We start from the raw sequence: 72,089 nt of genomic DNA on the forward strand, positions 1-72,089 counted from the left end.
CGGTTCCACAAAAGTGATATCTTCCATATGCATTTACTGGGTCAGTACCATGTTCTTGAACCTCAAAAAATATCTAAGTCTCTTTTCCTTAAAAGGACTCCAGTCTCAGATATTCCATTACAATAGGAAACCAATGCAGGTCTGCATGTTCAAGCTAAAGAGCTATAAAATCTCAATAGGGCTTTACTAGGAATGTTCATTTCTGTATGTTGCATGCTATCACATGCTGATGTTATACAAGCAAGAGCCTGCTTTTAGGTCCCAAACTCCAAAAGGCAGTGCACATGACATGGATTGCTGGCAGATCAAAGTTCACACTCATTGTTCCTCAGGAACCTGTGAAATGGGTTTCTGTAGGCCAGGAAAAGCAACTTTCCCTATTGACTTGTAGCAAAGCCCTTGGTAACCTCCAGGCTCCTCAGGTCACTACTGCCATGTATCTACGGTGTATACCAAAGCCACTGGGCTCTTCTGACCAGAAACCCCCAACCCCTACCCTAATCTTCCAGGCTACTGCGGTTCACAGGATTCCCTTTCCCAACCCTGCAGCTACCAGTTTGTCTCGTTGGTTTTGGTTGTTTGTTTTCTTCTTTTACAATCTACATGTTTTTTCTCTGTTCCTGCTCTTCTCTCTGCTTCTAAGCGAGATAGCCCTGGCCCTTTGCCAGTCTGTCCTTCTTTCTGCCCTAGAAAGGTAGCCCTGGTTGTTTTGGACTTCCCCAAAGGCTTCTGGCTAATCTCTCTCATATCTATAGTAGAAACCTTCTTCTCATTCATGAAAGTTTGGTGATTTCTCTGCACTCTTGCTTATACACTCTACGAGGCCATTCTGGTGCTGGAACATTACTTCAGTTGCAAATTAACTGTACAGCATCAGCCCTGCACACAGGTGGGACCTCAAGTGCCTAGAGTCTCACAAACTCAGCCTCCATCCTTGGTATTTCCACATCTTTGGTCAAACCCTTCATGCTTTCCCAAGCTTAGCATCTGCATTTGCAAAATAAAGATAAGAAAACTTCTTTTATGGAGCCCTTGGAAGGTGAATATTGAATAGCTCACATTTGCCAAGTGTTTGTTAGTAACTGTCCCAAGTATGGTATCTTCATCCATGCACTTAAATTTCCTATGATTCTGGTATACAGGGACCAAGGAGGAGATGGCTCAGTCAGTAAAGTGCTTACTGTCCAAACATGAGGATCTGAGCTCCAATCTCCAGCACCTATGTCGAGAGCTGATCATGGTAGAGTGTGCCCACATTCTTAATTCCAGGGAGACAGAGACAAGAAGATCCCTGGATCCTCCTGGCCAGATAAATCTTGCTGAATCCATGAGCTCCAGGTTCAATAAGAGATCCTGACTCACAAAGTAGAGAATGACTTAGGAAGCAAATAAATCATGTAAAAGATTTAACACTGAATTAAAAGAAGAAAACCTGAATAGGAAATGATTGAGTGGCGATGTTAACAGAAGTTGGTAGAAAATCAAATTGATGTACCATTCCAGTTGATCTTGGAAGATGAGCAGACACTTGGTGGATGAAGACAAAGGAAGAGAAATATTTAGATGGAGATAGTGTTTACAGAAGTTGAGACATGCAAAATAGCCAGAATGGAGTCACAGTTGGGGCAGAAGCCTAACATAGTTACTGTGTTACCGAGACTGCTGAATAAGGAGAGAAACCCAGGCAGTATTATCTCACACACTCACCCTGAATTATGAGCATCCTTGTGCTGCTGCACAAGCAATGAGTGCACAATGGATTCTTTGAACACAGGAGAGACATGGATGCATTTTAAGTAGATAGTTAATAAAAATTCGGAGACGAGCAGATGGATGGAGACACTAACAGTGAGAATAAAGACAGTTTAAGAGATGGCTGCAACCATAAAATGTCTTTACAATGATGTCCCCAGTCCACCACGCCATGATGGCATACAAAGGAAGCATGGTATAAAGTATATTGTTAAGATAGAATCGGTAACAGTACTCCATTCTTCTGTGGTCTGAGTGTGTCCCTCAAAGCATCATGTGTTTGAATACTTAGCTCCCAGATGATGGAACATTTTGGTAATCTACATAAATTTTATGGAGAGTCGAGCTGAACCAAGTGAGGCACTTGTGGTGGGCTGTTGAGGAGTGCTTTGCCGCTGGCTTCCTCCCATCACACTTTCTCTAGTGTCTAATCTTAAAAATATGAGAAGCCTCTGTCACACACTCGTGCCACCATGAACTGTCTTTGGTCTTTCCTGCCATGATGACCCAAAACTGTGAGCAATTTTTTTTTCCTCCTTTAAGCTGCTCTGTCAGGTATTTGCTCAAAACAGTAAGAAACATCACCAATAAATTTATTCATTTAGTCAACTAATAGCCAATGGAAACTCCTTACACCTATTTATGGCCATGCACCATAAATTCACTATGGAGCAGGAGAGAAACAAATGCAGACGATACCAGATAACAGAAAGGAATCTAGTCTTCTGGCAAGGGAAATTATACTAACCCCCTCAGGAAAGAATGTTCAATACTAAAGGAAAGCTAAGTTTGGGAAAGAAAATCTTGTATGAGTGTACACTGAGCATATCAGATTGAGCCAAGACTATAAATATGAAAGGCTTCAAGGCCAGTATTATAGACTGGAATTTTAATTGAGGACATCATTTGACTTTAGCATCCATCTGGCAACTTAGATTAAGCTGTGGTTTGACATCTCCTTGTCACAGGACACAGAGACCTTCGGAGGCAAAGAATAATTTAATCATTGACATTCTTGAAATGGTAAGGCCTATATTATTCAACATGGAAAGATGCTACCACAGGTAGACCCAGAATCTCATTTTCAACTTTCTGCATCCTTGATGATCTCTGAAATCAGACAATCAGAAATGATTGTATACTTAAAACCATATGCAGTCCCCACTTAACAATTGTTGCTTTTACTGTGGGGTTTAACACTTCTGAATTGTTTACTGGGGCATCCTTAAACACCAGGTGTAGACAGAACTTTTCTTTCTTTTTTTTTTTGTTTGTTTTTTTTTGTTTTGTTTTTCAAGACAGGGTTTCTCTGTGTAGCCCTGGCTGTCCTGGAACTCATTCTGTAGACCAGGCTGGCCTCAAATTCAGAAATCTGCCTGCCTCTGCCTCCCAAGTGCTGGGATTAAAGGCGTGTGCCACCACTGCCCGGTGACAGAACTTTTCTTATTACAAGGGTTTTCTCTCATAAGATGCACTGCACACCTTTGTCTGCCAGAATCTTTCCTGATGGAAGCTGAGCCTGGTAAAGAGCAGCTGGTAGGTTTCCAACAAAATCAAATGACATTTATACCCACAGCTAAGCTGTGTGTTCCAGTCCTGCTCCTTCTCATGGTACCTACCTAGTCATTCATTTGACTTGAAAAAATGTATTTTCTTGTCAAATATTCCCAGAGCCATCTCTGGGAATAGACAATGCATTTATAAAAATGTTTACTCGCCCAATCATTTCTTTAAGACCTAAAATATTTATGTCAACATCTTGGCACATATTTTGGGTACCACTAAAGGGTCCTTCAATCATACAGGGAAGCTGGATGAATATCAAATACCTCCATGGTATTCTTCTATGCATTGGGAAGAATGCTGACAATCTTCGATACATATCAAGTACATGCTTCTGTGTGCCACGCATTATACTACATGGCTTTCCGATATTATGGAACTCTGTGATGGTTAAAGTGAGAAACATTCCCCATAGGCTGAGCATTGAATCCTTGGACTCCATTTGGGAGATGTGGCCTTGCTAGAGGAAGCATATCACTGAGGGCAGGCTTTGAGAATATATAGCAAACTTTCAGTTTGCTCTTTGTTTCTCTGTTTCAGTCTTAGAGTAGAGATGTGAGCTCTGTTCTGGCCACCATGCCTACCACTTCCTGCCACACTGCTCCAACATGAAACACTCCTATCTTTATGGAAGGCTAAGCCCAAATGCACTCTTCTTTTGGCAAATGGCTTTGGTTATGATGCTTTCTCAGGAAATGAACTGACACAAACTTGTAACATCACCAAGTAGCTTTTCTGTTCCAGTGTTGAATAGCTTCGTGGACATGTACACTTTGTATACACTATTCATAAATTATTTTGAAGTAAAGTGAGAGAATTCAACAAGCAGAGAGTGGCCATTTTGTGATGGTGTGTTTATCGGTTGATAGCATTTATTGTTTGCCCACAAAAAATGGTTCTCATCAGTGACTCTAAACTAAGCATCAGTAAGGTTGTGGAGAGGAAACATACAAAGCGATGGAGAAAGTAAGTGTAGATTCAAAGGGCAAGTGAGTTATCTAAGTGTCTGGGAAAGCAGGATGGGAGGGGAGCTAGGAGCCTGATAAGGATAAAGTTGCCCAGAGGAATTTTTAAAACAGCCAGATTTGTATAAAGCTTCCTGGAAGAGGGAAAAATTACCAGTGACCACAGTTGTCTTGTTTCTTGGCTAATACTGCCTTCCATGTGCCAGCACGCACTCTGGAGATCGATAACTCCTTAACTGTTGTTCTCACATAATTGAAAAACTATAGAGGAACTTTTGGCCCACCTTTAAGGACGAGTCATGACTTGACAGCTCTATAGAGGGAGGACTTGAATTTCCTCCAAAAAGTGCTAGCGCTGACACCCAGTTGCACAGAGTAAAGCCTCTCAGTAAAAACTCAATAACCTCTTTGCTATACTTCATGAAAGAGGAAAGTGCACACACTCTCTGACAGTTACTTAACCTCTTCAGGCAGAGTTGCCTCATCAGTAAAACAGGAATGTCCTCTGTCTCTCAGAGGTGTTGTGAGGAGAAACTAAAGTAATCTAAGCTCCAGGGCTTGCAGGTGAGGAGGATTTCTGACTCCACATTATCGGTTTGCAGAGAGATATAGGTGATTTCTGAGATTAAAATGTGAGATTCTGTCCAACCCAGAATTATCAAAATCTGTATTGTGATTTCTCAACCTTTGCATCACTGATATTTTAGGCTAGATGATTCCTTGCTGTAGGTAAGCTGAGTTGGCTATGAGAAAAGCTTCTTGTGTACTGCTGAATGTTCAGCAACCTCCTTCCATTCCACACACTACTTTGTTGGTGACAATCTGGTGTGTCCGGTCATTTCTGAGTGTTCCCTGAGGGCGGGAGATATCACTAAAATTGTCCCCACTTATCTAAGTTACCATAGAATGAGAAGTCTTATGGCTTTCAATTCACATGTTAACACATAACATTTTGTGAAATCTCAGTGACTAGCAGCTAAATGTGCACAGTATTAAATGAATGAATGTACAGATAGTATTTAAAGTGTATAGACTGCCTTATCAAAACCAACTAAAAGTGAAATTAAGGCACATATCTTGAAAAGCTAAAACTTGTCTTCCTTCTGAAAGAAAGAAGTAAACTTTTTCAGAAGATACAGACATTTCCAGGGCAACCAGAGCCAAAGCTAACTGTGATGGCGAGAGGGAAATAATTAGTCTAATTAGAATGTGTTCTCGTCAAAGAACACTTAGAGAACATTTATCATTTTCACACTCAGTACCAATGAACATGTATTAGAATAAATGGCTTATCCTAATGAAGAAATACCAGGAAAGTTGTACAAGAGGTCCATTTTAATATTAGAAAAGAGGATGGAGTCATAAGGGATGTTCCAGTCAGAATGATGTTCACTGAGGTGGAAGTGGGGGATGTTTACATTCTTAAATTTGCCTGCATAATCCCATAGAATCTATAGCCCAGGTACCATGTCAATAAAGCTGCTGAATAACACTGAGGATTCTGTTTTCAAATGTATTTAATACTCAAAGATATTAATTCCCCATCAAGAAGATAATCAACACAACCATGTAGAACTGTTTGTTCTGTCTGTTTCTTTTAATATATTAGATGAAAACATGAACTCTAGAATAAGGGATTGTGCTCTAAGCACAAGAGTCACTTAGCAGGCAGTAAACCGACATTTTTCCCTCATACACTAAGGGGAACAAAGGATAAAACTGTAAATAAAGGCCATCAGTTTAAGATTAGCACAGCTACTGACAGGATAGTGGTGTCACTGTGATCAAGATTTGAACCTCACTCTAGTTACTATACACGCAACTGTCCTTAAGAAAGTCACCCTCTCCCTCTTTGATGGCTTTCTCTTGTGTGTCTGAGGGAGTAGTTCTACCTTCCATATCTCCATTAAACATTGCTTAGAGAAAAGGGAGGAGGAAGGAAAAGTGGCAGAAAAAAAAGATGAGAAAAAAGAGGAAGAGAATTGCTTGAAGAATCATAGCTGCCAGTGATTTTTTTGTGTGCTGAGCTCTTGGTTCCTTTGGAGAAGAAGCCACTCCTTCCTGTCCAAGTAGAAACCCTTGCCTGTGTATCTTTTGCATCTCTTTACCACTTCACTGCCCTCCATCTTTAGAATGGGTGTGTATCCATAATTCAACCAATTATGAGACTGGACATCTTATTACTGTAAAGATATGACCTGCTACTGTAAACAGGGGTCAAAAACGTACACTTCTTATTACAATAACTTAAAAGATACTGAGGACAGCATTTATCTATGAATACTCTAGGAAAATGCCCATACCAACACAGCAGCTTTCAGTGTGTCTGGTATTGTATCCACTTTTTCAATACTTCTTATGGAGCCAGAAACAGAATAAGAAGCTGTTAACACCTATTTCACAAATAAGAAAAGTGAGAAGCAAACAGTGCGTTAATTCCCCCTGTGCCATCAGCTGCTGAGTGTAAAGTAGGGATTCAGTCTTGTGCTTGTAGGTAGGTAACAGCAGAACTATTGAATCCTTTCAGAATAAGATGCAAGTATTTTCCCATTTACTCCTAAGTATCCTGCTGTGTGTTCCTTCAGATTGCAAAGGCGTATTCTTATGCAACCATGGTATAAGCAAGAGTATTTACCACTGTCAGAATTCTAATACCAATTTCATCAAGTATGCTAATAACATATTTTATAAGAGGAATTTGGAGGCAGGAGAGACTCACCAGTTAATAGCTCTTATTGCCTTTAGAGGATCCACATTCAGTTCCCTGCACTTATGGCAGCTCACCATCTGTAACTCCAGTTCCTTAGGTTCTGATTCCCTCTTCTGGCCTCTGTGGGCACTCCATGCACTTAGTGCACAGACAAAACACCCATACGCATAAAGTTAATAAACCTTAAAAATATTTCCCAGAATATAAAGTAAAGTTGAATAGAAAATTTAATGATTATGTCTTTTCATCTGTTTCTTACATGTTTTTAAATAGATGCATCTAAGGCTAGCAGTGTAGTGGAAGTATGCTGGGTCCATGAAATGGGTACACTTTTAGGCCCAGGGTTAACTAGCACAATGGCTGAGTCCATACTTTCAGCATGGCCCTGTCCTTTTGTTTTCAAAGTGGAGAAAAATCTATAATCTCCCTTTAAGTGGGACCTTGTAGATTTTATATGATTATGCCAGGGAGTAAGAAAATGGTTACTTAAAAAGACAGTCTCCTGAGGTACTGGCTAGTATAGTTTGAGAGGCTGAAAGACACATAGGGCTGAGTGAACAAGTAAATACATTGAGAACATTTGTCTTACGTTTGGGTTTCTATTGCTGTGATAAAATACCATGACCAAAAACAGCTTGGGAAGGAAAGGATTTACTATTATTATCTTGTACTTTCAGGTAATAATCTATTCCTGAGGGATGTCTGGGCAGGAACTCAAGACAGAAAGAAACCTGGAGGCTGGAACTGAAGCAGAGGCCATGGAGGAATACTGCTTACTGGCTTGCTCCACATGGCTTGCTCAACCTGCTTTCATATACAGCCCAGGCCACTTGCCCAGTGAAAGTACCACCCAGAGTGAGCTGGGCCTTTCAACTCAAATCATTAATAAAAAAAAAAAATATTCCACAGACTTATGGAGGCATATTCTCAGTTAAGAACCTCACTTCCCAGAAATATCCAGGCTTGTGTCAAGTAGATAGAGATCAATCAACACAACATGGGTTCAGGTTTCGACTGAGAAAGGAGTACAAATATGAAACTGGAAAAAATAGAACAAACATATATTTCCCACTAGATATGCTGCTATAACCTAGAACCTATGACACCCCAATGACAACGAGCACACCATGTCCAAAATCATGACTTCCAAGTATTATTGTCCACTGAAAGGAACTAAAACTCTTTAGAAATGAATGATTTTTGAGGCTGAGATGATGGAAACAGAAAATAGATCTAAGACCACTAGGTCTGCACCATAGAGGGAAGAAAGGTCAAATGAGCAGCGTCAATGGGCACACATGAAAAATTCTTATGTGAGTGAACACGTACGTGTGTGTGTGTGTGTGTGTGTGTGTACATTATGACAGAGGGAGAAATTGCCATAACAAATGCTACAAATAATTAAAAATTTGAAAGGAGAATTTGTAAGAGTAAAATGCTAATTTTGAAGTTTTATTAAAATACTAATATTAATTTTTTTAAACTACCATCAAATGAAAGACGGTGACATCTTTTCTGAGATAAGGTTAATCTGCGGGGTTCTGTGGTTCTTACTATAGACATCACATTTATATATTAATTATAAAAAGAGGTTTGAATTATTTCAAGAAGTTATATTTTTAATAATAATAAAAAGGTAGAGAACATAATGACTTTTAAAGTTTCTATATGAAAAAGCATGAACGTTATAAACATTGAAACTATGGAAAAAGTGTAAGAATATTAAAGTCATTTTTAAAACTAAGACTTATTTGTTTTTATTTTATGTGTATGTTTGTACATCATACACAAGTAGGATATCACAGAGGCCGGAAGAGGGTCTCAGATCCCTGGGAACTGGAGTTATAGGTAGTTGTAACCCACCTGATATATATGCTGGGAATTAAAGTAAGGTCCTTGCAGAAGCAGCAAGAGCTCTCTAACCACTGAGCAATCCCTCCAGGCCTGAAGTCATTTCTTTCTAACAATCTGTAACATTTTTATAATAATTAATCTTCTCATTTTCAACCTGATTTGATTTGAAATCGCTTATGTGATGGGGGGGAGGGCAGTGTCACACTTGTAGATACATCTATCTATAAAGGCCTCTCTAGAAAGAATTAAAAAGAGGCTAAGAAATGATTTTGAATGTAGATAGCACCATTCCATGGATTGGCAGCCCAGAAAAATAATTCCCCTTTCTCTGTTTTCTATTTAGCAGTGAATCAAACAGCTTTCTCCCCATCATGCTACAAACTCCTTTACCATGTTGAACTAAGCCTTCTGAAACCACAAGCCCAAATAAATCAGTTCCACCCTTACATTGGCGACATCGTGGATTTTGGTCACAGATACAAAAACATAAATAACATGAGAAGCCTGACTTGAGAGTCGGGGTGTTGATAGAACTAACTCTGGCTATGGGATTCTTAAGCCTTTGGAACTGATTTGTGGGAGGAATTTGACAGGATTTCATCATTAGACTGAAGAAGCCCTAGACTGCTCTTTACAGAACTTGCTGGGCGATTCTAAGGGAATACTTGGAAGATCACAATTCTGAACACAGACAGTAAGAATGTGTTTATGAGGGTTCAGAGTGATACAGGTATCCGATTGGAAGTTAAGCTCAACCTGTTTGTGTTCCACCCAGAAAAAGAATTTGTCTACCTTATATCCATATTCTGAAATTATGTGAGATGCTGAGTTCAAAGATAAGAAACTAACAAAACTGGTAGAGGCAAGTTCAAGACAGCGTACAATTGCTACTAATTTCATTTGGTCCAACATAAAGTAAGAAGCAGAAGCAAAAAGCAGAGTAGAAAGATTGGAAATTGGCCAGGGAAGGGAACAACATGAAAATGAATTAAAAGGAAGCTATAATTGTTGGTAAGATTAGCACCTTAAGAGAAGTTAAGCATCTTATACCCAAACACGGGGAATTAGTTATGTACTCTACCTACTGTGAATTCCAAAGTATAAAACCATGGATTCATTTGAAAGGCTTTCCCTAAAAAAGAGAGGGCCATGGTAGCATTCTATCTTCAATTAGGGAAATATTTCCCTGAAGCTGCTGCAGCCATGGCCCAAAGGGATCCCTTTATTGACAAAGTTAGTGTCAACTCTTCATGTTGTCAGTATTATTCTGTTTTTTGAAGGCATTCAAGATGCAAGAGCTACAGGGTCAAGCAGGCTTGCTTTCATCAATGCTTTTAAAGAAAGTGTAGGAGACTGGGGAATAGGTCACGTGGTCTGATTCCCTGTAAGGAGCTCCTAAAAAAAAAAAAAGGTATATGAAGCTGTTAAGGGTGAAGCCAAAGCTGCAATATGTTGGAGATGCCAGGGATATGGACTGCAATCTGAGAAAAACTTCAGCAGATGGAATCATCCCAGGGAAGTTGCTATGTGCGCAATGAGTGATAAGTTCATTGTGTTGGGACTTTCCTAGATCTGTTGAGCTCACATGCCCCAGATCCCAAGAGTAAAGCTACAGGGTTTAGTGTTTGAAGTTTTGTGTACCTCCCTTGCTTTAGTCATATTCATTTCTCTCTTTCTCCCTTTTAAAATGGTGATGCTTCCTCTGATCCATTGTACCCTGGAAACACACGCCTTAATTTTGACTGATAGGTCCCCAGTTTGCAGAGAGTTACCTTGATTTTCTGTGGACTTCAACATTTGGAACTGTTAAGACTTTGGGGACTCATGGGGATGAATTGAGCATGTTTTGCATGATGAGATAGACATAAGCCTTTTCAGGGGCCAGAGATAGAATACATATTTGAAAAATATGTTTGAGTGTCAAATTGACAAGAGATGGATTTGTGATGGTTAATCTTCATTTTCACCCCGACTGAAACTAGAATCATACTTTAGTGTATGTAGGATAATTTCCAGAGATTAATTTAGTTGGTTAGACCTCCTGCCCTAAATGTGGGTGGCAACATCCCATGGGCCATGAGCCTAAACAAGACTAAAACAAGAAAGGAGAAAGAGAAGTTCTACCATTCCCTTCCTTTCCTTCCTGGTTCACCATGAACTCTACAGTTCTCCTCCACCACACCTTCCCATCACTGTTATCCAAGGATCCCTGGTACAATAGATTGAACCCCCTAACACTGTGAGTCAAAATAAATCCCCTCATCCTTTAGGTAGCTTTGCTTAGGTATCTTGCTCATAGCAACAAACAGGTAAATAACAAATTTTTTAAGCATGATAATGGCCAGAAATATGCTTGTCAATAGTAACACCTGATCTAGACTAGCATTTTATTAAAAGCTAGGCATTACATAGCAATGGTAGGAAATCAGGGATACGACAGAAATGTGGTTACAGTCCCTTCTTTTCATCAGTCTGACACAGGGCAGACCTGGTGGGATGTCCAGCAAGGAGAATCCTTCCTATAAAGCTATTCTTCAACCTCAACACTACTGAGACTTTGCAACAGGAAATAATTTGTCACAGGAGCTGTGCCGCACACTGTGGGATGTCTAGCCTCACCTGTAGCCATTTTAAATTCTCTTAACATTCAATAGATGATGAGACATCTCTGTAAATGTTGCTGAATATGACCTGGTTGGCATGGAGAATGTGAGATGTTGTTCAATGTGACAGAAGTAAATCTTTCCCCGCTGCTTTACTCTTTCTAAGGGATTTATCCATGCTCATATTCTACAATGTTGTCCTCTGAGTTTCTAGAGCACCTTAAATGCAATGTATGTAAAACAACTCATACAAAAGTAAAAGGCCTTGAACCTTCGGTTAGAGCTATTACTGATAAGTTCTTCTTATGAGAAACCCAACTGGAGAGAGTGGAGGGTAATAAATACCAACAAAATCTACCTGTGCTTGAAAAGCACTGGACATTTGAAAAAGTGTGCCTTTCTGCAAGTTATACAGTCATCCTAGAGACAAAATTCTACACCCCCATTTAGTAGCTCAAGGATGTAAGGTTTCCTACATTTAAGATTAATAGGCAACAAGAATCAAAACAAACATTTGACTAGGTCTTTGATACCAATTTCAGTATCATTTCCACAGTACTGAGATGCCACGTGTACCCACTATGGGTGGTTATCTTTGTAGCAGGCAAGAAAAATCTTACTCTCATTCACTCCAGTAGTATCACTGACAGAAAGCCTAGAAGTGTTGCTTTAGGGCCTTATCCTGGTAGCCTAATTCCTTCCCTCATCAGAGAAGAAACCAGGCCAGAAAGAGACAACTTACAACTTTACAGAAAATGATGCTTTGCCTATTCTTCCAAATGACTATCACTTCATATTCTAGCTTTTAATTACATCCACAATCTCATGTGCCCACCTGTACACACACACACACACACACACACACACACACACACACACACATACCAATTACAAATAGCTCACAGTGTGCTTATTTAGCCTCACATCAAACCCTGCTTTGGCTTCTCACTCATCAGTAAAGCTTACAGATCTAAAAGCTAGTGTGTACCAATAGCAAGTATTAAATCATGTGGCCCCACCTCTTTCATGACTTCATCTCTGCCTTTGGTTTGCCTCTGTTGGGTTTCTAGGTTACCCTATAAAAATAACTTGTCAGCACGAGTGAGTTGGTGCAAGGCTAAACTTACACTGGCAGCTCTCTGGTTACCAGTTATAAAGGGAAGAATATACGTGTGTGTGTGTGTGTGTGTGTGAGAGAGAGAGAGAGAGAGAGAGAGAGAGAGAGAGAGAGAGGTTTGAGTTTGCTGAAGTGTGATAGAGGTTCTGCAAGGCTTGGACAGGAGCCTCATTCATGCTTTATTCCTGCTACGTAGTGGTATTTGGAAAGTCTGTTTGGCTAACAGGTTTATCCTTCTGCAATGGTATTTGAGTCACACTGGCTGAGCTATCATTGCCTGTCAAACCTCCTACCTTACTCCCTCTACCTCCCAGTAAATCAAGTGATGTGATAAGCAAACCGAGTGCTAACTGAGTTCTCTACTACAAATGTCCTGGTGAAAAATGGCAGGCAGGTTTCCCCAGTGTAGACAATCATGTGATGGCTGTAAGAACAGATTTCGCACAAATATGCAGACTTTCAGAATGTTACATGGACAAGCAATTCTTATCTGGGAGAATGTTTGGTGGATTAGCTCTTTTCAGTTCCTTAGAAGAGTATGTGGTGGACAAAACAAAGCCCATTTGACAAAATAGGATGTAATTCAATAGTGACTCAAAGCAAACCTGGCTAGAGTAATATACAGAATAATCAGAGAACCAGTTAGGAAGCAGTACCTCCAGGGGAGCTAAGATTTACTGTGTGACACAAGTCTCTAACACACACAACATTATGAAGATGAACAATGGCACCATGACCTTGTGTTAAAAGATAAAAAATATAACTCCTACTATTGTTCCAGAGGCATAGCAACCAGTTCTCTTCATTACCCCCTTACCTTCCCTCCCCTTCCTTGGAAAACAGCCTTTGATCAAGAGGAGACTCATTTAATTCAATCCTGACCAGATCCTTAGAGTGATTGGTTCAAGTGTGAGCATATGAATCAGGGTCAGCCAATCAGAACTCTTTACACAAAATTTGTAGATTAAATATAAGGGGAGGTGTCTTGAGTTCTTTAGAGCTAGAAAGAAACTGGAATTATTAACAAAAGTAATTATCATATGGAAAAGCTTCTCAGTCACTGCTCACATTTCTTTGATTTTATCCTATTCTATAATTTTTTTTTTCAAACACAGCTTCCAATTATCAATTTTGCGGAGCTACTTGTTGTTTTCTGTCATATACTTTGAAAAGAGAGATCTGATCCTTAAAAATGATTCTCTTGCTGCACTCGACTCCAGGCGGTGAGTCAATGTTGTTCACACTGATGCAAAGGGGATGACAGAAAGGCCCCGAAATGGATGAGGAGTAGGATCACACAGCCACACAAGGAGGCTCTACAGGAATGACATCCTTTAATCTAGAAAAGAGAGAACAGAGATGCAGGGCGAGTTGTGTGTGACTTGGAAGATAATGTAATACTGCTTCCTTTGTTACTGACATCTAAAGGGTATAAGATTTTAGGGAATAAACACGGTTCTGTTTTGATACCTGTTTGTGTGAGAAATCTAAAGCATGTCTTTAGGTCATTTTAGTGCTTACCTGATACTAGTGACCATGCTGAATCCTATATTATGTACAAACACACACATGAGAGAAAGAGAGAGAGAGAGAGACAGAGACAGAGAGAGACAGAGAGAGAGAGAGAGAGACAGAGAGAGAGAGACAGAGAGAGAGAGACAGAGAGAGAGAGAGACAGAGAGAGACAGAGAGACAGAGAGAGAGAGACAGAGAGAGAGACAGAGAGAGACAGAGAGACAGAGAGAGACAGAGAGAGAGAGACAGAGAGGCAGAGAGAGAGACAGAGAGAGACAGAGAGACAGAGAGAGACAGAGAGAGAGAGACAGAGAGGCAGAGAGAGAGACAGAAAGAGAGAGACAGAGAGACAGTGAGACAGAGATAGAGTCAAGGAGAGTTTCCTTTGTGCTTCAAACTCTATGGCTTTAGCTTTGAAGTTCAAAGGCACAAAGTTAAATAGGAAAAGAACGACAAGAATCTACAAAACATTAAGGAAATGAAGCAAATTTTCATAAGTAAAACGCAAATATAAAAACTGATAACGTGACTTTGCTGGTATATTGCCTATAGCACTATAAAGCCCCGAGTTCAGTCTTCAACACTGCATCAACCAGATATGGTAGCACACACTTGCAATCACACTACTCCAAAGGTCAAACCAGGGGGATCAGGGTTCGACCATCATTCTCAACTACATGGCAAATTTGAGGCCCGCAAGTTTGAGTCCTTGTCTCAGAATTAGAAAGAGAATAGAGTTTTCTGAGAAAATGATTTAGTGAGTAAAGTGTTTATGGTACAGACACAAGGACCTGCCCCTGCTTAAAAGTAGAATGCAGAGGCACACCTTTGAAATCCTAGTTCTCGGGGCAGGGATGAAGACAAGTGGATCCCTAACCAGACAGTCTAACCTAAAAGATGAGCTCTACACTCAGTGAGCGAACCTATCTCTAAAACAAAGGTGGAGAACAAAAGTAGACGATACTAGAGACCTTGTCTCTATACATGCCTTCAAGGCTGAGCGTCCATCCACACAAGTCCACACACACACACACACACACACACACACACACCCCTACCGTAATCAACCATATACTAGAGATTCAGAGTTATCAATCACACTTGGAAGGTAATCTCTTGGAAGTCTAGACTAATCTAAAACAGCTGCAAGTGCTGCAAAGCATGCAAGGAGAGGCTTGACATAAAGACAAGTACAACAGCATACACACTTGTCAGTAGCCTGTTTCCCTGTGGCAAACACTACAGGAACTGCAGCTAGAAGATTGTCTGTGCCCATTTTTTGCTCCCTTCAAACCGTCCTAAGCACGCCACTGCAAGTATCCTGGAGGGGAAGATGTCACAGTACAACAGTGTCACTTGATCACAGGATATGTTCTGAGAAATGTCTATTTTTAGGCAATACTGTCATTGTTCAAACATCAGCGTGCACTTAATACAAATCTATGTGGTGTAGCCCCAAGGCACGCCGAGGCTTTATGATGGATGTGTGGATGTGAGCGTCTCTTGTATAGCCTATTGTACCTCATGCCATAATAAACAAAACTATATAAGATTGAAGGAACCACGAAGGAGAAATGATGCAATGTAGAAACAGAGCAAACAAGGAGAAGGCTGCTGTAGATAACAACACAGTCTTCACACTGTGTGTAGAGGGGATGGAGTTAAATTGGCAGCGTGCTCACTTAGCATGGAGCACGACCCCAGCACTGTGCGAACCATGAACTAGCTCTTGTCTTAGAATTTCAGAGATAGAAGCAAAATCAGGAGTTCACGGTCATCTCTGGCTACTTACTGAGTTTTAGGCTAGCCTAGGCTAATATAAACCTATATCAAAAAGAAATCATTAAAACAGAAACACAAAAAGCTTGATATAGGTGCACATGATGGCTCATGTTATAATGCCAGTACTGGCTCAGGATAACATAGAAGGATTGTGTTGAATTTGAAACCAGCCTGGATAGGCTACAGACTAAGATCCAGGAAAACCTGGGCTAAAGTGAGATTTTTCTCAAAAGAGCTAAAGAAATAAAATAATGTTTTTTTATGTAAAGTGGTACACAGAGAAGCAGTAAATACATTTCCTGCACGGCAACTAATTCTTAGTTACTTTTCTTATTTTGTTTCAAGGGCACGGTCCATCATCACGGGAGAGTTAAGGCAGTAATAACTGGATGTAGCTTGTTTCATTGCTTCCACTATAAGAAAGCAGAAAGTGAACAAAGCCTGCTACCGTTCAGCTTCCTCTCTCTGCTTATACACTCCAGGGTCACAGCCAGGGAACAATGACAGCCACGGTAGGCACGAATCACCACCTCAACTCATGCAATGAAACAGTATCTCATAGTCATGCTCAGAATTCTGTCTCCCAGATGGTTCTCGATTCTGCCAAGTTGACCATTAACACTAACTGTGGCACCCTTTTTAAGAACTTTGCTGCGTGCACTATGTTTTCACGGGGATACTACTCACTTGTGTACACTAGTGTTGTCATATATGTAAGACGTTGCACAGTTGTGTTACAGGGGCTACACTATCAGTAAGTGATGGGAATTTGTCACGCCAGGGATCTTACGGAGATATAGTTGTATAAAATATGTGTATATTTATCGTTGACTAACATGGTGTTGTGTGATGCACTTCCATGTAAAGACGCATGCCAATGAAGACTGTTCTGGGAAATTGGTCCTTTGGGTTATGTACTAACATTGTGATGACTACAAAAAATAAATAAATAAACAGTGCACAGTGTAAAACTGCAGTTATGTAACTTCCTCCATCAGAGATAGCCACGACCTCTCTCGGAGACTACGGATGATAGGTAAACCTCAGGAACTCAGAGAAGCCAACATGTATACAATGTATTACAGTGCACGAAGCAGGGACCATCGTTTAACACAGGAGAGGGAAAGCACACATGGAATAGAGTTCTAGAAATGGCTCACCATCAGAGATGAAGAAAGGGGGTGGTGGTAGTGGAAGGGGTCTGCCTGGAGCCTGAGAAAGCATAGCAGAGAGAAAACAACAAAAAAGATGTTAAACAGAGACAAAAAAATGGAGACATAGCCATAAAGGAAGAATTGGTAAACACCGGCATGAGTTCAGGTAAAAATCAAAGATCGGAAAGCAATTTCTTTGGAATTACTATCCGCGTCAACTCAAACAGATATATAGATTTTACCCTCAGAGCTTTGCTAATCAGCCCCTAGATTCATAATCATGGCCTTCGTTAAATGATAAGCTGTGCACATTGATCAACATCCGACCTCCGTTATTTCATTGACCTGCTCAAGTTGCAGCCCCCGTGTTTATTCAGCCTAACCCTCCTTAAGTAAGAGCCCCGCCTGGACGCGATTCCAGAGAGCCCTGCCGCCCGGAGTCTGAGAGTATTGAGATAAGCCATAGGTTAGTCCTAAACGCCTTCCAGCAGCCAGGACAGACGAAGTGGAGGGCTTTTGGGGAAGGAGCCAGCTGGGGAAATGAAGCAGCCTGTAGCCATTCCAGAGACAGGTCTGTCTCTCTGGAGCATTTGCTGTGAAATACATTCCCCAAATATCAGACTGCCTGGTATTCACACATAAGCGCAGTAACACCTTCACAAGACAGCCCTGGTGGGTGAATTAACTGTTCCACTTCAGATCGGCTCCCACGTGTACAAATTACCGAGACAGACGCTTGCATGAAAACCACCTTACCTTAGGTTCCCTGTTCTACGGTGAAGTAGAGGTGTCTGCCTCCCAGCTGATAGACTTCCTAATCACTAACCTCACAATGGAGAACAAAGCTGTCCTGAAATTTGACAAGATTGCCAAACAGAAAAAAAAATCCATTCTCCCCAAACATTTTGAGACCTACTTACACATGTTAAACACCAAGTAAATATAACAAGAAAAAAATGTGTCCGAACTCATTGACTGACTTCCAAATCCCTACATCTCTACCCACTTCTTCAAACCAGATCATCACCTCGTCCTTCTCTCCCCGTAACTACTTTCTCTAAAATAATTTCCAGTTTTATTACTCTCATCCAGGTTTTCTTTTTAAAGAGTGCATAAACATAAGAATTTAACTAAATCAAATACGTTCCTTTAAATAAAGCCATCTCACCCTGTAAAAGTCGGCACAAGGTGAACCCCTAAGTCTAGCTCTCACCCTCGGGGTTAAAGTGCCTGCTATTCAATAGTGGTGTCATTGGAGGCTCCCCCAGAAGGGAACTTCTGGAAGGTATTTTGGCGTGCTACATGCAAACGCAGCAGCCAACAGAGCTCATCATTTCTAAATGTCAGGCTTCGCATAATCCCTCTGACCCATTCCAAAGCTTATAGGTCATGGAACGTTTTATCTGGCACTACCTTTATATATATATATTCTTTTTTCAGGTTTAAAGTGTTATCCATTTTCTCTTCCATCCCCCTCTGAAGGAGATCTGGCTCTCCTATACACACGGTGAGTAAGGTATCGAGGAATTCAAGATAATGATAAAAATATGTCCGTGGGGAAATGAATTTCTTTTTTTCTGAAATCAATCATGCGCTATTCACATAAGCAAAAGGAAGTCTGAAATATCCCTTATCTCACTGTCTCATTGCTCTAGGGTGCCCTGTCCAAACACTTAAGGGCCGGCAGCTTTCTCTCCCAGCCTCCATTATCCCACTAGGGAAGGGAAGGGAGACTGAAATATGTGGATAGCTGGGCAGGTGGGGCATGATTTTGCTGAAATGACTGGCTGGCTGTTACAGGGATATATAGCCAGGATAGATCCATTATTCTTCAGATAGTGTGCATTGCAGTGACTGCAGCCGAGGGCAGAAGCCGACTCGACTCTACAGCTCAAACAGAATTGGGAACTTATGAGTGTCACCTGTCCATACTATGGCATCTTGATTGTGATTGCTAGTGGCCTCTTGCTTTGTGGAGACCAAGGATATTACTTTAAAAGGCATTTTAAAGGCATTTTACCCATCTAATAATAGAGGACTATCATCTGGCCAGACTACGGTTCTTAAATACATTGTGGTTGGGGCTGGGGGTTTAATGTTGGTGTTTCCTCCTATGATCCTGTGCTAAAGAACACTTAAGAATGTTAGAGAACAGAAAAGGCTCCCAAGGTTACAACTTCAATGCCACTTACTGACTCTGTAACTACAAGGAAGAGCCAATGCCTCTTTAGCCTCAGTGATCACAGCATTATTGGTTGGAATGAATGACCTGTGGATGGAAGTATATACCTCCACCCTTAGAACATGGGAGAAGGTGCTAGAAGTGCCAGTGAGGAAGGAGATCGAATCTAACAAAGTTTGGATTGCTTGAAACATGCATTTACAATCAGGAAGACATGACCTTTTATGATGCATCCTAGTACAAATTGATGTCTCCAAGGACTTTGCAAATGTATCAGAGACTGAAAGGCTCATGTGTGACATCCTTGGGTGATACTGAAAAGGTAAAATGCAGAAGCCAGGGCAGGATAAGTTATTGTAGACTTAATGGTCACCCAAGGACTAGACAAAGCATCAGCATTGCCCAGAATCTGGCAACTTATCTGAAATTGCTTCAAAACCTTTTAACTCTAATTCTGTCTGCCTGTTTTGAGACAGGGTCTCAAATAGCTCAGACTATCCTGGAGCTAGCTATGTAATCTAGGCTGTACTTCAACTCCTCATCTTCCCACCTCCAATGCCCTGCCTAATTCTATTATTATATGTCTGTTTTCTACTGATGTCTAAGAAGACAATGTTTGCTTAAAATAATTAGATTGAGAGAAACAATAAAGTTTGCAATTCTTTGTACTCCCAGCACAAGCATGATATTTTCATTTCTATAAAAGTATTAAATGAGAAGCATTTAAAGCTAAGAACAAAATACAGACAGGCTGGAAGTAATATCACCCCCTTTTTTTTTCTTGTATTATCTAATCTATTAAAATGAGGATAATCATCATTTACTGAGTGCTTATTGTAAGCTGAGATTGTACTTAGAGTGTACACTGTTGAATCCTCACACGTGACATAGGTAGTAGGTTGACTGTAGAGTAGGATACCTCGGAGAAGTTGGCTGGGAGCTGATACATAATGTATAATTGTAATAGCCTCAAGACTGGTGCTTCACACAAATGCACTTGACCTTGAGGACTTGAGAGTTTACGGCTGATTGGGAGAAATGAAGCTTTAGGCACAGATGCTTGGTCAAGGTCTGGATCAGTGCACAGGAGCCTATTTTGCAGGCTTGGGTTCTCATCACCCACCATCCCTCTCTCTATCTGTTTACCCATGGTGAGATGAAGGGCAGGCAAGGCCTGGGCATCTCACAGATCTTCCTTTAGTTTACTCTCCCCAGTTCTATCCACTATTATGCCACATACTATGCTGATTGCCTTCTTCATTGTCTGAATGATTCTCTATTTATTTCAAATGAGTATTTTTTTTCCTAACCTTGCATCCATTTAATAGCTTTGACAATCCCCAGTGCTTCCTGGACCCGTTTTACTTGAATGCTACTCTGATCTCTTCTGAGCTCACTCTTAGATTCCTTCCACTCTCTATAACAACTGGATCTTGAGCCTTGCCTTTGTCTCTAGCAAGGGGATAGTTTCAAACAAAACTCCACCAACCAAGTTAAGAGCTTTCTTTTAGTGTCAAATCTTAGTCAGCTTTCTCTCTCTCTCTCTCTCTCTCTCTCTCTCTCTCTCTCTCTCTCTCTCTCTCTCTCTCTCTGTATGTGTGTGTACATGTGTGTGTGTATGTGTGTGTGTGTTTGTGTGTGTGTGATTTGTATTTGCAGATGACTTTGTGTAGCTGGAGCTGCAGGCGGGTGTGAGCCATCTAACGTGGATGCTGAGACTCCAAGTCTGGCCAGCTGCAAGCTTTTTAACAATTGAGCCATCTCATCACTCTTCCAGACGTGAGCTCTGGGCATTGAAATCAGGTGCCTGGGCTTGCAAGACATGGAAGCTGTTGACCGAACATCTCTCCAACTTCTGTGCACATTTAAAAGCACATTTGGCCTGTTTTCTGGGTGGCTCTAAGAAGCTAGCAGAAAGGTTCACCTAGTGTTTCCCAAGGTCACTCTTGTTGTGTTTATAAAAAGATAAAGATGAAGAGAATATGTTCTATCTCTGTGTGTTGAGGTATGGGGGAATGGGATGTCTCAGCAGGCCCATGCTGAGGCATCCCTACCCCCTGAGGGACCAGCCACAGGCATAGTATAAAATAGAGTTTATTCAGGGCATGGGGAGGGGAGTTAAGAGAGTAGTAGAGGCAGAGGGAGGTGGAGAGAGAGAGAGAGAAAGAGAGAGAGAGAGAGAGAGAGAGAGAGAGAGAGAGAGAGAGAGAGAATAGAGTAGTAGAGGATGACCATGAGCACATGGAGAGAGGGGAAGGGAAGGGAGAAGGGGTGAGGGGACAGAGGGATCAAGAGATCAAGAGAAAGCAAGAGTGCAAGGGAGAGAGGAGGGACAAGCAGCCCCTTTTACATTGGGCCAGGCCTACCTGGCTGTTGCCAGGCAACTGTGGGGGTGGAGTTTAAACAGAATGCTAACAACTATTACCTAAAAAATGCCCTTTGGGAGTTTGCATGGCTTAATCAAGAGCCTTTACTATGCTTTGGTATCTGAGTTCCTTTGTCAATGCCAAGTTATAAAGAGTAAAGAAAGAATGCCTATTGGGAAATTACAACCAAGGAGAGCCTTGATGCACATAGGTCACCTTTGTACACAGTCATCATGTGATATCCCTCTACCTAGTCCATTCAAATATATTTTCATGAGTAAGAAGTGAATGGTCACTTGAACAGGGGATATCATTGTGGGACTCACGATATTAACCCATGAGCTGTGTGCATGAGGAGAAAGTTCACTGCCCTCAGACTATCATTTACTTCTTCAACTGATAGGTTGAAGTCCCCATGGAACAGGCAGTCTGTAGGTGACTTTATTTCTCACTGGTACAGAATGCCTGGCAGACATAACTTCAGGGAAGAGCTTTACTTTGTCTCTGGGCTGCAACAGATTTCAGTATCACCATGGTAAGCAGCTTGGTTTATGGTGGCAGGAGCCTGTATCAGAGGATTCCCACAGCTCAGCAGACCAGGAAGTAGGGTAGACCTCAAACCCCATGTCTTCCAGCTAGGTCTTACCTCCAGAGGTTCCTCAGCTTCTGAAAATAACTATTCCAGCTGGGGGACCAAGTGTTCAAAACATGATTAGATTCGAGCCATAACAGAACCACGCTCAGCATAGGATTCTATATTTATTATGGGTCTATGAGCTCCTTGCTATTACTGCTTTCTCAGGTTTATCCTCTGCAATGGGGATTGCAGCCATGGCAACCATCAGTACCATTGTCCCTGGCAGGAGGTTCTGGGTTTCTCAAAGGTTAGATGCCAGAAGATACATGAAGGACTTTTAGAATTAGTAAGTTGCAAATCTGATGAGCCAAAGTATTATAATGATAAAAATGTCAGTAGCATCCAACACTTTCCTAGGGCATACTCTGCAACCAGGCCCTGCACAGAGGCTGAGTCTCGTGCAAGGGACCAACCAACGAACCAAACATTCCACAGGTGATACAGTTAGGTTTATGGCTAGAGAGCAAAATTCGTTTGCCTGTTATGGTACACAGGGACCATCTAGGGTAATTGAACGAAGAGGGGATCAATCTAGGCACAGCTCACTGACTCCTACCTTAATGTCCAGTTCAAAACTTAGCAAAATCATGAGAATGTCAGTCTTTCATCTAAAATCCTATCCTCTCCCTAGGACACACCTTTGAACCATATGTCACGTTTTAGATCCATGGGAAGAAATTGAAGAATTTAAGATAATTGCCTTGGCTCTAAGAGGAAAGACATTTCTTTCTCTTCCTAAGGAGTCTGGGCAGAGAAAGAGCCTTTACAGCAGCTGGCTACTTGTCTCCAAGCTGTGCCAGAGACCTGGAGACCGGCTGATTCTGAGGCAGAGCATGTGAGTAGGGGGCAGGCCCCTTCAGCTGGCTGGAACATGGTGGCAGCTGTAGGGATTCATGGGTAGGAGATAGAGGTCACAACCTTTTTTTCAATTAGATCATCCCAGCCCTGCCAGCTCCAGGTACTTTTGCAGTTAAGACAGACGGTGCCTGCTCATGGGCAGGATGCTTAGCACAGCCATACCACACGCTCCTATCAACCTGTCCAGGGAGAGGCCAGAGAGTCATCCCCTAAACACCCTGCCACCTCAGCAGGGTGAAGGGATGAGTCACTGTACAGCTGCTGCCAACCTGAATTTGGAGCAACCAGACTCAGGCAGGGGGATCTCTGAGCCCACAATTAATACCCCCACAGTTCTAATCTGATGGAGAAGCTGACAGCTACTGAGGTCTACATTTCACGAAAAATAATGTCCTATTACACTGGTTAAAGTAGATGTCAGTTCCCCAACCAAGAAGTACAAGAAGTGTGGCTTTAACAGAAAGGCTTTTCTTCTGATACACAAGACTTCACACACAGCAGCTTGGGGCCGTATAGGGCTCTCCGTTGGCAGTGATGCAGGCACCTGTTTTCCTTAGCACTTTGGTATATATATATTACGAAGATCATAGCTCTTGGTCCATGATGGCTACCTCAGCCCCTTCCATCCTCATTATATGTCAGACAGAATGGAGAGGTAAGCCAGGTAAAGAAAACACTATGTCTATTCATTTTAATGTCTCAACAAAGATTAGCACTCATACTGCCCAACCATGTGCAGAATTTAGTCAAGAAGTAGAACTGGCTACCTGGAAGGCTTGGACATGTTGTCTTCAGCTAAGAAGCCATAAGCTCGAGGAAATGTGAGGCATTTCTACCACTAAAGGAGAAATATAACAAGTGTTGGAGAAGTATAGCATTCTTCCACTGACTTGCTTTTTTTTAACCAAACACTGATACAAACTCCTCTTTCTAGTCAAAAAACATCATTGTTCCCACATGATAAATTGTGCCCAGCTTCTGCTTGCAGCTCAAATGCCATGACTTGAGGTGTTGCAGTTTGCTCTATCAGGATGATCTGGAGGCTCAATTTCTGAGCTCTCTACAAGCCTCTGCTCTCAGTTACACAGTTTCAGGGAATCCTCAGACTGCAGTAAGGATTGTGGGACTGCATAAGGGTATCCTGGATCATGGTGGATCAGGTGTCTAGAACCCCGAGACTCTGTAGATTCTGGGTGAGATTCTACATGAGAACCGGCAGGAGTTCGACACCCCCAGAACCCAGGATCCTGAAAAAGCGGTCACAGTCTCCATAGAATTACTACATAGGCCAGGCTATAGGCCTCAGGCCCTAGAGATTTACATACTAATGAAGGCCAGAGGGCAGAACAAATTAAACATGCCTCCCCCAGATCCTCCCCCAATCCTCCCCCTTTCTCCCTCCCTATATAACTCCGGACTGCCCTGAGTTTTGGGGGGATACGCCTAGATTCATCTATTATCCGCCATGACAATAAACCTTTTTGGAACCAAGGACTTCCTCGTGTTACTGGGGCCTGCCACCGCCAAGGCCCCCAGGCCACTGGAACCATAGGGAACCATAGGATTCTCCCCCGAATGTGGGACCCGCCACAGCAGCGGAAGCCCCTCCGGGGCTTGCACCGCTGTGGTGGCCTTCTTAAATTTTCCCCACAAGGATTCCTATCCAACCAAACACATGGCAGTCTCTGCCTATGTCTCCATCTCTGTTGTGATCTTACCTCCCTGCTGGAAGCAAAACAAGTTAGAGGATCTTCTCTGGCTGGTGCTGATTTTCAGGGAGAAGCATTTTGTCTTTCATCCTCCACAAACTCATATGAAATGGATACCGAACTGTGTTCATCTCTCAGGGCTGCACAGATTTTCTATATAGACTTTTCTGCTGTGCAGTAGGGGACTCTAAGATTCTTTAGGGAAATAGCTGAAGACATTCACTGGCCATTTTGCAGTTTTCCTTGGACACACTGTTACCTCAAAATAAATATGTATTTACTTCCACATCCTTTCAGCCCTACAAAATCACACTCACAAGACTCATCTGATCTTGTTTTGGTGACTGAAAGCCCACATGATAATTTATTGGCCTCTGTGGTCTTTCCAACAAGCGCTGCTTCTATGTGGTAACTCCTTTGAGATCATGTGAAACACAACTCTGGAACACAACTTCACTGCTTGGGATCTGACTTTGAATTTAGAATGGCTCCCATTATCTGGACAAAAATACTTATGTAGGACCATGACGGGGGCCAAGGGATGGCTCAGTAGGTAAGGTACATATTTCCAGGCCTGATGGCCTAAGTTCAATCCCCAAAGCTCACATGGTTGAAAGGATAGAACCAACTCCTGAAGGTTATCCTTTGCCTTCCATATGATTACCATGGATCCTGTTCCCCCTCACATATAAATAATAGACAGACCGACAGACAGACAGTCAGTCAGTAGGTCAGACAGACAGACAGACAGATGAAAGTACCTGACAAAGGTTAAGGCTTATGTACAGTTCACTATAGCTATTTCATTGTTCATCTGAGCTTATCATCTCAAATATCTTTGAAACAGCTAGAAAAATCATCTTGCACATACCAACAACAAAAGTATTTTCCTCTGCTGGGGTGACATGTTCTGAGAAGTTGGAGGTGATGATTTTACTAAGTATTTTGCCATATTCTAGCAGTTCAGCATCAACTTTTTAGTCTATAAAATAGATGTCAGTCTCCATAGCCAACTGTGAAGTAAACACATTCTACTCTGTCTTACTATGGTCATACCCCGTGTCTAATGAGGATTCCTGTTCAGTTACTCTTTCAAGAGCCAAAAGAACTGTGAGCTAAACAAAATGAATTTTCTTCTTTCTGGGATGTCTAAGCTTAAATAGTTGGGGCTGTTTGATCAGGTCTGTGTGATATCTATGGGCATTCCTAAATTATGGCCATGAACAAGGAAATTAGTCACAGCAATTGCTAAGAGCTTTATAAGGATGCTAGCCTCCCTTGTCTTCCAAAAGTGCTTTTGCCCAGATAATGGAAGCCATCCCAGCTTCAAAATCAAACCCCAAGCACTATAGCCTCACCCTAGTCATATGTCTGGGAAAGCCTTTAGGGGTCCTCATAAAGGAAAGCAAATGTTGGGAAGGGTGTGGGGACCAATAAATAATGATATTGACATCACTGTATGGCAGGAGTGTCTCATGGGCACACCCAAGTTTTGAAGGATGCTAGGAAATCAGAATCATTATCTACATAAACATGGACTCTGGGTTTTATCAAAGAATAAATGGGAAAGGTTCCCAGGGACATCTAGACCAGTAGTTCTCAACCTGTGGGTCACATCCTCTTTGAAGGTTGAACAACCCTTTCACTAGGGTCACATATCAGATATCCTGCATATCTGATATTTACAGTAAGATTCATAAAAGTAGCAAAATTACAGGCGTCAAGTAGCATTGAAAATAATTGTATGGTTGGGGGTCATCACAACATGAGGAACTGGATTAAAGGGTCGCGCCATTAGGAAGGTTGGGAACCACTTCCTAGACTCGCTAGAAGAAAGATTGATTGTAAGCTGGATACATATTTTAAGAAAGGGTTTAACCCACTATCCAGCTAAGACTGGGCTAAGAAAAGGTCAAAACATGAGGGCGATTAAATGTAGAATTCAGAATTTACAGTTCATCCTTTTCTGTGCAAGTGGATTGGCTATGAGCTGAATTTTGTGCAAGGAATGCCACATTCTACAGCCAAACAAAGATAAAATTTCTTAGAATCATATTGATTCTCAAACACCAATAAATTCAGAAGGTGGATATGTTAATTCCAGGATAGAGACAGGGTGAATGTACATTGAAGGTATTTTTAAGATATGGGGATCAGGCCAAATTTTGCTTCAATAAAAGTGAGGTTATCTTTATCAGAGGTGACAGAGATCATTAAAAACTGAAAGAAGGAACCTAATATATTGATGGCACCTCTTGAATTTGGCCTCTCAGCCATAAGCTGCCTTCAGTTAAGTATGTTTTTTCCTGTCTTGTACACTGAAATCCAATCTCATATAAGTTTTTATTTGGTCAGAGTGATAGATAAGCCTCTTCCACAGTGGTGCAAATCAATAGTCTATTCTCCAAGTAAAGTGAAACTGCTGGTTCATTTAATGAACAGACATACATGCAACTTTATAAACTTATGGCCATAATTTCATTTTTCATTCATGGGGAGGGGATACCCAAAACATGACTTTACTGTGCATGACAATTTTTTATTGAGTTTCTAATGCTGAAATAAATGACATGCAAACATATCTACATTACCTAATAAAACATTTTACCGCATCTGTTAGCAGAAGAGTTTTATGATCTAGCAAAGAAATTAAAGAGCCATGCATACTGAAATCATATTTATTCAAATAATAGCAACATTTGATAGTAACCAAGTAATTAAAAGGTATCAGATTTTGTCCTAAGTTACATGTATGATCTGCAGCTCTGTTGATTCTAACAATAATCATAGTTGTCTGAAACTATTATTTATCCTATTATTATTATTACTTTTAAAAGAAAAGGAAACACAGTATTAGGTTGTAAAAAGCAAGCTTCAGTTCTTTTTAATTAACATCTTGAATGTGTTTCAACTGGATGAATTCATTATGGTACTATCATACTGTAAGGACTGGTCTTTCCTTTACTGGGACTTTACAGCATATTAGGAAAATGGCATTTAGAAAATCTTTGACTCCTTCCAGGTAAAGAGGGCCTTTCCTCTCTCACCCCTTCAAGAATTTCTCTGTGCTGTAGAACTTTATCTCTGTACAAAATGACAACTTTTCTATAAAGGGCCTCAAGGCAGCCCCCCCCAAGTTTATGCCATTAATCCATTTCTCAAAAATGGTGGTTATTGGAATTAACAACAGTGTTTTAACCCCTGAAACATGACTGGTACCAGCCAAACTAGCTGGCACACTCTGGCATACTCCTTAAAGATGAAGGTAAATCTGGGTGAAGAAAACACATACTAAATAAACCCCACTGATTTATTTAACATACTATTAAAATATACTTCTGTTTTCTTGAATTTAAGATACCAAATCATAACCAAACTTCACATGAGCACAAGGTACCAAACAAATGATATGGTCCTAACAGCACAAGAAATAACTAGCAAACATTCCAGACGCTGAAGGCCACATAGCTTTAGGAGACGCTGTTCAAATTGGCCAATGAAGCACAAAATTAACTGGAGGTAAATATAAAATGACTGACAGTAGCCTCACTCCATAAACAACTTTACAGAAATCAAGCACTGAGCTAGATGTGGACCCCAGGCTAGTAGTTTGTGCATTCCTGGGCAAGACATTCACTAAAATCCTTCAGAGACACAATGGTCATATGATCTGTTGGAAAAATGAGTTTATAAATGGCCTTAGGATTTCCATTTCACTCTAGATTGGTTGTACCCTCAGGTAGGTAGAGAGAAAGAAGGAAAGAAAGAAAGAAAGAAAGAAAGAAAGAAAGAAAGAAAGAAAGAAAGAAAGAAAGAAAGAAAGGAAGGAAGGAAGGAAGGAAGGAAGGAAGGAAGGAAGGAAGGAAGGAAGGAAGGAAGGAAAAGAAAGAAAGAAAGAAAGAAAGAAAGAAAGAAAGAAAGAAAGAAAGAAAGAAAGAAAGAAAGAAAGACGATATCTGAATATGCTCAGTTCTGTCAAAAGAATCCCAGGTTATAGTTGAGAAAATACATTGGACACACTATCAGTAAGCAATACTATGCAGAATACATTACTATTATGGTATTTAATCCATAAACAAGAAGGATTTGCTGTATCCAAGATCTATCAGAGAAAGATTACTTTCCTGTAAAGGAGTTGTAGAGTATCCAACTCATGGAAACACATGTATCCATTAAGTTCATGCATGGTTGACCTGCATAGAGATTCATTTGAATGAACTGAATACCTCCCTCTATAGGACATGGATCCCATCGACAAAGACAAAAGTAAACACAGCCCTATGATTCCTGTTTGGAACAAAAGGAAAGACAAAGAGTGAGTGTGGGAAAGAACTCATGTGGGGCCCTGCCCATGGGGCCCTGCTCTTGGCATCCAGGGACCGAGGCAGAGGCGGAGTCCTGGGAGTTTTTACTGCCAGGCTGGTACCACATACACAAGAAAGTCTAAAGTTCCAAAAGGCTGGAAGCCTGGCGGTGTCAGGCCCCAAGAAGACACGTGGAGTGGATTTTCAAGGAGTAGTTTATTGTTCATGTTGTGATAGTTGGATCTGAATGTGTGCCATCCCCAAAAGCCAGGGGGAACTGGTTTAAATAGGGAGTGGGAAAAGGGGAGGAGCTGGGGAGGGGAAATAACTTAATTAGCTACCCCCCCAGGTAACTCATGAATATGGAAATCTGTTAGTCATACCCTCTACCTGGATGACACAAACCTCTCTGGGAGGGGCTATTCTGAGCCAAACGTGTCTTCAAGGTGTAAGTTAATGGAGATATAGTAGGCCACATGTGGGGGTGTGGAATTCGGGAGCGTGGGGAGACAAGTGCAGTCCCTGACAGGCATGTCCCTGTTGGGTCTCCGGCTATCTCAGACCCAGTGCTCTACCGGAGAGACCAAACCATCCCTTTGCAGCCCCACAAGTGAGAAAGCATCTGTCAACACAGGCATGGATGGAAGAGGGCTTCAGAATTCTCACTGCTGACCTATTAGCTCATGATAGATTCAAGGAGAGGGAGAACAGATGTTTTTAAGCTATGTACCCACTGACGACTCCACCAACCTCCAGTGGCTGCTTTCAACTTAATGGTCACACAGTTGGTCCTGGGTAAACTCCTTGGGTTACAAAACTAAACCCAAAGTATTGAATCTTGGAAAGAGATGGTAGATTGGGGGAGGGGTCATTATTGATAGAATAAGAAAAAATGAGGGAAGAGATATTATCTATCTATTAGATAGAATGACACATACATATACACATGCTCCACACATATATGAAATTGTCAAATGGAGAAACTAATCAATAAAAAGAAAGCATTCTCTGCTGTGTGGGTGAACTTCTTGTGAGGCTTTCCCTGAAAGTCCCCAAAGCAATGCACTCCACCTACAGTTTATTTTCATAAGCAAGAGAGGTTGAAAAATGCCATCCTAAAGTTGAGCCCACTGCCTCACTAAATAAAAGCAAAATATTCTAAGGAAGAATTGAGAATAGAGATGTCTGAACAAATAATCACAGCTTCTATGTAAGCTTGCAAAAAAATTAGTTGTTTTTCCTCCTCTTATTTTTTTTTTAATTTCACGTACTTCCAAAAATTAATCAATCAGTTGAATCCAATAAGAGTGTTCTTGTAGGTTAGAATTCACACACATATTCACAGACATGAGCATGTGTGCAGGCCCGCATGCTTGCTCATGCGCACGTGCATGCACACACACACACACACACACACACACACACACACACACTGTTTTAGTTAGGATTTCCATTGCTATGAAGAAATATCATGACCAAGGCAACTCTTTTTATTATTATTGGATATTTTCTTCATTTATATTTCAAATGTTATCCTTTTTCCCAGTCCCCCTACCCCCCAGAAATCCCCATCTCATCCCTGCTCCCCCTGCTTCTACGAGGGTGCTCCCCCACCCATCCACCCACTCCCCCCTCCCAGGCCTTGCATTCTCCTATACTGGGGCATCAAGCCTTCACAAGACCAAGAGCCTCTTTTCCCACTGACACCTGACAAGGCCATCCTCTGCTACATACGCAGTTGGAGCTGAACCATGGGTCCCTTCATGTGTACTCCTTGGTCAGTGGTTAGTCCCTGGGAGATCTGGGGGGTCTGGTTGGCTGATATTGCTGTTCTTCCTATGGGGTTGTAAACCCCTTCAGCTCCCTCAGTCTTTTCTCTAACTTCTCCATTGGAGACCTCATGCTTAGTCCAATGGTTGGCTGCAGGCATCAGCCTCTGTGTTTGTCAGGCTCTGGAGCCTCTCAGGAGACAACTATATCAGGCTCTTTTGTCAGCATGCACTTCTTGGCATCCACAATAGGTGTCTGGGTTTGGTGGCTGTATATGGGATGGATCCCCAAGTGGGCAGTCTCTGGATGGCAGGGCAACTGTTTTAAGGGAAACATTCCATTCAGGCTGGCTTAGAAAGTCAGAGGTTTAGTCCATTATTTTCATAGTAGCAAGCACTGCAGCATGCAGGCAGACATGGTTCTGGAGAAGGAGCTGAGAGTTCTGCATCTTGATCTGACGGCAACCATGAAAGGACTGGCTTCCAGGCAGCTAGGAGGAGAGTCTCAAAGCCCACCCCAACATTGACTCCACACCTCCTAAAAGTGCCATCCCCTGGGCCAAGCACTACACACATAGACACACACACATATATACACACATGTACACACAACTTTATTTCCTCCAGTCATTTTTACACTAATTTTGCTCTTACACATTACAAATGGGAATTCTCTTCGGAGGCAAATTTGACTGTAGAACTTTACTTTTGGAAGAAGCTCTTTAGATTTTCATGGTTTTTATTCCTTCTTTCCTGACCTTGCCAGAGGATTTTTCTTTTGTCCCACTTGACTACACTGTACCCTGGAAAGTTGATTTCTCGTGTTTCATGGAACATCTCCTTTGTTTGCTAACTTCTGGTTGGGTTTGGCCACATTAATGCACAAAGGAGATTAGAAACCAAGGAATGAAAGAAATGGGACACAAAGAGCCCTTGTTACCACTGTTCTTGCTCTGGGGACTATGCTTTGACATCAGTGTTGGGAAGCCATCTGTCTATGTTCCCTCCTCTTGATGGACTCTGATGGTCTCCTCTGAGGTAGAGTGATAAGAACTGTCCACCACTGTTGGAGCTGGATCACACATCACTGTCTTTTGGTGGCCCTCAACCTTATTTTTCCCACTACAAATATTCTCTCTATTAAAATGTCTCTGAGAAATGTCCATTTCCTAAAAAACAAACAAACAAACAAACCTTGATGCATGGTATGTATTAGTCACCTTCCTATTTGCGTGATAACATACTTAACAAAAACAAAGGAAGCTTAAAGGAGTTAAAGGTTTTGGTCCATGATACCTTGTATCTACTATTTCTCCATCTGTGGTGAGCCAAAGAATCATGGCAGGGAAGTCAACAGCTCATTTCACAGCAGCCAGACAGCAGGAAAAAGAGAAGCAGAGGAAGGGGCAGGGACACGATAAACTCTCCCAGGGCATGCTAATGGCCTGCTTCTTTCAACACAGCCACATCCCCTACATTTTCACCCCTTCCCTATAACCTTTAAGTTCTGTATTCCTAAATGGATCAATCTACTGATGATATTATAACTTTCATGAGCCAACCTCCTCCCAACAGCTCCACTTCTGTTCGGTATTTTATCAGATACCATGTCTTTTATGCATGAGCTTCTGAGAGATGGCTATAATGCAACCCTAGTATCTCACAACTGCCATATGACTTGTATTAGGCTCAAAGGTGAAGAAATTAAGATTGTCTTTCCTATGTTCCCAATGTTCAAGGCGTGTAAGCTACAGACATAATTGGAAGTGGAAAGGTTTTGGCTATCGATACAGAACCCAATGGAAAATACAAGGTACTTAGCACTGGCTCCTGCAGCATCCTGTCATTCCCAACATTAACCATTGGCTCACTTCCCTCATTCTTCCGTATGAACCTCGATGTGGCTCCATCTCTGAAGCTACCCTTCATATTCCTACCCTCAGATGGCCTTTTCTGTTCTCTATACATGAAGTGCAGGCATATTGCGTTATAGCTACCTATCAATAGCTTTCTACTCCTGTTCTGACTTTGATTGAGGGAGGTGAAACGTGTATCTTACAACACACAAGTGAGAGTTGTATTCTCTCCACCCTCTGAAAACAGTAAGAAACAGTGTCAGGATGCAACCAGGAATGGGCAAAAAACAAAACCATCACAGCCTGGAACAAGCCATCTTAATGGTAAGATTTGGAGTCTGGATCATGGAGGAGATGATGGGAGAAATGACAATTGAGATATCTCAAGAGGAAGAAACAAAGAACAGTAGATGAGATAACTCGTGGCTTGTTGATTCGGAAGCACAGAATGTTCAGACACACTCTTCAACTGCTGTGGGAAACCCAGAAGCTGACATTCAGAAGGACAGGAGTGAAGATACAGATTGCCGAGTCACCTATCTGTAGGCAGTAATTAGAAAAAGCCAGAACAAGAGGAATGTTTCCAAGGACAAGAGTGGAGAGCAAGCATCGGCACTTAGGTCCCTCACCTTTCTCCTGGGGTCAGTGTTCTGTTTAATGCAGGGTTAAATCCACAGCCCTCATCAGCATCAGCTCCATTAGATCAAAGCCTAATCTAATTTGCCAACTCCGTTAAATACATAAAGCCATCAGAAGTAATTTAATGCTTATCAGATATGCTTACTCCCTAATAAACCCTCACCTACCCCTTATTTCAGCCTAATGAGCAAAGTGGATTCAGAAAATGAATATGTAATGAAGAATCCTTCCCCATTTATTTTCATGGAAGAATTAGAAGGGGGTTTAGAGTGAAAAGGGGGACTGGCATTTAAGGGGGCATTTAGCTGCTTCATTGATTTCTATTTCATTTCAGAGTGTGCGACGCACGGCTGAGGTTTGTCAACCTTTCGTTAGCCTGGGTAATCCATCATAGTTAAATATCACATATTTAAGCTACAAATGCATTCCCACCATTTAGCATGCATTGAATTTTCTTTAATTTACAAAGAGAATCACTGAGCACTAGACAAATAAAGGAGCCAGACTCCTGTTATTGAGAGCCCTGTAGAGAGGAAGATCTGCTTGGGGGTGGGGGTGGGGTGTTACACATCTGCCAGAGATGACCACTATCTCCTGGAACAAGCAAGGTGATCACTCTTCCTCACACTTGCCCTCAGCCTCCCCCCAACCCCCTCAAAAAAAAACTTCCTCTCACCTATGCTTACTTCTCTGCATTATCTCCAATCTATCTGAGAGAATCATGTGGCTGAAAAAGACATCCACAATTCCTGGTTTACAACCAAGGTATTCGCTTTTTAAATGTAAATCTTTGTGAGGTTCTTGTTTTGTCTTCCATTGGATGTGTCCAGTTCTCCCAGGATACTGGGGTAACCTTGTCTCCACACTATTTAGAGCAAACGGGCAAGTTCCTCTGTGGGTTGGCACTACTGGTCTCCATGGATTCTACCAGCTCCCTGAAAACATTCATTTCTCCTCCCATACGTCCATTGTCTCTCCTTATATCATTGAAGATACAGGTTCTTTTCTGTGATTGGTAAAGAGTCTCTAACCTGCTTACATAGTTGTTGATTCACCAAAAGCCAACCTGGCTTTCTGCAGTGTTATCTGACCGAGCTAGGGGCCAGGTGTATCCAAGGCTAAGTACTACAGGAGGGGTAGCCAAAATGACTGTAACCTGAAAGGGGTTGGGGGTAGAGGTGTCAGGGGGCACATGTCACAGACAAGAATATAAGAAAGCCAGGACTTGAGATGACTGTTTTTTTATAAACTTATGTAGGAATTGGATGGATGCTTGTACATGTATGTGTATGAAAACTGTGTCATTGACTTTTACCTAAGGTTTGACTCATTTTAGGATGTGTGAACCAAGAGAAAAACAAACCTTTGGTTCATATGCTTTATGAATGAAATGCCCTTCAGCCTCTCTAAGGATCACATCGACTCCATGACTGGTTGTTATATAGGTCACTCTCCATGTTTTCTTCTCTGCAGCTAACTTCGAAATCTCAGAATCACCCTCTCCCATTTTGTTTTAGGTACAGAAAGATTCAGCCTTCTTACCTCCTTCGAGCCCTACCTTTTGTGTAGAAGTACACTCAACTTCTATATTCTGGTAAGTCCATTAAAGTTTTGCCTAAATAAAGCATAGATTCTGAATAGAAATGGGCCACAAATCTCACTGACAAAGAGCTGTCACCTAATGGGTTTAACTGCTCAGGATTGTGGCTCATGTTATCAGGATTGCTCATGCTTCTGGTGGCTCAATGATAGCCCCTTCTAGGATAAGGAGACATGACTCTATGTCTCTCCTCCCTTTCTTGAGATCAGCAACACATCCTAGCTACAGAGATGACACAGGGCAAGAATAAGCAGAAACGTGTGAGCATTTCTTCCAACCTCTTCTTGTACCAGACCTACTAATGTCACACTGATGCCAGCAGAGAAGGAATGTCTACAGAAACAGCTCAGAAGAGGATCAGAAGAAGTAAGAATGAGGCCATCTTAATATAACCAATCTAACATGTTTTCATGTAGGCAGAATAAAGCATGATAAGTTTTAGGTTCTATTTCATTATTCTTCTATAAATGGACCCTAAGGCATCCATGTGATCTGGCCCAGAGCATGCAACTGGGCAGGGACAGCTACAGGTCAGTATTTAGATCCTTGGATCTCCAGTGATTTATCTATTTCACTGAGCCACCTCCTTAAAAAGCCACCAATCACAAAGGGCCTCATTTCCTTGTATCTCTAGGAAGCCTGGCATAAAATGATGTAAATTCCTGGAGTTTGGACCAGAGACTCATACTACATAGTTATGAGTAACTTTATATCTGAGCCACCACCTTGTCAGAATATTTGAAATAGCTCAATAATTAGAAACTGAAATCCTTTTCCTAATTTTACTTCTCTGAGAAATCATGGTGCAGAATTGAAAACCTAAAGTTGTAAGACCTGCCCAGAGGCTCAATATGAATAACACTTTGGCGTATTCTATTACTGCGCATACATCACTCCGATTTGTGCTTAACAAGTCAATGTAAGCTTGCTTCTCTGCATATCATTCTGAAAACAGCCTGCTTCTCCCCAGTTGATCTAGATGTATACACTTGTGTGCAGTGGGAACTTGATGCAAGCTCCTTACAAATGTGCTCATTATAATGTTCTCATTGGTTTGGGAAAAGGAAGGTTTTCCTTATTATTCTTCCTCTCTTGATTTACCTCTGTTTTAAATTAGTGGCTCTCAATGTCTGGAGGTGTGTGTGTGTGTGTGTGTGTGTGTGTGTGTGTGTGTGTGTGTGTGTTTAATATGCACATCTGTACACATGCTATACAGATATGCTTACCCGTGTGTATATGAATGGAGGCCAGAGAGTAGTGTTGAAATGTCTTCCCCAATCACTTTTCCACATTATATTCTGAGACAATGTCTTAATCTTATTAAGCCTGCAGCTCACTGGTTTGCCTAGACTAACCAGCAATCACCTGGGATCCCCTTGTCTCTACCCGCTGGGGTTACGGGTACATGGCATCATGCAGAGATTTTCCATGTGGATGTTGGAGATCTGAGCTCAGGTCCTCATGTTAGGATAGACATCTGAGCCATCTCCCCTACCATGGAAACATTTCTGATTGCTGCATCTTGGAGAAGGTGTTACTGGCATCTACTGAAGGAAAGATGGGACAACGTGGAACTTCTTACAGAACACAGGATATGCTCACATACCCCATAACAAAGACACATCCCTCCTAAAATATCGCAAGTGCTGTGTGTTGAGATGCCCTGCTTTAAAAGAAAAAAGATACCCATGCATGAACTTCTGGAGCCCACAAATTAATTACAGAGATTTTTTTTTCAATTACAGTTATTTGTTCTGGGAAGGTTAACTGAGCCAATAATGGAAATGATGAATACAATAAACCTTTTAATGTTGGTCCTATATTTATTCCATCATGGCTATGACTACTTCTTCTTGTATGAATGGGTCCCCATGGTGCATAATGAGTAGGCTGTGATCCTCTGGAGGCACATTTGACAATAAGTCTCTGGTGATAAAAGACTGAATGGACAGACAGACTTTCCATAGATTGTCTTCTTTGCTCTCTTCTTTATTGTAAAATGTCAATTGTCTCACAGGGTTGTGTCGAGATCAATTTAAATAATATATCTAAACTCTCTAGCCTGATGTAAGTGTTCAGTAATTACCAGTCATCATTCATTTAAGTTGAAAGTTCCCGTAATTTCAAGTCTAATTTTATAGTCTAGTTAGTTTGGACTAATCAGACTCTACCAAAAACCCACAAATATGTAATGAGGAAAAAAGTCTATTCGTGAGATGCCTGAGCTATTTTTCTTTGAATACTTGGGGCATTTGGTGAGTTGGAATGGGGGTTCACTTGGACTGTGCTCTGCCTACTAATGACAAATATCTAGATCAGTGGAAAGACTTCTTCCTTAGTCTTGAAACTCAAATCAGTTTCACATTAGCTGTGAAATCCAAAGCCCTTTGAGGAAGGGAGGTTTCAGGAACAGTTAAATGTAAGTAAAAATAAGGATCTGGCACGCCATTATAAAATATATTACAACCCATAATGAATTATGTTAAATGATAGACAAAGTAGTGCCCGGGGAAACACCACTGAACTAATGTGAATGAATTAAAAGCAGAGGGAAGATTTTTCTGACTATCCTTTTGCCCTTTTAGCCTTCAGGAAAGACAAACACCTTTCTACAACAAAACCATTCCAAAATTAGTCTCCTTCCATATACTGTTATAATTAGGTGACAGGTGGCAAGTGTTAGGTGTCAAGTTCAAATGCCTCTTCCTTCGTTTTGTTAAAAATCATGACGATTTGTTGTATCAGAGCTGTTGGCAAGATTCAAATTACCTTTGTGAATCAAAGTAAGATTTTCTTCAGTTTTGGAACGTGCTCACATTGAGATAAGTTTAAGATTTCTGATCCCACAATTCAATTTGTAAGGTTTATTTTTACTCTAGATTCTCATGTAGGTATGAAAATAGTTCTAAGAATATTTGCTGCAATACTACTTGTAATGGGAAATATCATTGGTAACATGAATACCAATAGTGGGAAATATAGTTTAATAAATGATATTGCATCATTCAAAAAATACTGAAAGGTAATGAGGAGGCCATGTCTGTTAGCACACACTTGGAAAGATGCCTATGAAGTACTGTCAGAGTCAAAAGAAACAAAAAAACAAAAACAAAACCAAAAACCACCTAACCTTAAACAAATATAGTAAAACCACATTTTTCCCTGTGTGATCCAGAGGCTACAAAACAAGTACATAGAATTTTCACCATGGCATACACTGAGTAGTAATTGAGAAAAGAATGACTTTTCTCTGCAACACTGTATTCTCTTTTCCTTGGGATAATGGATCCACTCTAATTTAAAGGAATGATGCCTCTTGGACCATTTTGTACAAACACACACACACCCACACACACACCAAGATAACTGTGTTAATGGATACACTAGTTACAATTTTATGAACCTTTAAATATACCAAAATTAATTAAGGAAAGAGAAGCCAGTATGTATATATTCCAGAAACTAAAAGCTTATACACAGCAGGCAGGAGCTTCCCCATTTACTAGACTATTTGAAGGACTAAAGAAGCCCATACAAGTGTAGTAGTTGGAATGAGAATCTCCCCCATAGGCTGTGGCATTTGAATACTTGATCTCCAGTTGGTAACACTGTTTGGGGAAGGTTTAGGGGGTGTGGTCTTGCTGGAGGAAATTCAACACTGGTGGAGGGCTTTGAAAATTTAAAGACTCATGCCATTTCAAGTTTTCTTTCTCTGCGTTCTGCTTGCAGTTCAAATAGGAGCACCCAACTATGTTGTGTCTGTTGCCTGATGCCATGATTTTGTGCTGTGAACCTTATCCTGCTAGAATCATAATCCCATGTAAATTTTTTTCTTCTTTACATTGCTTTGCCCATTGTGCTTCACCACAGGAACAGAAAAGTAACTCATACAATAAGTAAACTTAGCATGAAGCACTCCATGTACTTCGGGTGCTCCCTGGGAAACATCCAGAATTTTCAACTCCCTCTGGGATCTCTTACCTTCTTTTTCCATCTATAGCAGCAAAGAGAATTATTCTCTAGGGCTTGCTTCTAAGTTCCTATAAATCCCTACATATTTAGACAGCAACTGACACAGAAGCAAATGTGAGTTCTGTCATTGGAAAGCTCCAACCCAGAATTTCAAAATAACAAAAATTAGCTCCCAAGCTTGTCTTGTCAGATATTAAAGACAGATGAAGATGGGGATCAGAGAACAGATACCAAAGCAGCCAACTCTACCGTTTGATCATGATCAGCACATACACTTTTACTCCGGTTTCATTTCTTAATAAAGGCAATAGTAATATCATCCATCTATTTTATAAGTAGTTCCTGTACAACTACTCTACTATGTATTCTATCCCTAAAGATCTGATACAATGAATTAAGTGTCAATTGATCTACCTGTAAGTAAAATGCATTCCTTATCTATTTCATTCCACTTGGTGGAATTCCCTTAGGGAGGAGGAATTACATTTTTTTGTGACATTGTTCCAAATGCTGGAACTATGCCAGGAGTTCAATGACTCTCCTACACACACACACACACACACACACACACACACACACACAGTGTAGTTGTCTGAAATGACTGGTAGTGTAACACTGATCAACTCTCCTTCCAGACAAAGTAACGAGCAAGATGCACACATCCAAGTTCTGCCTACTACTACATCTTTTCACTCATGAGTGATGTTAGCACATTATGCCAATTGCTTCTGCAGCAATCACCACACCCTTTTTGCTTACTAAAAGAAACCCAGTATTATTCAGCTCATAACAGCATCATGCTCAAGGAAAATGGGCCTAGAAGTAGAGTAAAAATTAGAAGTACACCCAGTCGAACTACCCCTATAATAGTAGCTATTGACTTAAGAATGGTCACGTGACCCAATTCTGGTCATTGTGACCTGGAAGGAAGTACAATACTTTCAGGAGACCCTTTTCTCATTATAATACAGGGGTAAAGAATGGGTAGAAGCTGCCTAGAGCACAGAGATCACTAGGAGTCAGAACTGGACAAGCTTAAAACCTCTCCTTGTTCTGATATGTGATCTGACTCTGACTTTTAAAGCCAATTTCCATCAGGTATTCTGCCAGAGCTAAAGTGATACTAATATGAAAATAATAATTTAAATTTCCATTACCTTGTCATGAGAGCTTTTTAGAAAATATCACGCTATTTTGCATCATTCGAATGTCTTTTTTTTAAAAAAAAAAAATACACTTGGAAATGGAAGGACAGAGGAGAAATAAACAAAAATTCACAATGAATCTCTTCCCTCACATGTTAGGGAAAATAATAAGTCCAGGAATATCTATCTTCCCAAACAGATACAAGTGGTAAAGTTGGGGAATGGGTAGAAGAATATGATCCTTAGCTTCTGAACCAGGACACCAATCAAGATAGGAAGCCAGAGAAAAATAGAGCAACTTGAAAGATGGGAGCAGAGCCTACACAGGCTTTGCAAGACATTTGAACTATGTAATTTGCATGGGATTGGGGGCAAGGCTCCACAGGAACCCTGGCCTTTCTCCACAGAGGACTAATAGGTTAAGCAGGGATACTTGTAAATCAGCTGTCAGCACTTCTTCCTCTTGTGAGCTTTGCAGTTTGTCTCATATAAAAGAGATACCCTCAAGGATGCCCACTATTGAGAGTTGAGTTTTACACAACTCCTATATCACCCTTCCCAGAATGAACTAACAATGCAGTGGTGGTTTGTGAATTTATTTTCCACGGATGAAATCAATATGTTTTTGAAAGGACTTTGTCCTGAGTTTATTTGCTGGGGAGCATTTGTGTCCTGCTGGACAGGTGGTAGATGGAGGAGCCACAGCCTGGAGCAATCTCTGCTGCCATCTTCTGATGAGAAGAGAAAGGAGCAGAGAAAAAGAAGAAATGGGGAAAAATAAAAAGGAAGAAATGCTCAGCAAACAGCTTTTCCCTGACAAGCCTGGATGCCCTAAAGGAAAGTCTGTAAGTGAGGCACGCTCCATTTCCAAGTAGCAGAAACAAATCCCTTACAGAGCCTCTTCTACACCAACCACACCCTGGTCTATCCTTTTCCATCCTTTCTGGCTGGTCCAGTTATCACTGTCAGAGTGACCCAACAGAACCCAGATGTAGACTCTATGACACTTGAGAAGACTGGCCTCTCTATATAGCTGGTACTTTGACTCACAGGCATGAACACTTCACTTTATTCCTCCCCATAGAGAAAAAGAGTTTTGGCTCAGGTGCTCCAAAGAATAAAGGGGACTGGAGAGTATTTATACCTTACCCTCCTGACCTGTCTCTGAGCTGGTTTTGAATCCATTGAAAAGAGCAGGAAGATAAAGCCCACCATTGAAGAAGCTCTTTTAAAAATGCTTTGAAGAAGTCAGCATAAGCCAGGGTTTATGACCTATGCATGGCTAAGTGACCCCACAATCCAGTCCATTCAGACACAGGGCTTCCAGCATAGTTGGCATCTCAGCAGCAAAGAGTTATCACTAGCAGAAGACTGCCATAACTGGCACTTTGTACAAGATGAAGAAGCAGGGACTCAATATTAGCACGGGCAAGGAGCAGAAGAATGTAGAGGTCTATTAAGAAAACACATTCGCTCCTTCAAAGTCAATGATACACCAGGCAGTACTCTCTCTCTCTCTCTTCCTTTCTCTCTCCCTCTTCCTCCCTCCCCTCCCTCCCTCTCTCTCCCTCTCCCTCTCTCTGCCCCTCCTCTTCCCTTCCCTCTCCTCCTCCATCCCCTCTCTCTCTCACACACACCCTTACAAGCATACACACACATACATATAAATACACACACCTGCAAACACCTTCATCAACAAGCACATATACATATGTGTATACATATATACAAGAAAATGTACACACAAAAAACTTGTTTCCACACAACTTCTATTCTAACAAACAACTATTAAAACTATGTCATCTACTTGAAAAAAAAATAAACCAAGGAAGAAAGACAGATAGTATTTTGGATGAGTCAAGGTTGTATTTAGATGGATTCATTGACATAGTGAGCCTTGAATACATTTATTGCTTTATCTAACTGAATGTTCCAAGACTGGGTTCATATATGCTTGCATTTCTTTGATTGGAGTTGTACACTTATCACTCTATAGTTACCTTCCCTGACCTTTCTAATAGGTTTTCAACTTAAATCTGTTCCAATAGAGCATGCCTTGCTCTGAACTCACCCAGTAGGGCAGTCGGGTGATGCTTTCTGATCCTCCTGCTTCAGTCTACTGGTAGCTTGGAATTATAGGGCTGCAACTTGGAAATACAGGGCTGCAGCACCAGTCTCAGCTTTAATTGGCATACTGACAGGACCTTGAAATACTGAGTTGGGAATACAGAATAAAGAGGGAGGTGAGCAGCGCAAGGGCGGTTAAGAAGCTATTGCTAAGACCTGTTGCAGAGATAAAGGTGGCTAGCACAGCCCTTTAGTATAAAAATGACACAGCAAGGAATGCTGATGTTTTATATGTCTTTTGAGGAGACAGCAAAGGTTTACAGATCATACCAAATGCGGAATGGAAAAAAAGAAGAGTCAAATATGTCTCTGATGATTTTCATCTGTAAGACTTAAAATGGTAGTGGGTCATGAGAGCAACAAGAGAAACAGCTCTTTCTCCTCAACCCCTGGGTGTGTGTGTGTGTGAGGGGAGTGTGTGTGTGTGTGTGTGTGTGTGTGTGTGTGTGTTTCAGGAATGGGAGCATGTAGAGACAAGAAGTCCACTTCTAACACTCAACATACCTACCGGGTGTCTTCTTGATAACCAACTGGAGACACTGAGAAGACAGACATTTATGTCAGGGGTGTTCAGGAGCAACATCCATTCAATGATGAGTCTCAGATGAGGTAAAGGAATGCCTGAGGAAGAGGCTGACACTTGGAGTCTAACATCTGAGGATATAGTGCCCTTACAAATGGCTCAGTGTGGTCAAGCATGCTTTTAGTTCAGCACTCAGACAGCAGTAACAGGTGGATCTCTGTGAATTCACAGCCAGCCTAGTCTATATAGTAAATTCCAGGACAGCCAGAGCTAAATAGAGAGACCCTTTCTTGAAAAAAAATTAATTAGTACATCATTAATCATGATGTGTCTCTAAATAGTGTCATAGGCCTGTAAGATCTAGCAACGTGTACATTAAATCATATTGCCTGTTTCTCTTAATACACCTTTTGTACACGTGACCTTCCTTCTCTGTAAAAGGAAATCATCCCAAAGGCTATAAGTTTTCACTTGTGAGAAAGTATTCCATGTAATGTCCAGGTAAAGTTTCCTATGACTCATTTTATTTCACCTTTTGCTCTGAGTGGCTGGCGAACCTTATCTTTCTCAGTGAGTAATTGGCTGGGAAACCTATACACATTTCATTTTTTGTCATGTTCAGGTCATCCAGCAGCCTTCCATGGCATGAATAACTCTGAATTTGTTCTCTAATTCCCACATTACCCTGCTCTTGAAGAGTTCTATAGTGCTGATCTTGATGTTTTAAGTGATACACAGGCAACTGTGAGAAAAGACCCAACAGCTGTTCAGGACTGATATTCAGGGCTGTCTGCATTTGTTCTCCTTGTCATAGGCATAAATTCCAACCAGTAACTGGACTATTGCTACCAGGCACTGCCCAGATGTGGTTCCTCTATGGTGTCACTAAACTACTTTGATATAATAACATGTGGCTATTTTCTTTTTTACTCATTTGTTTTTCTCTCCTTTTCTCATTCAAAGATAACTCCAAGTTGTAGGCTTCTGTGCAGAGGCAAGACATATCACATATCATAGATATTCTAGTATTTGTGTACAAAGCCCCAAGCCTGAGAACAAAGAGATGGCTGGACCATGCAAAGGTGTGCTGAAAACAGAATGGGATAAAACTTTCATTGAAATTAAAATGGTAAGAGGTATTTGAAAAGTGTTTAAGAAAAAAATGATGCACAGACAATGGGGATTTGCCCTCAGCTTCCTGATATCAGGGAGAGAAAGCTATAGTTCTCAGAACAGTGTTCAGAACAGTGGACCTTTGTAATGTCTATAACCATACAGGGTGCTACTGGTATTACCACAATAAACCTCTGTGGAGAGAGTCACAGGGCTCTCCAAAAGATAATAAAAAACCACCCACGGTAAGCTTAAATGAACCCTAAGGAGAACCACAGCAGATCTGCTGTGCTCCCTAGACCACTGAGAAGAGAGCTTTGTATTACAGCTGAATATAACAAAGTAAAATAATCTCCACATACAATGGCCCTGTGACCAGGGATCAAGGTTGGGACAACACTCCTCAGTTTCAAACAGCTTTTCTTCCTATGACCTTGGGTCACATACCAATGTGTCCCTCTCCACCTTACTCAAAACAAGATAATAGATGCTTGTCTGTTTTCCCACCACTCTATCCCCAAAGCTTACCACACAGTCTGGTGGATGGTAGACGGATCCAAAATACTTGTTAAATAAGTGGTGCAGAATTAATGCATGGCATGCATGCATGTGCGCTCTGCCAATTTTATGTTGCTGCAAAAACTAAATGAAATAATACATGCAAAATCATTTGGCACACTCAACAGCCCGTCACAAATGTAAGCAGGCAGCATTATCATTCCCACCTTGATTTTTACCCTCCACTGTTGGGAGTGAAAATTGATTACCTATTAAGTGCTGAGTGAGAAGGTTAACCTTAATAATTTCATTTGGCTTGTGTACAGAAAGCTCTGTTCCTGCCATACCTTGAATAATCACTGGCAGATACTGCAGATGCCAGCTTCTCCTTTCTCCCCATTCCAGCTGGTAGGGCCAAATTCTTCCCATGATATATTGGATCTAAGACCCCCACAATGATGTGTCGGATTGAGAAAATGTCAAGCTAAAGGAGAGGAAGGTTGGGCAGTGCTTTTTCTCCAAAGTCCTTGCTGACTTTGTTGTTTTGAGTTAGCACATAGTTATGAAATCCATGTTCTTTGATGATTATAGCTTCATATAACTGCAAATTCTCAGATCTGCAGAATGATTTTCTTCCTAACAAAACTTTGATCTCAAGAAAGCATCTATGGGATGGGATAACAACGGGTGACAAGGGGCATTATGGGTTCAGTATTTGCTTGTTCATAGAGCCTATTCCCTTTTATGTGCAGGCATCTTTGTGTTATAATCAAGCCAAGCACAGAGATGAGAAATAAAGTAAAATGAAGCAGAATATTTTCTAATTTGCCATACACCAATTCCTAGAAGCAAAATACTAGTTACCTGAGACTAAGAAGATGTCTGCATGATAGAAGAAGGTTAGTTGACAGATAATGAGTTGCAGTTAGGCAAGTGGATTGGGTGTTGTCAATCCAATGTATTCATGACCCCTGTAGATAAGAGTCATATATATATGCTGAACGCTTTGATGACAACAAAATGACAAATATTTGAGGAAGCAGATATGGATAGCTTGATTTATCATTGCACAGTACATACATGTGTCAATGCAGCATACAGACCTCCTAAATACATATAATTTTAATGGTTTAATGGAAGAATTAAACAGTTTTAGGAGACCTTGTACATATTTGCTTCAACCCAGATGAGAAAGAACTAGAATGAATGTTTTTTTCTGTTTCATTTTGCTTTTGAGGAAGGTCTCATGTAGCCTATTCTGGCCTCATAATGCTGCTTCTGGTTTTCCTGCCTTCATCTCCTGAGATCTGGGATTGTGTGATACTGGAGATCAAAACCACACTTAATGTAATGCTAGTAAGCATTAGACCAACTGAGCTATGTTCCTAGCCCCAGGATATTTATTTATTCATTCATTTATCTAAAGATTTGGGTACTAAAATGTTAACCCCTTATTCATTGGTTCATTCTAGAGTTTAATATTAATCCAACATTCTGTTCAATTGTCTGTATCAAAAAAATGGGTTGGACTGTTTCTTAAATAATTTTTGAGTAATAATATAATAACTAAACAAGTTTTGAAGTCAAATTGAGAAAAGACAGCATGTAATCCAAAACAATGACACACAGGCTCAGTCCACCATAAGGAAATATACCCAAGTGTAATATGTGTCCCGTCTACTTGTTACCAAACATGCGGGGGCTGTAGAGTAGCAGCCAGAGATGAATTGTTGGAGACGTGAAGTAGACATAAATAAAGAAAAGACTTGGGCAATAAATGTAGAGCACCCACAGTTCACAGAGAAGATAGAAAATTTCCTTGTTTCTCAGCACCATCTAAACAGCAGGCTGTGATAGAAGATCAATATATTACCCTCAGTGAAGCTCTTGAGTTATCCACAGGGAATATGTGAGATAAGAAACTGAGACTAGAAGAAGTTAAGCAATTTAAATAAGATTATTTAACTCAGTAGTGGGGCACAAACTCAAATCCTGTCTATTCAAATCTATTAGACCAGAAAGAGTCTCCTTGAAGTTCAAGTCACAAAAGTAGTCAAGTTCTTTGACTAACACTAAATGTAGAATCCATAGGAAGAATGTGTTTGTGATTACAACTGTGCATATGTGTATGACTAAAATCAACTGTAAAAATTCCTAATTGTAACAATTCTAGCTAGTGAATGTTTAGAAGTAGCCAGGCACTGTTGAATGTGTTTGAATGATCTGATTTCTTATTCTATTTGCCCTGGAAATGTGGCCCTTTTATAGCATCATTTGAATAACCACCTAGAGATAAGCAATAGGCATGTGTGCTGGTCTGAATATGCTTGGTCAGGGAGTGGCACTATTTGGAGATATGGCCTTGTTGTAGTAGGTATGTTACTGTGAGCATGGGCTTTAAGACCTCCATCCTAGCTGCTTGGAAGGCAGTTTTCTCCTGGTTTCCTTCAGAACAAGATGTAGAACTCTCAGCTCCCTCTTCACTGCCATTCTTTTGCCTTGATGATAATGAACTCCAATTAAATGCTGTCCTTATAGGAATTGCCTTGGTCATGGTGTCTGTTCACAACAGTAAAACCCTAATGAAGACAGCATGCCATCAAGTCATCTGTCATGCTTAATGAAGGTAAGATGGGTGTAGGATTGGAGAAATGTATTAAGAGGTTTTGTTACATATGAACATCATAGACTATGCTTATACTGACCTGACTATGACATCACTAGAGTGCATAGTAACCACTATTGTATATGTAGTCCATCATTGGCCTTAATACTATTGTAGAGCATATGACTGTGTCTAAATCTGTTTATTCAACTCTGATTTTGTAGAGCTTGCACAAACCTCCAACAATTTACAAAATTACTACTTGATTAATGCTCTTGGTATCTCAAGTTGGAAGAAGAACAAAGGGAAAGAAGCAACATCCTCAGGTTTGGTGATGTGGAAAACGAACTGTGATCAGCACATTTCATCTCTTACACAGTAGGAACAGGGTCTCAGAGTATCTAGTCCACAAGATGGCTCTGAAGCATATGATACCAATGTGAAAAGGTCTTCATCATACACTTTGAAATCATCAGGAATAACAGAATGTGAGGAGCATGGGGGATAGTATTTTGGAAAGTAAATTTTAAACACAGAAAACTAAGTCAATTGCTTTCATCCCAGAGTGGCTAACTCATTATGCATTCAAATACACATTTCTTGAGCATCTTATATGTAGACATCCATCTGCCATTGGGGGAAAAATAATAAGAGACACTTTTGACCTTAAAGAATATAGAATGTCTGTTTGGAAACAGTCTTATCAAGGATAGTTCTGATGTTTTCAAGATAAGGGACAGAAAACTGATCAGGAGAAAAAGATGTCATAAACAAATAGAAGAAACCTAGATAAAGACAGAGGGCATAGTAAATAAAATACTTGGAAAGTAGAAATGGGAAGTACTTGGTAATTCATTAGAAAGCATCTTTGTTGGATAGTAAAAGCTGTCTTTTTTGACTTCTAACTTGGAGAAATTCTAAGAGATAATTCAATATCACATATCTATCCATTTAAGAAATATTTGTCAAATGTTTTAAACACCTAGAATTTTATCTTCTTTCACTTAGTTAAATGTACATAATTAGAGAAAAAATTTCAGAGATTTAGGCATTGAAAGAGAACATAAAATATGAAGTGTTCTAAGTATTTCTTACAAAGCACAATCAAAACAGAGCCAAGTAACATCCAATGACCACTGTGTATCAAACACTACCTTGGTCATGATGTGCTTTATAACAACTGGCTTTCAGCATCCCATTCACTTAGGAAGAAATTGAGACTGAGAGGCTCTAAGTGCCTTCACTGTGGACTCATGGAATTATATGATAGACAGCACATTAAAATCTAGGTCTCTCAGTCACCAAATCTCATGCCACCCTCAGAGTCTTGCCACCATCATAGAGAACAGTTGGGTATCATAAGGTTTCATCAAAATGAATACTGAACCAAGAACTTCACTTCCCCCTGTGCTCCTCTGTTTCTCAAAATTATCATAACAATGTGTTACATTTTGTTACAAATCTGTTCATTTCAAAGGTGTGTGACTCTTTGAAAATGCTTTTCTAAATTAAGCATGCTTTCTACACATCTTATTGTAGTGTTCTAAAAATACCCAGTACTAACTTGCAAAAGCTAATTGTGTACCCTCTACCCCAGCTTTGTACTTAGTGATGGGCATACTGGTAGCTTGGATTCAATCCTAATATGATTATTTATATTACAAAAGTTGAAATAAGCTATAAATTTGGCTTTTTATCAGTTTGTTTTAAGATAGTCAGTTGCTAAACATTTACCAGCATTACCACTGTAGTACACAAAGATATAGATATACATTGGGCACATGTGTGTGTGTATGTGTGTGTGTGTATGTGTGTGTGTGTGTGCATGCATGTAAGTATTCATGTGGCATGCACACACAGAGAAAAACCAGAAAATGGCATTGGATTCCCAGGAACTAGAAATACAGGTATTTTTGAAGCACTTGATGTGGCTGCTAAGAGACCTTGAGTTCTCTATAAGAGGAGTATATAGTCTTAATAACTGACCAATCTCTCTAGCTCTGTCTTAGTATATTTTTGGTATTACCTATGGGATTATCAGAAAATAATATTGTAATTATACTTGGAGATTTTATGCACTACTAACCCTATCCATTTATCCCCATGGTTTGTGACTATACTAACATATCCCAGTTCTGCCATTCTGGTCCTGCCTTCCTTGTCTCTGATCATTTTCATGAGTTTTGTGCTTTAAAACCAGAGCCTGTTTTAGGGTTACCTTCTTTAGATAAGTGTGAGGCTTGGGAAGAAACATTTGTATTTATTTATTCTTAGTGGGATTCCAGGATGTCCCCTTAACAGTTAACGAAGCCATCGTCTTGGAAATATATCTACAACTACGATTTTATGTGACAATTTCATATGATCATGACGTTACATGATTTCTCAGCTGCCAGGGTTGAATGAGTAGAATGGCTTTTTGAATAATGCAACTCCAAGAGTATAGAGATGTTTTGCCTAGAATCATTTGTATGTTATGTTAGGCAGCTATATAGTAGCATGAGCAATCTCTTTCAAAGTAACTAATGCTACAGTCAAAAGAGACTTTCCTCTCTCACAATGGAGAACTGAACAATTATTCTTCCTTTCAGTGGAGGAGAAAATGATGTGCTTTTTGATAAACAATGCAGACATACATTACCACAAAATGGTAGAGTCAAGGAAAGCATGAATATTAATTTGTAATATTTTGAGAGAGACTTGTTTATGGCAATCAGATGATTACTTACCAGTAATTGTGTCATGATAATATTAGTACTTCATATAGAATCTACAAACAATCCACAGAGCTGAGCACAGCAAAGTTATCAGCAGCCCTTCAAAGCAAATCTCTCTTTGAAGACAAAACCTTAAAAAAAATTAAATGAGAAGTTGCAGAGGGTTCAGCAGCTTATGGGTACTAGCTCTTTCCGATAGCTGGCATTCAAAAGACAGGTCCTGGCTGGAATTGCCATAGCATCTACACCATCGACTAAAATCCCAGTACAACTCTGGCTGCTGGGACTGATGCTGGCTTTCTCAATCCTTCATGAATACGGAGGAAGGTAGAATGGAAAAACTGTTGTGGTTTGGAGAAAGATTTGGAAAACCTGGGGGATTTTGTAAGTCGAGAAATTTACAGCTACATTTTCCAACCCCTATAAGTCATTTGTGGGTATAGGTAGATTTTTTTTTAATACAAGAAAGTAGACATACAGCTGTTAAAACAATAAATACTCCTTTTCAAAAATATCCCATATTGACTGCATTATAGGCACTCTGGAAAGGAGCCCTCAGTCTGCCACATTGCATTTGAAATGAAGGTGGTTGTGAATCACAGACTTGGTCCATGTGTTTGTGTGGGGGAAAGTCCTGAATTTTATAGTCTATTCTACATCTCCCAAGCCATCCTTAAAGAAGACATCTGGGAAACCAGGAAAAAGGATAACAGTTGAAATGTAAATAAATGAAATATCCAATAAAAAAAGACATTTGTGATATAATGAGAGAAGCCACTTATAGGTCTCCTATCAAGACTTTCTCTTTCACTTGAGTGTACATTCTGCAAATGTACATTTGTGAGAGTCTCCACTCTCACTACTGGATCTACTATAAGCATTTGTCTCTTTCCGAACACAAAATTCCAGACTCATGTTTTTCCAGGTCATCCATCTTCTGTCAGGCAGACACACAGAAAGGATCAAAATGTATTGCTTATCTTTCTTAGACTTCTTGGGCCCACCATAAGCAAACACCTTGGAATGCATGGCTTAAACTGTGTTTTCTCACAGTGCTGGAAAATAGAAAGTCCCCAATCCAGGTTGATTACTCCTGAGGCCAGTCTCTATGGACAGCTGAGGGCCTCCTGTCACTGTCCTCACCCAGTCTTTCCTCTGTGCCTGCCCAGCCCTCATGTCTTCTCCTCTTCTTACTAGAGTACTGATCCTATTGGCTAATGGCCTCATATTTATTTGCTGCTCTGTAATTACCTATTTTAAAAGTCCTGTCTCCAAATACAGTGTAATTATGAGCTGAGGCTTCAACATAGGGATTTTGGTGGGCATTATTTAGTCTATAACATTCATCCCTTCACTATGGAATAAGTGAAGGGTTAGAGGTGAGAGATAAGAGTATATATTTTCTGCTTAAGACCAGAAACTAGAAGAGATTTCAAATGTATTATCTACATGTCCAGCAATGCCTTAAGGCCCAGCAGTAGCCAATGCATTAGCTCCTTGAGGCCATTTTCTCACCTCTAAGATATAAATATAGCAGGCTGCCTATTTAGTAAATGGTGATTAAAACCCTACAATTTTCTAAGCACTGATTTCAGGCTAAGGAGACAGCAATGAACAAAGTAGAAATTATCTCTCCTCCCATCAGCCTCAGCCCCACTTAAGCTTACGGTCTAGCTGGAGAGGCAGACATAGTTTGTCACATCTTGCTAAGTGCAGTGCAAAAAGGCAACGCAGAGGAGAGAGTAACGAAAGTAGAATAGAGATAGAGCTTCAGATTGGGGCAGCTAAAAAGGACCTCACTCCAGAGGAGACATCAGAGCAAAGGCTTCTTAGATAAAAGGAATCAGGCTAAGGACAGTGAGGAAGAGAGAACATTCCAGGCAAGAAAAACAGGGACTGAGCACTCCCCCCACTCCAGGAGCCACAAGATGCTCTAGCGATTGAAGGGAGGGCTGAGAACAAAGTTGTAGTAGATCATAGAATCAAAGACATAAACACAGATGTATGCAAAGGGAGAAAGAAAGGCAGGGGCAGTACATGTACTCATGCACATGCATACACACACATATACACACACTTCTATGACTTTGTCTGGGGATCTCGATACCTAACACCCTCTACGTGGGGAAGGTCGAGTAGTCCTTGGCAAACCTCCAAGTTCAACTTTCTCTTTTCCCCTTCCTTTTTTTTCTGTTATGAACCTGAAAGGACCCAACTCACCCCATTTTAGAACAGGCAATCATATTAGGCCTTAAGCTTCAATAACCAAAAAGGACAGGCCAGACTTCTCTGAAAACACACAGAATAGTGGCAGCCAATCAGCAATTAGGGACTTACAATAGACAGGGAAAGCTCCCTATGACATAACCCTCTCTCCTTTGCGATATGAACCAAACAGTAGTACACCAAATATCCCATACCATAAGCTCAACCAATCCTAATAAAGGTGACCTAATCACAACTGGAAAAGCTCTAACTGGCTTTATAAGGCGCCTGTTGGCTTCCCTCCTGGTTGCCAGTTTGCTTGTATGACTGACCCCCACAGGTTGGTTGTTTCTGCAGAATAGACACATTTTACCCTTACATACTATTCGAGTCTGAGGTCTCCTTTCAGTGACTCTTCGACCCTTACATTTGTGGGCTCATCCGAGATCACTGGGGGACCCCCAACTCAATAGTAGGTCATTTTCAGGAGAATGAGTTTGATTTCTGTAATCGGTGAAACAGAAGTGTTCCTCTGTCTTGTCTTGTCTTGTCTTGTCTTGTCTTGTCTTGTCTTGTCTTGTCTTGTCTTGTCTTCTCTTGTCTTGTCTTCTCTTGTCTTGTCTTGTCTTCGTGTTCTTGTGTCCAAGAACAATCTAGAGACTTCAGGAAGATGGCTGGATTTGCTAACTTCCTCCTGGCCAGAGGCTCCTGAGGACACTATAGACCCCAGTCTGTTGGAACCAGAGAGTTCTACTTTGTATTTAGTTATGGTGATTGAAGATGGGTCACACCCATCCGGCAGAGCCCAGCTACTGTATAAGCCACTATCACCATTTTGATTTCTTTTTCAATCCCCTCATCCCCAACCCCACCCCAGAGAAGTACATCAAGTCTCTGTGTGTCTGTCTTTTGTTTCTACTTGTCTTCATACTGACTCTGCACTCTAACATGGGGCAAGTGGTGAGTTCCTCTCTGCTAGGTCTGGTCCAGTCTCACTTCAACGAACTAGCACATAGCAGAGGACCTGAGTCTGATGGTCAGGCCAGGAAAACTAACTACTTTTTCCTGGAATGAGTGCCTAGCCTTCAAAGTTGGGTGGCCAGTTGGGGTCTCTTTCACCTCCCCACCATCCATATGATTAAGAACATCATCTATGGGAACCCAGGGCCTCCTGATCAGGTTCTGTATATCACCACATAGAAATATATGATGGAGAGACCCCCACACACACACACACACATGGCCAAGCCTTTCCTGCCATCATTTCCTGAGAACTTGCCTGTCAAAGAGTCTGAGGTTGCCAATCTTGCCCTCCTTGTCCCAGAGGAAGATCTCTTCCAGATACCATATGTTCCCACTTTTCTTGCCCCTGTTCCTGTCCTGCAGGTGGAGGCTGCAGATCCAGGCCCTGGGAAGGATGAGGGAAACTTGATGAGAGCCCCCACATTCTGGCTCAGAACACAAAGCAGGCAGACTCTACCTTGGTGGCACTACCTTACATGTGCTGGTCTACCAGACTGTCAGGGTAGACAATTCATGTTTCAAATTCCTTTTGCCACTAGTGATTTATACAATTGGAAGATACAGAATTCTAAATTCTCTGAGAAACCTTCTGTGGTGCAAGACCTCCCAGACTCTGTGATGATTATCCATCATCCCACCAAAGACAATTTTCAGCAGCTCTTTCAAGTGCACTTCACAACTGAAGAGGAGGACCAAATAGTGGCTACAGCCCAGAAATTGGTTCCAGGACTGAATGGCCAGCCAACATTGAAGTTGCTTTTCTGCTAACCCTCCCTAAATGGAATTATAACAACCCCATGGGTAAGGAGTACCTGAAGGTCTACCACCAGATTCTAATGGCAAACTTCTGTAAGGCTGTGAGATAGCCCACAAATTTATCCAAGGTAAATTAGATAATTCAGGGCAATAATGAGACCCCAGGAGCCTTCCTGGAAATGCTATTAGAGGTTTACAGGGACTACACTCCATTAGACCAGGAGGCAAGGGAAAATTAATCCTTTGTGAATATCGCCTTTGTGAACAAGGCAGCCTCTGATATTCATTAAAAATTTAAGCAACTGGATAGTTTCATAGGTAAGCAAGTGTTGGAGTTGGTGGCCATAGCAGAAAAGGTCTACAGTTACAGAGAGACACCCACCCCCTCAAAGGATAGGCAGACCAAGAACCTCACTAAAGTGTTGCTGGCAGCCATAGGAAAGGAATAGCCCAACACAAGAGAGCTTAAAAATATAGTATATGGGAGAGATGAAAAGAGACTGGGTCCTGCAAAGGGGGAACATGAACACAACCCAGCATCCAGAAAGACCAATGTGCCTATTGCAAAGAAATGGACCACTGGGAAAATGAATGCCCCAAAAGGCAAAGGGAAAGGGAGCTCAAGGTTCTAGAAATAGAGGAGTATAGTGACTGAGGATGTTGAGGTTCAAGTCTCCTCCATAAGTCTTGGGCAACATTGAAGGTAGAGGGAAGTCAGTAGTCTTCCTAGGGGATACAGGTACACAACAATACTCTATTTTGAAACAGCCAATGGAGCCTGTATCTAATAAGAAAACTTGGCTACAGGGAGCCACAGGGGGCCAATTTATACCCATTGGTCACCTAAGGAAAATGGGCTTAGGAATGGAATAGATTATCCAATCATTTATGATTATCCCTGGATGCCCTTAACCAGCTCTTGACCGAGATCTCCTTAGCAAGATAGGAACACAAATCCACTTCAGCCTCTATGGGGTACAAGTTCTAAATGAAAATAGCCCATATACATCCTAACTGTGGCCTTAGATGATAAATATAAATTGTATGCCCTACTCTGTCTGTCCACCAGCAAGAATCCACAGCTAGAGAAATTGTGGGAAAATATACCAGGAGTTTGGGCAGAAAGAAGTTCTATGGGACTGGCTAAATATTGGGCCCCAATCCTGGAGCAATTAAAAAGGCAGGAGCTGGCACTGCCAGGATCCAACAGTACCCTGTGCCCCCGGAGGCAAAGATAGGTTTAAAGCCATACATTAATGGGCTTTGGGAGCAAGTGATTTTGGTGACATGTCAGTCTGCCTGGAATACCACACTTCTGCCACTTAGAAATCCTTATTTCAATGACTACCAGCCTGTGCAGGACCTCTAGGAGGTCAACAAAAGGGTAGATGACATACACATAATGGTGTCCAACTCATACACGCTGCTGAGCACCTTGCTGACAGAACAGGTCATTTACATTGGGTTGGATCTCAAAGATGCTTTCTTTAGCCTGCCACTGGCCTCAGCCAGCCAGGCCATTTGTTTTCAAATAGAATGATCCAGGTCACAAATTTGATGAACAATTGACATGGACCAGACTGCCACAAGGATTCAAGAATTCACCATCTTTAACGAGGCCCTCCATGAAGACATGGGTGAGTACTGGCAGTTGAACCCCCAGGTTAATCTTTTACAATATGTGGATGGCCTCCTCATAGCAGCTCCAGATGAGGAAACCTGCCACATGGCAATGACTGACCTGCTTAAGGAGATAGAAAAATTGGGATACTGTGTGTCAACCAAGAAAGCATCACTCTGCCAAAATAAGTGTCAATATACCTGAGGTACACACTCAAGGGAGGGTCAACACTTGTTGTCCCAGGACTGCAAGGAAACAATCCTAAACATCCCTACACCAAAAGCAAGGCCATGAATTCCTGGGGTCTGCAGGGTTCTGCAGCCTCTGAGTGCCAGGCTTCACTGAGATTGTGATATCCTTTTATGAGGCCACAAGGGGACAGGAATACTCACTGGACTGGACCTCTGATTTAGATAAGGCTTTCCACAAACTAAAGGAGGCCCTCCTGGATGCACTAGCCTTGGCTCTACCTGATATCTATAAGCCTTTCCACCTCTATGTGGATGAAAATAAGAGCATACTAACATAGACCTTAGGCCCCTAGAAAAGACCTGTGGCCTATTTGTCCAAGAAATTGGATTCTGTGGCCCAAAAATGGCTGACCTGTCTCAGGATTATAGCTGCCACAGCCCTACTGGTCAATACACAAGTAAGATCACCATGGGGCAAGAACTCATTATCATTATCCCCATGCCATTGAGGAGATTCTCAAGAACCCCCAAGGCTGCTGGCTGTCTAAGGCCCAATTGGCTCATTACCAAGCCTTATTCCTAAACCTGCCTGGAATCCTATAAGCTCCCTCCTCAGCCCTCAATCCAGCCATCCTATTGCCTGTTTCGACTTGGATATCACCCATAATCATGTGGTGGTAATGAATCACATCTAGAATATGAGGCCAGACCTGACAGAAATTCTGTGTCTGGATGCAGAGATGGTCTACTTCATGATGGGAGGAGTTTTGTTTAGAATGGAATCAGGTATGTAGATGTTGTGGTAGTCATTCTTGTCTCTATAAAATAGGCCTCTGTCCTGCTACTTGGGACTGCAGCCCAGAAAGCCAAACTAATTTCTCTGACTCAGACCTTCAAAATGTCTAATAGTGCAATTGCGAATATTTACACAAATAACTGCAATGTCTTTCCATGGCTCATGTGCATGGACTTATCTACAAGAAATGGAGCTACTAATGGCAGAGTGAAGGACATCAAAAACAAGAATAGAGATCCTGGCTCTATTAGAGGCAATATGGCTGTCCCTCAAAGTTACCATATTTCCTGGAGCATCAAAGGGGGGCAAGCAAATGACCAAAAGGAAATAGGCTAGCCCTCAAAGCCACCAAAGAGGTGGCTGGCTAGGTACCATTACCATGACCCTGCTGGCCATGATCCTGCTGAAACCTCCCCTACATCCTCAATACAATCAGGAGGATAGGAAGGATTAAGCTAAATGTTAAGGACTCTATTGGAAGGATGGACGGCCCTACACCACAGATGATCACATAATCCTCCCCCTCTGACTTTGTTAAACAACTTATTTGCCAGATACATCAAAACACTAACTTAGGGCTCAGAACACTTAAAGAATTGCTGAGAAATGCCAGCTGGCAAGATCTTCCTTCCACCTGGGAAGATATAATTTATTACTACCCTGTCTGTAAGGCAGTGAATACCTTGACTGAGGGACTAGGTAATCAAGGATACAGCCTACAGGGACAGAGGCCATGTACTAACCAGGAAATAGACTACACAGAAATTAAACCAGGTCTATATGGATACAAATAACTTCTAGCTCTTGTAAATACCTTTCAAGTCTGAGTGGAAGCACTTCACACAAAGAAAGAAATTGCCAATGTAGTGGCTAAGAAATTATTGGAAGAAATCATTCCCAGGTATGGGCTACCCACACTGCTGGAATCTGACAATGGACCTGCCTTCATCCCTCAGGTAACATAGTCACTTGTTAAAGTTGTGAGGATGGATTAGAAGCTTCATCGTGCATATCATCTCTAGAGTTGAGGACAAGTAGGGTACCCACATTATCAGAACCCATCCCTTGCATATAGATGCAAATATCCTCAAATCTGTAGTAATACCAGAAGATATGCCTTTTATTTATGTCCAGGCTATAATAGAGTACAGGCTCCAAAGGCAAAATACGGAGGCCCAGATACTTATTTTTTTACATCTTGGGGATGTGAATCCACGGAAACTATTGGCTGTATGCCTCCCACAACCCCCAATAAAAACAGACTTTATTGCAGTCCAAAGATATGGATCCACCTTGATAGGATATGGGACCATTAGGGGAAAACACCAATTTGGTCGACCCTGTGAGACACTCCCTGGCCCCTAGGTGGCCAATGTAACAATCTGATAATTAGATTTACTGGTCAAGGAAAAGCCACCACTAGATGGGACACTGGTAAGACCTGGGGACTAAGGTCGTAAGGTTGTATCCAACTCTTCACTCAATAGGTCCAATTCAAGAAATGGACATGAATAGGCTGAAATCCAGCTCTATCATCCCTTGAAGAAGATAAGACCTACTAAAAGATCCAACACAGGTCCTGGGGAAACTCCAAATCAATCCATAGTCCCTACAACCCAGAGGCTGCAACTCTGATCTGGGCCTTGGAGTCTGCTTTGGGTTAATTATCAAAATGGCTCTAGGACACTCTCCAATTCTGTAATATGGAATCACAAATCTGATAAGAAAATCATTAACCCCAATCTAATGATAAAGAAAATGAGGATAATGATTTACTAAAAACCACTAGAAAACCAATAGAGCCTGTGACCTTGACACTAGACATCCCTGTCTCTACAACATAATCCAAATTTTAAACGTCTTTGTGATAGGATCTCAAAACAGAACACCTGTTCTCTCTGCAAGAGGCCCATTTGATTTCTGGTTTATTTTGTCCCTTTGTAGTATTTATAATTTTGTCAAACACAAAGCCCAATGTGATTTTTACTCATCTTCAAAGATAAAGCTAGAAGTATCCCAGCTTCTGGTATCTTATGGTTATAGTAAAATGCTTTTTTTAAAAAAACTGTATTTTACTTTATTTTTACTTCCAATTTTGTGTTTTGTGTGTATGTGTGTATGTGTGTGTGTTTGTGTGTGTTCATCTTCTTCATTCATATGTGATGTGCACATGGAAACCAGAGGTCAACAGTAGATGTCTTTTCTTACTTGCTTTCTATCTTATTATCTACACTGTCTTGGCTGACCAGCATGCTTCAGAGATCTGCCTGCCTCTAGAGACCTAAAGACACACAACAGTATGTCTAGCTCTTATATGGTTGCTAGGGATCAAAACTTATGTTTTCAGACTTGTGCAGCAAACACTTTATGACAGGAGCTATCATTCCATATCCTTTACTGGATGCTTGTCAGCTTCAGGATTCAAGTTAATAACATGAATCTATCCAGTATTCTAGAGCTAGGACTCTGTTCTCTCTTTCCTGTGCTCCCAAACACAGTGGACCAGTGTGAAAAAAAAAAGAAGCAATTTGATTTCATCATAGTGAAATTTCCTTTTTAAAAAAATTCAGACACACATTCACACTCAAGCACCCATGAGAGTTATGATATAAGGAGAGACTGAAGCATCTGGACTTAACAGCCCAAAGCTAAGGCATTTCTGATTCACTCTTAGAACCCATCATCTCTTATGTCCTGGCCTCACAAGGCAATAGCACTGGCAGAACCTCATGTCTACTTTATCTTAAGCCTAAAAGACCTTTCAGTATGTGAAGGCTTAAATATATAAAGACACAGATAAAGTGAGACAGGAAGACCTTTACCCATTGAATCAGTTACTTTCCTGTTGCTGTGATAAAATGCCATTATCAAGGTGACTTGATAATAAATAAAAGAGTTCATTTGAGCTTACAATTCCAGAGGGATAAGGCATCAAGGAGATACGCCAGCAAACAGCTAGATGGCAGGAGGGAAAAGCTTAGAGCTCATACCTGAATCCCCAAGCAGGAAGTAGAGAGAGCAAACAGTAAATGGCAGTGTTTAAACTCTCAAATTCTGACTCATGCTGTACTTCCTTCAACAAAACTACACCACCTAAACTGCCCCCAAACAGTGCCACCAACTGGGGGACAAGTGTTAAAGTTTCTGAGCCTCTGGCAGGACATTCTCATTCAAACCAATATACTAGTAGAGTCAGCCAGCTTCCGAGCCCCACCAGCCACCTACCTTCAGGGTCTTATCTAAGAGTGCCCTGGCTCCATGTTATATTTCATCTGCCCAAGTGGATTCTACTAACTGATCTTCTCTGGAAGAATTTTCCCAGATAATCTGATGAGGACTGTAGCAGACAAATATGTCACTACCACTGCATGGGGCCAGAGTGGAGTTTTTAAAACTTGCAGAAACTCTTTACTGCTTTCTCACAGCTGGTACTCATGTAACCAAGAGCTTTCCCAGAGTCACTTGGGCAGCAGCCTATAGAGCCCTAGATGATGCCCCCTCTGTGCCCCACCATGAGCCAGATGACCCCTGAGGAACTGACATTTGTAAGCCTATTCTCAGAGCTGGTGGCTTAATCCCTGCACCAAATATCAGCCTCCAGCAGTTACAGAACACAGCAGGCAAGTTGAATCTGGCATAAGACCCAGACCACCTGGGCAACCTTGGGGTTGAGTTCTCTGTGCAACCCCCTCTACTGAGACCTTCAGCACAAAGAAGGGCAGCAATGAGAACCAGAAATGACATTTGAGCTTAAGCCTTTCCTAGGGTAATAAATCGCCGTGGAAAGATAAACTTGGAAAACTGATTTCCCCCCAGCCCCCCTGAATATCACTCCAGAGACTGAGAAGTTCATATCACAAAAGCTGCATTTAAAAGGCATTAACTTGAAAGCCAGATTCAAAAAGCAGAAAAAAAAATTAGAGTTAAGAAATAATCCATTAAAAGCTGGAGTAAGAATCTGACTTTGGGTAGGATCTCCTTTGTATTGGTGCAGGTCAGTTTAAATACAACAATGTGACATACTCCTATGTGGGACTGCGTAAGGGTATCTTGGTTCATGGCTGGGCATGGACCTGGAGCTCCGAGACTCCAAGGGAGAAACAGTAAGTGTTTGGCCATGTCCCCAGAACCCAGGATTCTTACATGCAGTGTATTCTCCATAGACCTACATTGTTCAGTCACATAGGCCATTATAGCCTCTCCCAAAGTGCACAGGTAGAGGGTCTGGCTACAGGCCTCAGGTCCTAGGGATTTACATACTAATGAAGGCCAGAGAGTGGAGCAAATTAAACATTCCTCCCCAGGCCCTCCCCCTGTCTCCCTCCCTACTTAACTCAGGCCTGTCCTGAATTTCGGGGGGGGGGGAGGGGTACATCCAAATCCATCCACCATCCTCCATGAAAATAAACCTTCCTGGAACCAAGGACTTCCTCGTGTCATTGGGGTCTGCTGTTGCCAAAGCCTCCAGCCTCTGGAACCTTAGACTTCCTCCTGTATGTGGGACCCACATCATGGAAAGCCTCCGGGATTCTGCTGCAGCCCTATTTTCCCACACTCCTAAAGCTGACACACACAGTGGTAGACAGCTTGGCTCCTTCCAGGGCAGCATGTGTCTGCTTTTTTTATCATTCTTAATGATTGAAGCATCAGTGGTCTTTCCCAGATGTGGATTCTTAATGCTGTAATTCCAACCTGGTAAGATAGGACCACTAGTGCAATAGCGGTAGGGATGTTTGGGGGTTAACCAACTGCTTTCCAATTGGACTGTAGGCCTGCTCCATTATAAATAATATGTACCTGGTCTTGTAAACTTTATCATAGCCCATGAATGGGGAATCATAGGCTCTATGTACTACTGATTCTTTATTTTCTAAATGAACACATACTCAACTACCTCCTAAATATTGATGTTTATACTCATATAATGCTGTTTGTCTTAGTCCAGGACAGAGAATCTTGTTTGCAGATGGTAATGGTTAATAGAGAGATTCATAACTGATTAAAAGAGCTGAGAATAAGTGAATGGTTGCTGATCACTGGAAAAAAAAATGTTAGTATCTCCCTCTCCAAGTTTCAGGGGGAAATCCCAAGAAAGAAAGGAGAAAGAGTATAAGAACAAGAGGCAGGAGAGGGCATGTCACACTGTCTTCTAGATATGACATGGCCATCACAGTTACACAGAGCTGTTGCTGCCTGCACAAATCAAAAAAGACACGGGGACAGAAGCATAAGTTGTTTGGAAGAAAAAGGAAGCTGGTAAAATGGGAGAAGGATAAGAAAGGGTGTTGGGGGATGGGAATAACAACATATGAAACATTGAATACACATATAAAATTATCAAAATTCAAATAAAGACAAGAAACATGCCTCTATTTGGGTTTCTAGCACATATCCCTGAAGACATACCTCTACAGTTTCTCCTTTCAGCATATAGAATCTTTTTCATTTCAAAATGAAAATAAACAGAATTTTGAACAAAGCAGGAAGCAGGGGGATTTGTTGTTAATATTACTTATTTGTTATGTTGGGGAAAGGCATGTTATAGCAGGAAATAGTAAAATATTTTGGTTTTGTAGCCCCAGAAGAAAGCCTTATGTTGATTATGAGAATGATTCTCAGAAACTCTTAAGGGAGGAAGTGAAGGAGAGAAATGACTAAAGAAGTCAACAAAGACTGGGTCCCTGAAGAAATTTCCAGCATAAGCAACCAAGGTCACGATTACCAGAGAAACCTCACGACTAATGTAAATATTCACTAAAAAGTCATCACAGCTAAAGAGCTAAGAGACTTGTTCATTTTTTAAGAGAATATTATTTCCAGATCTTTCCATGGTCTCTTTCTGCTTACTGCACTGTGAGTGCTTTCTAATTGGACTGTAGGCTATCATCAAAAACTCCTCTGGATCACTGAGGCAATGTACCCTCAGATTGCCCTACCCATTGGCTGCCTGAGTCTCATGCCAAGATAAATTCCCTCGGGTGCAGGATAGCCAGTGCTCTGAGTCAACACCTTTCAGTCAATGGATATGAATATTGAGGAACAGCACTGTCACAAAGCAAGAGCCCATACATGCATTTTGGCCTACGTGAGTGTTTTGTCCCCTTATCTGAAGTCAGAGTATCACTAGACAACTGCAAAAGCTTTACACTATGCTCCACACATGCACATCATGTACCTGTTTCATGACCGATGGTCATGGATGGCAGCATTTCTCAGTAAATCAAGTGGAAAGAAGCTAAGGTGTCTGAAGTAGCAATTGTCCAACAAAAGAAAAACATCACTGGCCACAATGACAACAGGTAGAGATCGAGGGAACTGGAGTAAACTTTCTGCCTCTCATTTGTATGTTATTCTTTGGCAAAATATAAGGGACAATCTCTCACACACTTGTGCCATCTTTGTTCCAACAGAGACCTAATTATACTTGAGAACAAACACGTTGCCACTGATAGAGATGAAAATGCATCCCACCGTTAGAATTGGAATTGCGTTTCAAGTAGCCTCACAAAGTATATGGTCTCAAATAACTACTTTCTGAATAGAAATGTAAGAAGAAAACCAGTCCTCAAGAAGGTGATAAATGGTCCATATATGATTTGGCAGCCATTCCATCAGTGGACATGCATGCAATTTACCACTGAACACATGGTTCTGTAAAATGAGATCATGCTGCTAGTCACAGTGCAGCAAGTGGAAAGAGACCATGGAAAGATCTGGAAATAATGTTCTTCGAAAATCACTCATGATTAAGAAGACATTAGCAAAGGGTTCTGTTCAGAAACTTCTCAGAGTTGTTACAATGAAAAATATATCCCTGCTTTTCCAAGGCTCAAATTTTCCTCCCCAGGATAATTTGGTATGTGGGCTTCTATTTAGACTGAATTGCATTCTCACTCAGAGTTCATGTGTTGATTTCATAACAGTCATTATATTTTAATATGGGGCCTTTAAAGAGGGGCTATTAACTTATAATGAAGCCATTCAAGTAAGCCCTAACCTAATATGGCAGCTCCCTTTGCAAAGTGATTAGACACAGAGACAGCGGGAATGAGTATATAGAATCAAGACCAACCCAGGACACAGTAAAAAAACGTGGCCGTCTGACCAGGAATATGAAAGAGAATAAGGAGGGGCAATGGGAAGTTTTTAGAGGAAGGAAAGGGAAGAGAGAATGATGTAACAATATTATAATCTCAACAATAACAACAAAAAAACAAGACAACAACAACAACAACAAAACTAGCTATCTGAATGCCATGGAAAGGAGAGAAGCATCAGAATGAAATTGACCCTACTGACACCTTGATCTTGGACCTCTAGCCTGGAAAACCACACCAAAAAAATCTATTTCCACTATTAAGCTTTACAGTCTGAGTTATTTGCTTATGACACACCTAGAGCGGTGATATTGCCTTCTTCAAGAACTGTTCTACATCTACTGAATTTATAACAACGGATAGAGAAGAATTTGGCTTGCACATAACAACTAACCAATAGTAAGAACTGCTTTATGACTTACCATGGTCAGCTTGAAAATGGTTTCTAATCCACATACAGATGTGGAAATGAATCTTTTCAACTGTATCACATCCTACAGTGCAGATGAGCCATTATTTATTTGTGATGGGCAATTTAGCTTTTAACTACTGAAAACAGTATAACAATATCATGCCTTGTTCTTTATCTATAGCTATGAGTAGATCTGAAGAATTAACAGCTGTATGTGATGGATATAGAAAGGACCCAATCATGTAGCCCCTTTAGAAGCACAGAGGAGGATCTATTCCCCAAAGCTTCACAATTTCTCTATAGGTTCAAGCTTCAGTGTCCCATCCCTTCATTTGACGTACCTAGCAAGCAAGCTTAGAACACAGGAAACTATACAGTAGACCCAACAGGTATCAGGCATTCTAAACCAAGTACCAACAAGAATAAGGAAAAGATCCATGAACCTCAAGGTTCTAAGAGGGATGATCAAGACATAAAATAGTTAGTATACATGTCCATATACATATGTGTGTGCACACAAGCTTTTGCATAGATAGTAGTTGCTACATTGTAAGAAACTCGATAAACACCTCCCCCTTTTCTCATACATACTAGAATTTGTAATGCTAATCCTTAGCATCAACACTCACAAATGTCAAATGTTATGATCATTCTGAATTTTTTGAGCACTAGCTACAAGCAGCATAATAGAAAAGGGTGCTCCAGTGAGAACTTGTAACCAAGCCATGCTGATTTCCTAGGGCATTTCTCATGCATTTTAGGAGAATATGTCTTTCCTGGGCTTCGTTATTATAAGCACACAGAAAATGATGTCTGTTCTTTTGTAAAGATGTTTCTGTCTCATAGCACAGGTAAACTCTCCCACCTATTTCACCATGACATATTAGAAATAAATGCCAGCTATAATGCTAAAAGCATGAAGACTGGGCATAATGGTGTGTCCGCTGGTAATCTGTCCAGCCAGTCTGATGAGAATGAACTTCCCATTCTTATGAATCACCTTAATGCACTCCTACAGAAGGTTTGCAGAGGCATGTGAACATTTGTAAGGCCATGGTGCTATGAAACTTGCTTTCTAGCTTTGAAATATTTATTACCGTTCCTCTGGTTTGCTATGAAAACGTTCACTGGCAAGCTCAGAGGAAGAGGTGAGCTCAGCATCCCTTCCCCTCAGTTTTAGAAAAGCCAGCCATGCACCACTACCCATATGAATAAAACAGAGACAAAGTAAGGAAATGCCCCCTCTTGGTGGCTGCCACAATTTCTAATAAGAAAAATGAAAAGGTCTCTGTGTGAAAATGTGTAGAATCCCCAGTCCATTGTGCTGAGGCAAGCAGTTAGAGCATACAAAGATGTCACTTGTCACATAAGATGAGTCAGAAACCTGAGCTACAGACATTATTTCAAACCCTTCAGTAAGAGTCAAAACTCAAAGGAATTGCTGCGTGCATTCATATGAGAATATCTTCTGAGTATTAACCTCATATCTTAGGCAATGGATTCATAGTTTAAGACAAGATTCTGGGTTACATTTGCTACTCTCTAAGGCCCAGGATGGTGTGAGTGTTCAGATGTTAGATGCAGCATGTGCTAACTTAGTGGGGGCAAAGGAGAATATTTCTCAATCTGTATGATTCAATGATACTAAACACCCAGAGCTGTTGGTGGATTAATTGTACCACTGTGGGTTGAACATCTATAGTCCTCTCTACCCCTTTACCCAAGCATTGAGGGAAGCTGGTAGAAAGTTCTGGCAAGGGCAGCACAATCTCTAAGAAGAAAAAAGAAAGGTATTAGGAAACAGGTAATGTTATAGAGACTGGGTGAGTCACAATGTTGACATACTAAAAAATTAAATTTCTTCTTAGAGGTAGAGAAAGATGTGAAAAATGCTTTGGGATAATAAGTAAAACACAGGAGCAGACAGATTTGCAGGCAAATATCAACCCTAATGTAAGGCATCTTTGAACAGTTTTGTTACATTCTTCAGCCTCTGTATCATCAAGTCCTTGCCTGCACAATGGATATAATCACAGTACTCCTTGCACAGATTTAGGGTAAATATTAAATTATATAAAGAATCTCTCTCTCTCTCTCTCTCTCTCTCTCTCTCTCTCTCTCTCTCTCTCTCTCTGTGTGTGTGTGTGTGTGTGTGTCTCTCTCTCCTTTCACATATAAAAATCCCCAAACCTTAATTTCCATTATTCCATCACAGCTTGGTACTCTGTCCCAGTTTTTATGATATTGCTTCTTCTTCTTACTTCTCTTGGGTCTGCATAGACTCCACAGAGACTCTGGAGGCATGCTTTGACTGCCATGTCAGATGCCATCTTTACTTTAAAAAAAAAAAGTGACTCCTCTACAGTATGGACACTGCCAATTCTAAGCCCATCAACTTTACACAAGTAAGTTTACTGCTAGGATTACCATCATTGCGTCTTAGAAACTCAGTCAGTGCACATGAAAAGTCACATCTTTGCTTTATTGATGAGTCAAGGAGTGGGAAGAGAGAACCCTGTGGTGTTCCCAAGGAAGGCAGATGGATTGTGATGTTGACTAGTTGTGTCACATCATCACCATAGTCCTTTTCCAAATCTTTCTTCCTTTCTTAATCTTGAGAAATAAAGTTCTAGTTCATTCAAAGGACCAGGACTCTCCTATCTCCATCTCAACTACCCAAGAGCTGTGATTGCAGGCATGTACCACTATATTTAGCTATAAAGTAGTTCTCCTACTAAGTATTCTCATAGGAGTTGTAAAGATGTTGGTGAAAGACAAGGCACAATTGGAATGTGAGGTGATGTAATTGCTTGAACAAGATAGCCAGACTCAGCTTTTCCATTCACTGAGTGACTTTGGGCTAATTACCCTCTCTTCATCTACAAAATGCAGAAAGTAGATGTTCCATTAATCTCACAGTACCACTAAAAGTCAACCATAGAGAGAAAAAAGGGAAGAACTTTATACCTAAAAATAAAAGACACATGTGGCTATTTAGAATTGCCATTTGCCATGACTAGGGCATTTGCTTTGGCCACTATTAGCCTGCAGCTCAACAGGGGTACCAGGAGGCATGAGACACATAGAATGTTCTAAATGAGCACAAGTTTCAGCCCAAGATCCAACTGAATATCCCTGAAGCACATCAGATTTTATGGGAAAGATAACTATAAGGCTGACCTCTCTTAACTGGAAAAACCCACCCATAAGCATGATCTTGAGATCCTGGAAAGAAAGACCAAAATATTGATCCTATGTGCTTCTCCAGGTCTATGTTGCCTCTCAAGATCTACAGATAAGCTCCTAAGAGCTTCCTTCCAATTCTTAAATGTCAGCACTTTTACCAAACTCAGCCCAGAGGGGAAGGCTCTGCAGCCAACAGCACTTCTGAAGAAAGAGGTCAGCTTCCTCATTCTCCAAGTCTACATCAAAAACTACTTACTCAAGGCCCACCTATCTTCCCACCCGTATTGCTACTTTTTTCCTGGTTATGACAATATTGTGACAGAGCAAGACAATAGAAAGGTCTTTCATCTTGTTTTCTTGCAGAGTCCATTTCAGATTTAACTAGAATTTGATCTCCTTGATGGAGAGTCCCATCAAAAACTACCTAATTCTATTCTGGGAACTCAACGTCAGGATATCCTAGCTAACTTACTCCTTTGTATGACACCTCCCACAGCTAACTGCTTATCTTAGCTTCTGTTAAACCGCTAGCTTCTGTGAAGCGCCCACCCCAACCCTGGAAGCTGCTAAGCAAGATTCCAGAATGTGGCTTCTCCCTTCATAAAAAGCATGTTCTGGACATTGAGAACCACACCTAGATCCCTGAATACTTAGACATTTTTTCAGCCAGCTGTAATAAAGACTTTCAATTGGCTACACACTGTGCCCAAGTAGTCATCTCTGGTGGGCTCCCCATAACAATACCAGACAAAATCAAGTTAAGGAAGAAAGTGTTTAAGATGGCTTACAGTTCTAAGAGATAGAATCAATGATACTTTAAAAAGACCCAGCAGCAGCAACACAAGAAAGCTGGTCACATCGTATCCACTGTCAAAAAGCAGACAGCAACCAATGCCAGTGCTTACTTTGCTGCTCTCCTTTTTATGCAGTACAGTACCCTTGTCCATAGAATGGTCCCACACACAAGCCAGGTAGATGTTCCCACCTTGTTTAACCCAATCTAAATACTCCCTTGCAGACTGGGGTGATTCTAGAACTTGCCCTTTGATGATCAATATTAATGTCACACTACCCTACTGTCAGGTCCTAATCTTCCATAAGAAATGTTGTCTGTAAGTCACATTCCAAATGCCAAGCCAAGCTGAATTTGAAAACTTCAGTGCATTTTCCTAATTTATGTAAAAGTGATGGGTAAACTGTTGGGTTTGGAAACTGCAAAGGAATAGAAACAGCATTCCCTAAAAAGTCATCTGACTCCCAGAGTTTATGCTCTAAAATAAAGATGAGATGCCTATTAATCTGCTGCTTACTTCCTGTGTAGGATAGTAACAGTGGTCAGTATGACCCCACTCGAAAAGAAGCTGAACAAAACAAAGAGAAGTCAGAAAGGGAGGATGCTCTTTCTCTTTAAGTGCTTTTCATCCTTTCTCTTTCTTTCTTTTGCAAAATGCTTTTGGAACAAAGACAGTGCTGGGCGGGCTAAAGGCCAGTCTTATCCAGCAATGATATCACCCTTGTTACAGGGACCTATCCAGGAAACTCCATAGAAAGGACTATTTGCAGGACCAAGAAAGCAACAGAAAGCTGAAGGCCGTACCATGCTGTCTTCAAATGACAGTTATTATTTGCCTGTATTAGCTAAAGCTGCTAATTTTTTTATCCCTAGTCATTGTGGTCTTTGTTGCCTTCCCCACTGTGGTCTGCCTTCCTGCCGCGGTTAGAAGAGCTAGCTGCTCCTTCCCTGAATGTCACATGTAGTCTCTCCAAGGGAGAAATAAAGCACAGGTTACCAGCGACCCTGCAATCTCAGAAGCACTGGAGTTCCATGCTCACCTAGCAAGGCACATAACCCAAGACAAAGGCCTACTGAGCCCTCTCTGATTATGGTTGTCAGTATTCACATACATGCAGGCTGGCTTTTCAACATCCAACCCTAGGAAGGGACTAAAGTGTCATGGAAACAAAGCTTGTCATACAGACTCTGCCCTAATTTCAAATTTTTATTGTAGCTTGTCATGAAAAAGAGTTTAGCTCTAGAATCTAGAGAGTTCCTGTTAGATCATTAAACCTTTACACCTAGTCATTATGTTAGAAGCATTAAAAAAAAATAACCTCACAGTCATTCCCTGAGAACCCATAGGCCAGTCCAGCCAAGGAAGCAGGTAAGCTAACTGCAGATCTATCCCCACCCCACCACTCCAAATCCAATCTCCAGAGGAGTCTCATTCCCAGCTCTTTAGCAGAACACTTGAGAACTCTTGCTGCAATCTCCTCTTCCTCTCTGACCTCCATCTCCAACAGATCAAGTGGACCTTCTTCTCCAATTCCCCAACCCCTGTTCATTGCTTATCTCAGCCCCCAACTCCAGCAGTCATTCACTTGGAACCCAAAGGCCAGTCCAGGGGCGTATAGGGGGTCAAGAGCAGGTAGGCTAACTGAAAACCTTCGCATCTCTTTCTTCTCTTCTAAATCCAATACCTCTCAGTCTTATCCCAGCTATGTAGTAGACCACCTGGTGTGACATCCTCTCCCTCCTTGCCCCATCTCCAACAGATCACTTAGACCTTCTTCTCCAACCTTCTTCCCCCAAGTCATTGCTGTTTCCCAGGCCCAACTCTAGCTGGCACTCGATGGGTCTCCAAAAGTCACTCAGGCCAAGAAAGTAGGGAGGCTAGCTTCAGATCTTAACTCTTCCTCCTCTCCTCCAAATCCCATCCCTCAGCTGCACTTTATATAGTGCTAAAAATACATAGTATTGACACAGAAACATATGCATTGATCAACAAAATAAAATGAAGACCCAGACATAGATTCACATATCTATGGACACCTGATTTTTCACGAAGAAGCCAGAAATACAGACTGGAAACATATAATACTGTTCAAACTAGACAGTTGCACGTAAGAGAATCTAAATAGATCCATACTTATAACCCTATACAAAACTCAATTTCCAGTGGATCAAAGACTTCAACATAAAACCATATACTCTGAACTTGATAGAAGAGAAAGTAAGTAGGGATAGCTTTGAACTCGTTGACACAGGAAAAGACATTCTGAATAGACTGATTTTAGCACAATACTAAGATTAACAATTAATAAATGGGATCTCATGAAATGGAAAATCTTCTGCATAGCAAAGGACACCTCACTGGTACAAACATCAATCTACAGAAAGATAAAAGATTTGTGCTAATCACACATATAATAGAGGGCTAATATCACATCCAAAATATATAAAGAACTAAAAAATACAAGATATCAAGAAAACAAATAAGCCAATAAAAAAAGATGAGTTAAGGTCTAAACAGAATTCTCAAAAGACAAAACCTAAATAGCTGAGAAACATTTAAAGAAATATTCAACATTCTTAGTCATCAGGCAATTGCAAATCAAAACTACTTTGAGAGTTCATGTTACACCTGTCAGAATGGCAGAGATCAATAAAAGAAGTGATAGCCCATGCTGGCAAGGATCTGAAGTAAGATGAGCACTTATCCTTTCCTGATGGGAGTAAAACTTGAGCAGCCACTGTGGAAATTAGTGTGGTTCCTCAGAGAGATGGAAGTTGATCTACCTCAAGATCAAGCTATACCACTCTTGGGCATATATCCAAGAATGTTCCATCCTACCACAGAGACACTTGCTCAACCATGTTTGTTGCTGCTCTATTCATAGTAGCCAGAAATTGGAAACAACCTAGATGTCTCTCTACAGAGGAAGAAATAAAGAAAATTCAATACATTTACATAATGGAATATTACTCAACAATTAATACAATGAAATTCTCAGGCAAACAGATGGAAATAGAAAAAAACATCCTGAGACCCAGAAAAACAAATATTGTATGCATTTGCTTAAAAGGGACATTAGCTGTTAAATCAATGATAACTAAACTACAACCTATAGAACCACAGAATAAGAAACTAGCAGCCAACACATAAGACTTTTTAGGAAAGGGAAATGCAATGGAGAGTTATGAATGGGTTGGGGGAATGAAACAGGAGTATCAAGAGGAGAAGGGAGGAAAGACAGAGGAGAGAGAGAGAGAACAAGAGAGAGAGAAGGAGAGAGAGAGAGAGAAAGAGGAAGAAGAAGAAGAAGAAGGAGGAGGAGGGAGGGAGGGAGAAGGAGACAGAGACAGAGAGAGAGGAAGGAAAAGAAAGAGATGGAATAAGGGCCATATGAAAACCTAATACATTAGATACTTCCTAAAATATATACAAATTTAAAACTAATTATCTTAGTCACTATTTGATTGCTGTGAAGAGACATCATGACCTTATAAGAAAAAGTATCTAATTGGAGGCTTGCTTATGGTTTCAGAGATTTATTCCACGAGCATCATGGCAGAGAGCAGTAACATTCTGACAGGCACTCGAGTAGTAACTGAGAGCTACATCATGAACCATAGGCAAAGAGAGAGAGCCTAAAACAGGCATGAGCTTTTGATACCTCAAAGCCTATTCCCAGTGACACACTTCCTCCAACAAATCGACACCTACTCTTAACAAAGCTATAGTTCCAAATTCTTGTAAGTATTTCAAACAGTTCCATTCCTATGTGACTAAGAATTGAAATATATGAACCTGTAAGGGCCATTCTTATTCAAACCACCATAGTGATCTAAACGATGTCACCAAATAATGGGGAGACAGAACCAAAACTAGACATCTCTTATCACCAAATGAAGCTTCCAGCACTAGGGTTGGATTCCATATAATAAAGTTGTTGGCAAAAGTGGTTCTATGGGAACCTCCAAACAACCCAGGCTGTTGCCAAGACTATAGGTTGCTCACCATAAACTGACAGCAAGACACCACTGCCGAAGACAACACTGACACCATTCACTGAACATGGAGAACTCAAGTTTGCGCATGCATAGAGCCTTCACCCTAACTAACATGCTAGAGCCTTTGGTATAGGAAGGTCCTTGACATGGTACCAAAGGAGAATTGAAACTACCAACCTAGCCACAAACCCTTGGATGTACAATTGTGTTCTGCCTGCAAGATATGCTAGTGCAATGGGGTCACAAAGTTTGTGGGTGGAGCCAATCAATATCTGATTTGATCTAAAGCCACTTCATGAGTTAGAGTTCATACACAATACTGCTTGGATAACCAAGAACCTGAGACCAGATAGTCCAGGGACCTAGGGTAAAATC

This window comes from Grammomys surdaster, unplaced genomic scaffold (assembly GCF_004785775.1).
Source record: "Grammomys surdaster isolate TR1022 unplaced genomic scaffold, NIH_TR_1.0 279, whole genome shotgun sequence".
Taxonomy (NCBI): Eukaryota; Metazoa; Chordata; class Mammalia; order Rodentia; family Muridae; genus Grammomys; species Grammomys surdaster.